This window comes from Dermacentor albipictus, unplaced genomic scaffold (assembly GCF_038994185.2).
Source record: "Dermacentor albipictus isolate Rhodes 1998 colony unplaced genomic scaffold, USDA_Dalb.pri_finalv2 scaffold_66, whole genome shotgun sequence".
Lineage (NCBI taxonomy): Eukaryota > Metazoa > Arthropoda > Arachnida > Ixodida > Ixodidae > Dermacentor > Dermacentor albipictus.
The window spans coordinates 84,611-139,221 of NW_027225620.1; the positions used below are offsets into that span (position 1 = coordinate 84,611).

The window sequence follows — 54,611 nt, forward strand, 5'->3', positions numbered from 1 at the left end:
GTTTCCATTGGGCGAACAGGAGCACTTGAAACTACGCTCAAAGTGCTCTCGCGAGTTCCAGCGCCTACTATTGTTCGAACAGGAGTGCGAGCGTCGTGTTTCAATGGCAGAGGAGGCGCGCTTTGACGGCGCCGAGAGCAGCGGAGAGCAGTCCGTGGTGCTCCGTCGTCAGCGGCGGAGTAGCAGGGAGAACGAAGGAAGTCACATGACTTTTTTGACGTCACTTCTGGTTTCATCCCCGGGAAAGCCGTGGTAAAATGGCGGACGGTGGTAGTGGTGATAGTCGGCCGGTGCCAGCAAGCGTAATGGCAGTAGCTAAGCGCTGCCGTCGGGACGAAGAGTTGTTGTTGCTGTTTGATAAAGACAGCAGCTGTAGCACAGATTCGAGCACAAGGTCCTCTTCGGACAGCAGCGGCGACGACGAGAATTTAGCATTGTATGAGCAGATGTTCGAGCAGCTTTTTCCCCGCCGTAGAAGCGACCGAAGGTCGAGTCGTATGTGGAAAAGACGGTCGCCGCTTCTTCGGACGAAGAGGTGAGTTCTTGCATCCTACTTAGAACCTGTAATCAATAACCAACCTGCGTTTTTTTTCTTTGTACCTCACTAGTTTCTCAGGAATTTCCGACTGTCACAATCGGCTGCAGATTCCCTTGCTGCTTAGTTCGCGTAATCGCCGCATACCCTTCGAGAACTGATCGCGGAGGCCTGCCCCCAAAGTCGCCTCAAGAGCATGTGCTGTCCTTTTTGTGGTGAGATATCGAAATAAACGTTATTAAGGTATATTGTTGAGCTAATTGGTGCATCAATCACTTAAAACCGGCCTTAGAGAAGAACCAGACACAAGGAAGAAACACACAGACGTGGACGAAGCTGCTCGTTCACGTTTGTGTGTTTCTTCCTTGTGTCTGGTTCTTCTCTGCTGCCGGTTTTACGTGATAACATATCGAAATTATTTACTAATAAAGAGAGAAGAGTTGTGATTTAGGATGAGTGACTGGAGGCATCTGATGACAAAAGCGTCACGGTACATCTAACCTGGCGCGAAGAATGAAATTGAATGCAGTAATACACTGCGTGAGGGTTTACCAACCGATTTCTCAAATGCTTATGATGGCTGGAAATTGCTTTAACAGGTCACTGCTCTTCTGCATGCGAAGGGCTCAAGGGCTCAATCTTCCCACCTGTGAATGTAAATGGGTTTGGTCACACTTAATTCAGTGTGCCCAGTTTTTTTATCTCTGCTCTTGCCTATGGTTTTTAAAGCTATTTCATGGGGAAAATACCGCATGGTTGTACCAAAGGTTCCTGATGAACACATGTGAAGCTTTTTCAGACAGCTGGGGAGATGCAAATTTTTCCTATACTTCGCTGCAATGCTTGATCGTAACATGAGATGCTAGTTTAACAATTTGGCATTATTAAAAAATTACCCTATTTTCTGCAGGTATGCTGCCAATAAATCCTGCAGACGGGATGTCGCAGGGCGATCTGAGGTTGCGGAAAGCACGCATCACAGGATGATGTACCGCGTCATGGTGTTTCTTCTGGACATCGCACCCCCCATCGTGATCTTCCCAGATGACTTGCAGAAACTTGCTATTGCGTTTGAACAGGTGACCAAAAATTCTCTACTTCTGATTTGCGCCGTGCATAGGCTTTGACGTTAATCAAAAAAGCATGTCACTGCCACCTATATTACCCTTTAAAGCTGTCTTTTCCTTCACGAGACACTTGTAACTCTGAATGTTTTTTGTTATACTTGTGCATGCTTACACGCTAATAATTTGATCTTCTTTGTTCTCACAGGGCTGTAATAATTTTTTTCACTATCTCTTTGTGCGTTCTGCTGCTAATGTATTGTTGGGGGCCAGGGGCTCCTCAAGCCGTCCTAGAACGGCTTTTCCCTTGGCATCCTGTACACCCTGGTGTATGAATAAAAAGCCTGAATGAACGAACTGTGGATGCATTCATTCACAGTCACTTCACCTACTGCATTGCGACTTGGGGCAACACATGTAGCTCTCATCTTGTTCCTTAACAATACGGCCAGAACAAGACCATCCGCTTTAATAACTTTCCAGTCACTCCTATGTAGTGTATCTGCTCTTTTGCAAGAGCATCTCATTCTCACAGTTCATAAACTATTTCAATTCGACATGGCAATCCTTGTCTATGATTCCCTTCACTTAAACATTCCTCAAATAGCATTTAACTCCGAACAACTTGCTAATCATAATAAAACTCGATTTGAATTAGCTAACAGCTTCTTATTACCTAAAATCAGAACTAATTTTGGTAAATTCACTTCTCTGTTCAAAGCGATGCCTTTCTGAAACTGTGTTCCAACGGACATAACGCTGTCTCCTAGTACAGCTAGCTTTACCAACCATTTATTCTCATATTTACTGAATTTGTGAATGCTGTGATGTAGTATAGCATGCTCTGTTTGATTTAACACGTTTGCTTTAATCTCTTTTACATTTCATCATATCTCAGTGCACTTATTTCCTTGTGTCAGTACTTGTTAAGCCTTTGCCTCTTGGCTACATTTCACTTCCCCCGATTAGGTTTTTTTATTTCAGTACAAGATGTAATTCTTTACATCGTTAAGCCATGGTTTCAGTTTACTTGTTTTCATGCATTAATACACGTTAACAATTCTACCTCTTTGCCGTATTTGCATCAACCTGAATTGTATTACCTTTTATTTGTTCAAAATGCAATTCTGTATACTATAATATAATGTTTCAGTTCTTTTGCTGTGATGTGTAATTATTTGAAGACAACTTTACAACTTCGCTGCATTCGCTGTAACCTAATTTGTTTTCTTCTTTGTAATTCGAATCGGAGGTCCCCTTACAGCCTTGAGCTTTGGGACCTCCTTCTGTATGTCTTGTTGCCGTGCTTTTATTTTCATGAGTGAATAAATAAAATTCTTCTTCTTCAATGTGGTTATATGTAAGTGACTGAGGGCTCGAAAACTACTTTGAAAAGTTCCACGCATAAAATGCTTCGTAGTTTGCATATGCTACCGTCCTGGTGAAGTTGTACCGTGATTGGTACTCATTGTTCGCATCGTCTCTTGTTGAGATAAGCTTTTTCTGAACAGGTTCCTGTCATAGTTGCGCGGATCAAGTTTTTTCTTAGCATGGTTTAACCCATGCCATCAGGTCGGCTACTTCCTTGAAGGGGGAGGGGGTGGGCTATGCAAGCTTTTTCAAGGTAGATTGTGGTAGATAGCATTATCGTTCTCAGTGAGCAGGATTACTTCAAATGGAGGATAATGCATGGACAATAAATAGAAATATCTATTCATGTGATTATATTACTCTTTCAGCTTACGAGTTGCAGCAGGCAATTCGGCAAGGAATATCGAGTTGGAACATATATTAAGGATGGCACCACTTCGAGATGTGCACTGTGAAAGACTGGGGAAATTCAAGGTTCTTGGAAAATGTTTATGATGAAAGAATATTTGCTAAAAAATTCGGTCGCTTGTCGCATATTTAGGTTTGCTTACGAGCATAGCATTAGATCAATTGTTAAATTAATGTGGACGCTAAAGAACATCACGGAAGGGGTAAAAAAAAACCGTAGTCCTCCATAGTGGCGTGACCTATAAATGTAGGGTGGTATTGAAAACTAAAGTGCAAGAATTTATTTATTTATAATAGATTTTTCGGCTGAAAACACATGCATTTGCATGGCTGTGAGAAGCAGAGCCCGTATACATGAACGAAAATCAAGTTGGAGTATTTCTATCCGTAGTGGGAGCATGGTGTTTTGATGGTAATACTCACCTGCGCAGTTAATGATGGATAGATAAATACCAACAAACTACAGGAAGAGGCTAAGAATGGTTCGCTTTAAGAGAAGGAGGACCAGTGAGGACTTCGGCGATGCAGTCTGTACCATTGCACTAAAATTAAAGGCAAGCTGCTGACTATTAAGCAGATGATTTGTTACGGATCGGACGCGTTCGTTAATCTTGGTAACTCTCTGCCCAATACCGGTTTGTGAATATGTCTTTCCGGGGTCATTCTACGTAAATTACCCGCAAAACTCAACTCTATGACATCACCGAAACTTGCGGTCACTGCTAAAAGCCACTGACGATCCCAAAAAAGTCAACAACAGTCTGGCAGAAATGATGCCATTTGCTTTGTTTGGGGTGGTGAATTCGAATGTTTCCACTGTAAGCTGTGCCATCGTGTTTCAGGCTCGTAGCAGCGGCACCATGTTTCATCCTCGGTCACAATCGCAGACAAGAAGTCGTCTGCAAGGCAGTGCCGAACCACTCCGTCTTTTCGCAGTGGTTCAAATTCATGGGCATCCATTGCGTACACAGGAACCGATAACCGAGAGGTTCATGAAATATGGCGTGAACCGAACAGTGACTGTTTGCACCCGCTGCCAGTTAATCTGTGCTTATCCCCCGTTCTTGTCTAATTAGCTCAACAACATCTGCAATTTTGTTGGGGGGGAATACACGGTGACTTTGGCTCGGTGCTGGATCCTCTTTACAATTTCCACATCCTTCTTCGGACAGTTTGCTCGGACGCTCCACAATGACGAATAAAATACAATGTTCAACGCACACAGGAGTCATACGGCGACTCATTTCTTTTTTGGAAACATCTTCAGCTCTCAAAAACATCACGACATCACGCTGTTGAACTTTTAGAGCGTCTGTTATATCACAAAATCATGTTCAGTCCATTGTATGAGTCCTTTAAAACATTTATCCACACACGTGAGAGTGACTTTTGTATATGACAAATGCCTGTGTCCTACGCGTTGTTGCGATCGTCCATGATGTCCCAAATTCCGTAAGGTTTTCTCACCGCTGACTACCACTGTTGTGCAGTTGGGGGTCCTTGAGGCCAACGAAGGTTCCGTCTGTGGTGCAGTGCCAGGTGCCGGGAGAATGGAATTCCGAGGAACGTTAAGCAAATGGAGGAAAAGGAATGTATTCAAAAAGGTACATAGCTTAGATTACAAAACGGCTCCAACTATCGGGGCACAATATGGTAGCATCACAGCATGTCAAAGTCACACTGTTTCCGAGCGTCCCACTTCACGGCCAAGCCGATCCGCTTTTTATGCCTGCGTCGTGATTGTCCCTGGTTTGCACCTATCCGGCGGCAGCAGAGCAATCCCGGCATCGGTTTGCTGCTTGCCTTTCAGTGCGCCCAGTCGGAAACGCCCGCCTCTCCCTGGGCACCAAGAAGGAAAGTAGGAGCAACGCCCGCTGACTCCGATCCATGGCGTGGTCATGCCAATTTGGGCTGCTGACAGGTGTGACGAATGGAGGAATGGCAACTGCATGTTGCAGGTGGGGCATCTCCCCGATTTGGAGGTCCGCCGGGTTCACCAGTGCAGGCCTCGCAGATAAAAAACGAACCATTACAGCGTGGGTTGGGTTGGTTTACTTCTATAACTCACCCACGTACATTACAAATGCGAAGATACAGCTGAATATAAAAATGCATGGACACAGCTTGATAACGCACAAAAATGTAACACTGGAAACGAAGTTCAGTGCATGCATACACAAAACCGCGCAACAAGATATTTAAGTATACGTATAGCCCCAATAAATCTACACATTAAGAAAAAGTAACTGCATATAATGCGTCAAACAAGGCAAAGAAAGATGTCACGCAAGCGGAGATTCACAGATAAAAAAAATTCTGCCCCCGCCCTCCATTCCTCCACTCCTCCCGATGCACCGCGCGCGACAGAATGCGGCGCGCTTCCTCCTCGCTTTTCTCCCTTGCGCACACAAGGGTGAGCCATCAACATCGGTCCTCCCCGCTTTCACTCGCGCATAAAGCATGCGACACTCGGTGTCGATGTTATCACCCTTGAACTTCATAAGAAACATGACGGCGATGGCCGTAATGCGTCTGGAGATTCAACACAACTGCTGCAGCAATAATACAAAAAGAGTATCCGGCAAGTGAAGCGTAACGTGGCCCATTGATTTCCGCGAAACAAGAAGTAACAAAGTCGAACATTCACCATGCGGCAATTCGCTGCGCCGCAACAATCTCCTTTTTTTCTTTTATGGGGCAGGGCACCAAAATGTAGAAACGGAAAGGAAAGCATGTTGGCCACAATCGAACGCCTACTTTGGGCACCTGATGCAGCTACGCAAGGAATATCGAAGAAAACTTGGAGCACTTGGTCCATAGAGGACCCATACGCATACTGCTCGGGATACTAGAGCAGAGAGAAAAAGCTTTGCGGAGAAGTTGCACTCAAGCGAAATGCGCTGCAATCCGTCGAGGCCCCACAGTGATGGAGGCAAGAGAGCAGTAACCATGTGCATTCTATCAGCTGCTGGTGCAAATTTCCGCCAGCCGCGTAATCCGCAACATGTCTCTTCAAAAGGTTTAAAACATTTTACATTCGGTTATTGCAATATTAGCTTTGTGTTTGGATGGTCCAATTCTGCGACACCAGGTGCCTGCCGAGCAGGGCGTTCACGATGGCGATTCTGCTTATCCAGCAGAACTCCAAGCTCACTTGAATTTACGGGTATATACCGGAGGCGCAAAACCTATCTGTTGTCAGAAAAGGTTCTCCGTGTCAGTAGATGTCTCAAATCACGGCGGCAGTTCTAATAGAATATATAGGTGATAATAAAGTTTAAACGAGACGTGGCATATCCGTTCTGAATTTTTAACATGAAAGTGTTTTATGCCGGGTCCGCCATCAACATCCTGCAACGGTTGTCGGTGGGAACGCGTTAAGTAACCTCTCTCTTGACAGGCCTAGATGGTTCCGCCACCTACGAGCAGGGAAGCGAAGTACCGCCTCATTACTGTAACAAGCGCCCACAGTGAGCGCTTCAGTAGTATCACCACTGCGGAGGCTCCTACCGGTTGTAACCTGGTGTAGACGGTGTAGACATTCTTCTGAGCTCGCTAAGCAGTTTCCGCACATGGTTTGTATATCGCGTCAGATTAGTCTGTGAGGCCTCGCCACCTACGGAGTGAAGCTTCAACATGCGTCTGCAGTGCTTTCACTCCGGCCACTGTTTTCCTTGTGATCGCACCAACAAAGAAAGCCGTTAAACGTAAATGTTAACCGGCTCAGGAAGGCAACTTTGTCGATGGACTTATCTCGCTTTTATACTTCCTAAAACACGGCAGCATGAAGCACAACGCGTTCGCGCCTCACGCTGTGAACTCTGCCACTCGCACTACCGACGTTAAGCGCGTCTCAATTCAACTGGCTTCTCAAGACATTACAGCGCCGGTCCAAAATGCTCGTACCTTCGCCGAAGCGACTCGGAAGCAGGTCGCCGGTCGGCAAAAGGACGGCAAGCGTCAAGCAAACCTGCAACACCGTCGTGCAACCGCAAATTGTGCTCCTTTCTATGCAGTGGACTGTCCCTTCACAAACATGCTCAGATTCTGCGAAGACACGATTGCTGAGAAAGGTGGATCAATCGTAGCTTTTTTAAAATAAACTCACGTGCTTCATGTGATTTGACGTCTCATGGTTTTTGAAATAAGATTATGTTCTAATTTTGAACTGCTAGGATAAGAAAAAAATTCAGAGGCACCCTGTGCAACTAGTGGAGCTTAAAAAAAGAGTATTACGTTGGAATATTTGAAATTTGGCTCCATTTGCGCTCGGCCGGCGTTGCGTGTATGCATGTTATATGTTGATGAGTAAGGACTCGGGCACTACTTTGAAAACGTGCGCTTCAATTTTTGTATATATAATGTAGTTCTGGTGGAATTTCCCCGCGATTGTGACTCAGTGCTCGTAAAGTCTGTTGTTGAAATAAACTTTTTCAAACACACCTACCTCTACAGTGTTATCCGACTTTCTGGGAAGATATTCGTGCCACTTTCGTGTTTGTCATCAGCCGCATTATCCGCGACGGTCGTCTTGTGCTGATACCCAAGCACAATCCAACATTTCTGCTAGTGGGATGGAGGGCAATCACGCTTCTTGACGTTAACTACAGAACCTTCACACCTGTTGCCACTCCACTCTTGGGAAGCCTGATGCCTTTCTTTCTGCATCTCTCACTGGCAGAGATATATACATAATCTATCTTTCGTTACACGCAAAATAATGACGTAGACACTGACCAGGTCAGCACGTGGCCTCTTTGGAGGGAACCGTCCCGCACAACACACAGACGCAGTAGTACGGCAGCGGGAGCACGAATGTGATAGGTCCCATTCCCAATAATGAACAAAAAAACCCACTGAGTACGTAGCTGTAACCATTGAAGCACTCCAAGAAGCTCTTCAACAAAGATGCACTTCAAAAAAAAAAGAAAACGGCAGAAGCTCTTAAAAAAAATGTCGTGTGCTGCCATTCCTCGATGCTATTTTGTCGATCGTTGACCACACTCTCGGAATTAAGACGCCGCACATCAGCCATACGAAAGTCATCATAGCATCTTGGTTTTCGTAGGCGACGTAGTGTTGGGCGCCGCCGATGTCTCCCATAATGAAATCCATCATAACACTGGAGGCAAACACAGACTTCAAATGCGCCAAACGGGCTGGATGAAAACGGCGAGATGCTGGTTGTAGCCACGTGGGTGTCGCTGGCGTGCTGATCAGTGCTGTCGGCGTGTGATGGGCCGACTTGCGTTGGTTGTCACTCGAAGCGCTGGCTCGCTTGGACTGAACAATGACGAGATCCCACGTTGGCGAGAACCTTCGCCTGTGTGGTGGCTTTATCAAGTTACGGCAGCAGCTAGGCTGCGTTATTTGAAAGCGCCAGTTGAGAAAAGTACTTAAGGCGGGGTCTTGACGGAAGGATGCTCGCCGATTGGCTCTGACCTCACGAAAGGGGGTGGCCCGCAAGTGTGCCGTGTTGGACGTCGATGAATTCCGATGCTTAGTAATGATTCCCGCGTTTCTTTCGTCTTTTTTTTAAAGCGAAGCTGCAGGGACAGTTCCCCCAGCATCGTGTCCACGTGTTGAAAAAACTGATCATCACAATGGCTCCAGCGCTGTCGTCTTCCTCCACAGCTTGCTCTTTGGCGCCCCTCCGCACTGCCGCACGAACACGCTCGTGGCACAGCTCCCGCGTCCTCAGTCAGCATCAATTAATTAACAAAAGAACACAAAGGCATACCCAATGACTGAGAGAGAGAGAGAAATAAACTTTATTTTGAGACCAGGCTTCTTGAGCCCAAAGGTGGGTGGCCTCCTCAGTCCAGGTAGCCATGGCTCGCTGCCGCCGCCCGAGCCCTGTTCACCAACCGCAGCTGGCTGTCAGGGTCTTGCGTCACCAGCAAAGCCTCCCACTGGTCTTCCAATTCTTCTTCCGAGTCCGCCTCTTTCTGCATGTTATCGCCTGATGGCGATGATGATGGTTGTGCTTCTCGATTATTCTTGCATCCAAGCACCATATGGCGCAAGGTGTTGGGCGTGTCCGGCGGGCAGAACTTGCAGTCTCGCCCGTAGATGCCCGGGTACATGGCGTGCAGCAGTGTTCCGTGTGGGTACGTTCCAGCCTGTAGTCTTCTCCAGGTTACCGCTTGGTCCCTACTCATCATCTTATGCGCGGGCGGGTAGCGACGCCTCTGCTTCCTGTAATGCGCCAAGATATCCGAGTACTTCTTGGATATGCGTTCTTCATCCTCTTCACAGTCGTCGGTACGCGTTCTCTGCGCGTCGGAGATGGCTCGGCGTGCATGATCTCGAGCCGCGGCGTGCGCCGCCTGGTTCCCCGTGAGAGACTCGTGCCCCGGTGTCCAGAGGATTTGTGCTGCTTCTATCTTGGTGGTGTTCAAGACCTGAAGCGCTGCCTTTCCAATCCTTCCGTTCATATACCTTCGGCATGCTTCTTGCGAGTCCGTCACCACGGTAACCATGGCCTTCTTGCACGTTGCGATGGCCAGGGCTATGCCCACCTCTTCCGCTGTGCTCGCGTCCTTGGCACGTATGGATGTGGCTGTAAGTTGTTCGCCCTTCTCGTCGACCACGCTGATTGCGAATCGGTGACTGAGAAACAAATGAATGAACCATCAGGCTTTACCCAGTGATAAACACTGGGGCCACGCGTATCAGCTTCGCTGGTTAGCCATCTATACGAGTTCTTGGGCAGATAGTTTTTTTTTCTTTCTCACATGTCCTTCGCCCTAGGGATTTTGCGAATAATATGCAGATCTTGAGAATTGTGAACGTCCAGGTACTAGAATTCTGTGCTGCTTCAGCCACCAGATGTTAGTTGAGAAATGGAGAGAATGTCTTTCTCGATCGCTTTTTGTTGTTCATCTGATATTTGGCTTAAATATAGCTTGTGGCGAATCGCACAATTGTATTCCTTGAGTTGATTTACACGAAGCGATGGACATAACTTGGCGAACCAGTTCAGACGCATGTACACTAATAAAAATAATTTATTGAGGATCTTCTTAATAATTCAGGTGACGGCCCGAATTGCACTTTGCTAACCCTAAGCGGTAAGCTCGATACAGGTATTCTCTCGGAAATAATTGTGAGGGCGACAGCAGTTCTCAAATGTTTCTTTTGCTAAAGCGAGTGACAAAATACCGTGGTAGTTCATTTGCATTCGCGCTTCGATACGCAAAACAATGTTTGTACAAAAAAGTATAAAGATCTTGTTCTCAGAAAGGGCAATTATTTCGGAAGAGAAATCCGAGCTTGAGGCATTGCCCGGGATTTGGTCGCAGTTTTGCACGCATATCATAGGAGTAGATGATTGTCGCACATACAGGTATTACCATTGTGCTACATATGTCATATACAGGTTCTTTCAGCGAACACGTTAAAAATTTTAAAGGTGGTTTCTGGCAGATAGCTCAATTCTAGTTTATGAGCCGGCCTACTCAAAGTGGCGGACACTATTTGCAAAAAAAAAAAATTGAAATACAACGTCGAAAAATTAACAAGAATTTACTAATCAGCTTGTCGGCGAATGTACTGATGACCCATATTGTAATATTTAAATTCTAGCAGTGGACTTGGCAAGGCGGATCCACTTGGAACGAATTCTCTGGACGACAGAAGTTTCGAGATATATATTCCCGAATTCTGCGGAGAAATGCACTGGCGTTCCAGTTACTCGCTGGCTTCAGTGCACAAAACGACGTTTTCTTAACAAATTAACTGGAACGCCGATGTATTTCTCTGCAATGTTCGGGAACTTATATCTCGAAACTGGTGTAACCTTGAAAATTCGTTCCTAGTCGATCCGCCTTCTGAACTCCATGGCTAGGATTTCTAAATTGCAATATGGGCCAAAATGAAATTAGTTGGAAACATATTTAGTGAATCTTTATTATTTAGTTGATTTTGACCTCAATATTTTATGCGAGTATTGTCCGCCACTACTCGTTGTCCAGCTCACCAACTGGAATTGTGACATCTGCCACAAGCAACCTTTAAAAATTTTGAAAGTGTTCGCTGAAACATCCTTTATACGGGTGGCCATTTCTGACTGGTATTTCTTGCTATATTTGTAAAAATGCCACCCAAACAAATAAAGAGCCCCAGAAAAGCTTTGTGGAAACGAATTGTTTTGTTTTTTATACGGAGTGCGACGTATAGATACTTACTGAAGAGGTATTTCTTTATGGAAGGATTTATGTTCGTAAAGAGGGAAATGAAACTGGAGACAATCAACACGTCGCCAGCACATGACGCGACCGACAAATGGCAAGTTTCATTACTCGACTCCCTTTAGTATCAACGTGATTTTTGTCCCACTCTCTCTTGCGTGTTTTCCCCCAAACATAAACTTACCGCATTTATGTCTCACACAATTACATTTACCGAAAACAATAAAAATATTTATACACCTATTATCCTTCTTACTTCGTTCTCTGCTGGCATCATACGGTGATTACTAAACATGCCGCCACTTGGTTCCCGCTATTATTAAGCTCCCGTGGAGAAAGTTAAGGATCTCTTCGGGATCGATATCAGAATACGTCAGTTTCACCTAGCGGGTTCTTGACCAATCTGGCGCAATGTGTATGTGCGAATAATTTTAAGCTGCTACATATACCGCATAGGTCGAGCTTCGAAGTTCGCAACATAGTTTGTAGTCACAACTACAAATCTGTGGCTGCAACGACCGTTACGATATATGCCCTAATTTCATTCTGCACAACAGCGCTAATGTCGTTCAACAAGTCCCCGATAATTATTAGCATTTTTCACGGCCTACAGCAGGCGCAGGTGTTCATCCAAAATGGTGGTCGGTGATATAGTGGTGATGCGTGCGCAACGCGTAGGCTTGGGGAAGGAATATTCTTTGGTCATCAGTTCGACTTTTATGTATGGTATTGCGCAAGCAGGGACGCGACCAGATATAGTCTCACCTATGGGCACCCTGCAATGAAGTCTGCCTGTACATTCCACGCCACCTAGCAAATGTCGTTGAGCACCCGCGAGCAGGCCTTCACCTTCATTTCACCTTTGTCCGTGTCGTGCTCGGATCAGGATGAAAGTTAGATTTTCCAGTGAATTCACCACGGCTCCTTGGCAGCTCCTCCGTGAGAATTGTGAAAAAAAAAAGAACAAGCGAAGATACTGCTGCGGTAAGGACTGTGACAACGTCGAAGGGAATGTCCGTATCGAATTGTACCGCTTCCCTTCGAAACCGGTGGAAGCAAGCCGGTGGATGAAGTGGATCATCGCGCTTCGTGTCGGCCTTGCGAATTTACGTTAAACGAACTAAGACAAATGCAAAAACAACATCTTGCTCAAAAGAAAAAAAACGCGCAAATGTTGTTACGTCTCAAACCTGGCTTCGTAAGCGCTCCGTGCTGGAGCTTTGTACACACTGTGCTTCTTCCTGCTTCAAGATCAAGAGGCGACTGCAGGAACCGGGCTCATTCGTGCCGATGTCTTCTGGCGCTTAGAGCCACCTAACTAAGGTTGGAGTACACCGCAACAGAGGTCAAGTGTTCGAAAATTAGCATTTCTCTCGCGAACGCTAGCGCATATTTGCTCAGGGTTCACCCTGTATGCTTTCACCTGAGTACTTTCTATTATGCCTCAGCCGTAATGCCATCTCACATTCGAGGCCGTACGATATTATTGTAATATGCTCGGGGCACTTTGTCAACGGAGAAAAAAGCACCTACCTGCAATTTCGCCAAAACCTCTACAATTGTGAGGTGCAAGGCACTCTCCAAGAAATGAAGCTACATCTGACAGTTCAAAAACGTCCACGGTCGTATTTGCTCACTTAAGAGTCATAACATGATCATTTGTTAACTTACTTTGAGTTTGACGTCCTAAGCATCTTTGCTTTGTTGTGATAAACACTTCGCGATCTGTGGTGGTTGCTTGGCGGTTATCTTGTTCGGCTGCAAAGCGCGAGGTCACGGGATGCAACCCGGGCCATGACAGCCTAATTTCGATGTGCCAAATGGGAAAGCACCCGTGCACTTAAGTTTAGGTGCACGTTACGCCATACTTTAATTTAGGCACCTCGCTACGATGTCTGTGCTGTTTACTTCTTTGACACGATAAACATGGTTGTAGTCGTAAATTTGACGTCCTTTCTCAAGCGCCGGTGCTCCAAAATGGGCCTCGATGCTTTCGATTGCCTTAAAACCGCTATTGAGAACGACCGACACGTTTCAAACGCGCGCTGCAGCAGCACGCCTCCGTAGAAGAGGCTGCCTCGGTGTTTCGCGGAACTGACACGGTGGCGCTGAAGGCTGAGCTGATCCCTGGATCGCCTGACCATTGAAGGTAGCCCATAGAGACGATATGGGTGCAGGATCTACCTAAATGGTGCACTTTAAAGAATAAAGTATTTGCAAATACTGCAAACGCAGCAGCCCATCGCATCGCTATCAGGATAATCGTTGTGAGTTTCTCACACAGTATGAATTGATCAAGCATGCGGTTCGGCAAAGAGAAAAAATGGCGGAGATTAAAATTTTTCCCATTTTCATCACGCTAAGATAGTCTCGTGGGTATCATAGTCAGAGCACATTTTGGGCATTTAAAACAATATTTACCTTGCAGAATGCAGACTACGTTATATGACGGTCACGTAGCGAATCAAGGAAACATTGCGGTCATTGATTGAAAGAAAAGCACTTTCCAGGCTCTTGAGACCCGGAAAAAGGCGAGGTGAATTTTTGAAGGCGGACATTCCGTTGTGTAGCTGAGGCGCACTGCGTGAAGCAGCATGCAGCTTTGCTTCTCTCTTCTCGGTCATTGACACCTCTTTTCCGTTTTGATGGCGTCGGACGAAAGTTAATATCTGCTTGCTCTCGATATCCCACAGCCGTCCCGCTTTGGTGAGGAATCGATGGGGATGTTGCCCGTACATTTGCATGTGTAGGAAATTGCAGTAATTGTGCGCTGCGCCAAGAGCGATCTTCGCGATCACTCGTTCATGAACACACCGTGTGGTGCTGCCACCATCCACGATAGGGCTTTCGAATGTCGACATGCTGCCAATGTGCGTCGAAATTCGCGGCCATCAAGGCAATGACGTCGAGATATGTCGGGTCATTTGCCCACGTCCTCGGAAGCCGTGGAGGAAGGAAAAACAAACTAGGAGATGGATTCTGCCAGCCTCGACAAGCCGACTTCTTCTGAAGCCGCCTCTCCCGCTCGCCGGAGCATTGTGTCTGGTGCCTTTTGGGTAGGAATAGGCCCCCATTGTTGCCGGACCATCCGTGTTTATTTGGTACCTGTTAAGGATTAGTAGCTTGGTGGTGCCTGTCGTCAAAGGGACGGATGCACGTGGAAAGTACAACGCCTGGGTTTCAGCTACCGCGGGGCTCGTTCTTCGCTTCAAATGCTTCGCCTTCAAACGGAGAAAGACTAGGAAGCCAGGCCCATGGCAACCTAATTTTCAAAGCATCACTTGCGCTTACCACCACATAGCCGGCGCTCTCACCTTGAAACCCGTGCAGAGTGTGCTGATTCGAGCTTGGTCTATTGCTTGTAAAATCAGCAGTTGCGTACTTGAAACTCCGGTGCATATTTGCTTGCTGAATTTTGTTCCACTATGTAGCATCTTTATAGGATGAGACAAGATGTTTAGCGGGATATTTTTTGTTGCGTCTTTGTTAGTAAAAGGTTCTGCTGCGCTTCTTTCGTTGTGAAATAAAGAAATAGGATTACCAAGCACCCTAAATGCCGATGCCGTTGCCTTCCCTTTAGATTCAGGCGCACTATTTTGTAAGATTGTGTGGTGCGACGTGCTTACGCTGTTGATACGCGCCTATTGAGTACATCGCGGTCTCTTAAGAAGCAGAAGGCATTGAGCAGAATGACAGCGTCAGCAGGGGCCATTTGCTAGAACAGTGGGCCGGCACGGACCTAAATATGGTCGAGATCCCCGGCTTCCCAGTCCATGGTTGGGCCCAATATGGCATGCACAAATGCTGTCGGGTGGACCCTGGGCGCTCGCTTGACCTCCTGCACGTGTTTTCAGGGGGGAAGGCCGTCATATTGTTTCCCCGAAGAGGGCCGATAACACGATGAATCACCGTAGCAAGGGTGCCTTTCTTCCGTTCACACGTTTGTAAAGCGAAAGGTATCCTTGTTTCCCTGAAACTGCCCCCAAAAGCGACCAGTCGTCCTTGAGGTGGTCATCGCGGGTTGTTGATCACACCGACGCGTTCGGTCGTTGCTGCATTGGCGCCTGTCTGCTGCTTGCTAACGCGACAAGCCGCGTGGTGGTTCGGTGCTTTACCTGATTGACATACCACAATCTCTGCTGCTTCACACATTTGAATTCCATCACTCAACAACGGCTTGCGTTTGCCACGCCGACTATGTGCGCATATCCCAAAATAGCAGAAGCAGAAGCATCTAAAGCGACTCAACTGAAGCTTCCCCTTCCCTATCACGTGATGGCATATTTCCCATCATCTCATTCCTCTAAATTGTTTGATGTCTAGGCTTCAGAAACGTCAATTTGTTTTACAGTTGTTTTACAGTGAACCCATCAGCCTCTAGTTGGTCGGAATTTCTCGGTGTATGCCCACTCAAAAAGTAAACCGCAGCTGGTAAAGGGCTTTGCCTTTCAGCTCCCGTGTAACAGATTTATGTCTTCTGCTACATTTGAATAACAATGGGTTGTCGAAGGATGACAAAGTCGTACTTCGCGCATTTTCTGACCGTGTTTACAACTGAAGATTCATTTAGTTCATAAAGCACTTGACCTTGCCGGAGGCCCTAGCAAAATGAGAATGCGTGCTTCACTGCCGCACACGTGCGCGCGCGCGTGAAGCACGTTGCTTGTGCGGGTGGTGGTCCCTGTGTAAGGTCGTGTAACTTCGGCAACAGCTTCGCTGTACATCCACATTAAAAGGGTGGAATAGAGGCGGAATTTTTCTCATCGCTACGCTAGCGGTTGCTGTTGGCGATAGTAGTGTTAAGAAATAAAACTATGGGGCACTACGTTCCGAAGTCACGATCTGGTTATGACACACGCAGCAGTTAAAGACTGCGAACTAATTTGGAGCAACTAGGGTTCTTTAACATGCACCTAAATCTAAGTACACGGGTGTTTTCGCATTTCGCCCCCATCGAAATGCGACCGTCGTTGCCGGGGACACCAGTGTGATAAATGGAAGACTTATAGCGCCATCTTGCCGAAACAGGGTGCCTATATTCTCGTGAACTTTCTGTGCGATAGAAGGGAAGTCTACGAGATCGGAGCTTCTGCAAATGTTCTACCATGCCAAGTAGTCCTACGACTTCTTAGGGCCCTGTTGACTCCTTTGAACGGAAATAGCACCGACGCTGCGTCCACGTGCTACGGTTTCGCATTTCCGCAGAGGCGGAAGGGAAAAGCCGCAAAATAGGTCAACTTTAACTCTCAGTGGTGTACTTTGTCTCATTTAGCTGTTGCATGCAAAGTGTTTGCGTTTTCCCTTCCCGAGCTTGTACTCACGTGGATTAAAGTGCGGGAGGTTTCTCAGACGCCATCCAGCTTTTGTGCGCGTTGCCTCCGTCGTTTTAGTCTTATTAGAGAGAGCTTCCCGGTTGTCTCGCTAAACGGAAGGGCGCTGGTTGATTTGCCGTATGTTTGAGGGGTGTAATCGTGAATGGCGGGCATATTGCCGCCACCTCGCGGCAACAAGCTCCATCAGAGAAGCCCAGAGCTACACATAGTTGTAACCAAGTGTATTCTATCAATTTCTGGTGTAACTTTTCGACAGCCGCGTAATCAGCAACATGTTGTATCTTCAAAGGTTTAAAGCGTTTTACATTTGGTTACAGCAAGATTAGCTGCGTGACTGGATGTTTTGAATTCTGTGCCACCAGGTGCCTACCATGCAGGGCGTTCACGATGGCGATTCTGCTCACCCAGCATATTGTCCAGCTCACTTCAATTTAGGGGTGTATACCGGAGGCGCTAAACCTCTATGTTGTCAGAAAAGGTTCTTCTTGAGAGCAGATTTCTCGAATCATGGCGGGAGATGCAAGAGAATATATGGCTGATAATAAAGTTTAAACCAGATCTGGCGTATCTGTCCTGAAGTTTTAACACGATAATGTTTTATGCCGGTGTCCGGCCTCAACTTCCTGCAACGAGTGCTGGCGCGAACGAGTAAATTATGCTCTCTCTTCACAGGCCTAGATGGCCCCGCCATCTGGGAGCAGGGAAGTGAAGTCCTGCATCATTACTGTAACCAGCGCCTACAGTGAGCGCTTCAGTAGTGTGAGTGCAGCGAAGGCTGCACCCCGGTGCAACCTGGTGTAGGCGGTGTGGGCATCCTTCTGAGCTGGCTCCGCAGTTTCCGCGCATGGTTTGTCTTTCGCGTCCAATTAGTCTGTGAGGCCTCGCCATCTACGGAGTGAAGCTTCCACGTGCGTCAGCAGTGCTTTCGCACTGGCTACTGTTTCCCTTGCGATGGTACTAACGAAGAAAGTCGTAAACCGTAAACGTTAATCCGCGTAGAAAGGCAACGTTGTCGACAGACTTATCTCGTTTTTGTCCTTCCTGAAACACGCCAGCATGAAGCAGAAAGCTTTCGCGCGTTCGCGTCGCACGTGTAGAACTCTACCGCCCGCAGTGGGGATGTTAAGCGCGTCGCAATTCAACTGGCTTCTCAAGATACTACGGCGCCGGTCTAAAATGTTCGTACCTTCGCCGAAGCGACTCGGCAGCAGCAAGTCGCTCGGCAAGAGAACGCTGAGCGTCAAGCAAGTAACACCTTCGTGCACGCGCAAGTCGGGCTCCTTTCGCTGCAGCGGACTGTCAGTCCACAAACATCCACAGGTTCTGTAAAGACACCTTTCGTTTACTTTTTATGCCGATTCCTGAAAAAGAGGGATCGATCACATCTTTTTAAAATAAGCTTCCATGCTTCGTGAGATTTGGACTCTCATGCTTCTAGAAAATAAATATATGTTGCAACTTTGGCCGGATAGGGTAAGAAAAGTTTTCAGAGCACCCTGTGGAGCTAGTAGAGCTGCAACAAAGGAGTATTACGTTAGAATATGGGTAGACTGGCTCCATACACGCTGCACGTGGCGAGAAGGTTCTTGATGGTCTATGTGAATATATCTTAGTCAGTTACTTTAAGAACTTGCCGTATACGAGGCTTCTTCATTTTGTAAATGTTATAGTCCTGGCAGAAATGCGCCGTGATTGTGACTCAGTGTTCGTAAAGTATGTTGTTGAAGTAAACTTCTTATAAACACACGTACCCCTAGAGTTTTATCCGACATTCTCGGAAGATATTATTGCCACTTTCGTGTCTGTCATAATCCGCTCCTTCGAAAACTTTGATATCGCGTCTAGTTTTCGCGATGGTCGTCCTGTGCTGATACCTAAGTACGATCCAACATCAGTTCTTCTAATGGAATTGAGGCCAATCACGCTTCTCGACGTTAACTACAGAACCTTGACACCTGTTGCCACTTGACCCTTGGGAAGCCTGATGCCTTTCTTAATATGACCCCATCAAGCAGGCTCACTCCACTGGCAGACAGATACCTAATTTCTCGTTAGTTACGCACGAAAGAATGGCCTAGACACTGACCGGGTCAGCACGTGGTCTCTTAGTTTCACTAGATCAAGAAAAGGCCGTCGATCACCATGAACATAGCTTCATGTTTATTGTACTTACCTCTTTCGGCTTTTCATCAAATTTTGAACTTATAAGGAGTGCCTATTCGGATATCCGAAGTACATTGTTTCTTGATGGTCGTAAATGTGCACCATTTGCCAATGCTCGTGTTGCTCGTCAAGGATGCCCTTTATCCGCAGTGCTCTTTGTGCTCAGCCTTGATACATTTCGGAGTTCAATACTGAGAGACCCTTATGTGTGCGGCCTCCCGTAATCGGTGACGTCATCGGTGAGGGTAACCGTCTTCACCGATGACATTACATTGTTTCTAAGGAATCGAGATACCTTATCCCGTGCCGTTCGAAATTTAATTGAGTATGGAATGATTTTAAGTGCTGCGCTAAATTTTTCAAAATGTCGGTATGTGTTCATTAGTTCAACACAGCCACGCCTAATTTCCTTCGTGATTCTTTTAATATTTTAGGGCTTGATCAAATGAATTACGGTATATCAGATTGTGTGGCTCTCAGGTCTTGAATATATATGGCGAAATATTCAGAATATCAAAGGTATGATCTACCCCTACGAGCAAGAAGGCACTGAGCCTAATGAGTATTGTGTGGCTGAGTGTGGTACGTTTGTGACGTTGTGCAGCCTCCATTGCGGGTTACTAGGTCCTTGCAGTCCCTTCTTGATTCCTTCTTCTGGTCGGGCAGTACAGAACTGGTCGATCGGGCGGCGCTTGGGCAACAACGCTCCCGCGGTGGGTTCGCGTTCTCATCCGTGTCTGTCCGTTGCCGGCTGCTTCCTCTGCGATTTCTGCTCCGCCTGTTCACTGCTGAACACTGCTCCGCATGAGCAGTGTTCCGCGCGTGAACACGCATATTATGCCCTTGGCACAAAAACTCGTTACACGTTACCCGGCGTGCAGTTGAACCGCGGACCACAAGTGTTAAATGCGCCTGCATTTTAATGTACGGCCATGACATTTTATTGCCACATACAAGAGATATGTCCTGATGTAGACCTTCTCGAAAACCCTGTTCTAGACACAACGTTATCCTTACTGCTTCCTATAGTTTGCTCAGGGTGCCGAGCATGTTCTAATATTGTGTCATCTTGTTGGACAACGGTGTCATTTCTGCCTGGCCACCTAGTCATGCGTGGTGAGTGCTTCCAATGCGTGATAGGCTAGAACGAGGGTCATAGTCCCATCTCTGCTGGGTCCCAATTGCCCCCTTCGAGAATCCGCTAACCATGTGCTGCTGCAATGCGTCGTGACCAAGGTATATTGGACGGCCGTGTATGTTGGTTTGCGTGCCCTTGTAATTAACCGCATTATTAAATCTTGTGGCTGCTCATGTGGAAGCTTTGCGCGACTTTTAATTGTGCTAAGGGCCTATTGTCGGTGGCGTAACCGGTGCGAGGCAGTAGCCACTGGACATCGTGACCGCGCTGTGTTTCCACTTCTGGAGAAGCTCTACTCTGAGCTACTGTCGTTTCTGTCAGAGGAGTTGTTCCTTCGACAGTGGTCATGCCGTTTCATGTCGGCGGCTGATGGACGCGTGTGACTTAGTTTTCGACCAGCCTAGTTCTTGTAGCCAAGCCATCAGATGAAATCATTCAATGCGGCTAGAATGTATGTGCCCGTGGTTTCTGTGTGTGCGAGCTCTCGTATACATGATCATTTTTATACGTAGACATCTCACATAGCGCTCCTACAAAATATGTGAATTGTCTTTATCACATCATCATTGAGTCCATTGTATATGTTTAACATCATTTTATACATGTTGACAATTAGTTTGTGTAACTGCGCATTTCCGTAGGTCAATGTGGTTATATGCTAATGACTGAGGGCTCGGACACATCTTTGAAAACATGCCATGTATGAAATACTCCGTAGTTTGCGTATGCTAACGTCCTGGTGAAGTTGTACCGTGATTGTTACTCGGTGTTCGTATCGTCTCTTATTGAGATAAACTTTTTCTGAAAAGGTTGATGTCATAGTTGCGTGGATCAAGTTTTTTCTTAACGTGGTAAAACCCATGCCATCAGGCTGGCAGCTTCCTGCTCTGCGATTCTGGTGATCTCGCACCTGTATTTCTAGTGCTCGTACATTTATTTCTTGGAATTAGCGTTCCCAGAACGCGAATAGTGTTCCAAGACCCCGCCAGAAAATTTAATACCCTTTCAGTCTTTGAAAAAGGATAAGCAGCAAAGCTGTATGGGGTGGTTATATCGACAACTCCATAAATTTATATGGTTTTTGCTATATTGATTGAATGAAGACACATACACGTACTTTCTTGATTGTTATTGTCTTCATTTCGTCTCATTCGTTAGCGCACTGACAATAGCTTTGCGGTCTCTGGGGCACACCGCGATGCGTTCGACTGGTAAGCTAGCATGTTAACAAAATTTGTTGTTGTACTAGTCGGTTCATGCTTAACAAATATTCAGTTGTGAGTTGGGAACAGCCATTATGCTGTTAAGTCAAGCACGTTGTTGCCAAACGATAAAGCTATACACGACCGGTGACACGCGGTCTGTACATTCACGTCCGTGTAGCACTCAATTCGATCACGTTTCAACCGGAACGAGATAATCCACTTGGCGTCGTCACGTGAAGGGCTGGGAAAGGGCGCTTGCCTAAGTGTATGCACCCTTTCCGTATCACTCGCCACGACAAACAAGAGAACGTGGTAACCGTCGACAGTTAGTTCCCTCCCCCGCCTTCTTGTCCCTCCCTCTCTACTTGCCGGCCCGAAGAAGGAATACATACACAGCGACCGACGCGACACACATCACGTGGAAATAGTTGGACACTGATCTCATCGGCGCATTTTAGTCAATGTCTCGGAAACATTGTTTTCCCAGACCCTAGCCGTAGATAGCTTCGCTGTGAAAAATACAGCAGCGTTTAGTGATTCCTTTCTTTCCTAACTCATTTGCTACAACATGAGCATTCTCGCAGTGGAAACTACCATATCATTTTCTCTCGCATGGCTTATCCTTAAACAACTGAGTTCGTCCACTAAAGGCAACAATCAATGAGAACCCAACGATTATAGGCGGTACACCACGTACTGGAGTATTTTCCTCATCTTCTCCATTGAAGATAGAGGTGAGTGACCTTAGATTACATGAAAATGCTGCTAAGGAGAACTATTGCTGCCCTGAAGATAACAGGTACCATCGTCGAAAGGTTGACTTAAATCGACATTTCTTGTAAATTTCTGCTGACTGCTTCATCCCTCCGACTTGATGTGCACTTATGTCTTGTTTCTGAACAAGTCAGAAGTGCACATCAAATGATTAGGCGTGCATAAAACTACAAAACATGATTGATGGACAATTCCGAACAATTCCTGTTGAAAAACAACAGAAAATTTCAGTCTGTAGTATTTTTGGACGTTGTTTCTGTAGTTCTGTTGCCTGTAGTTCTGTTGGCTGTAGTCCTGTTGTCTGTAGTTCTGTTGTCTGTAGTGTGACGTCCTGTAGTAGAAAGTTCTGCAGTTCTTCATCAATATTTATTAAAAAATTGACAGAGACCTCCTTAAGGCTATGTAAATTTGTTAGTACAATAAAGAAAAAAAACAGAAGTAAAAAAAAATTAAGAAGAAACATTCCCGTCGAGAATTTGAACTTGGACCCTCATGATTACGAGCCCGGCATTTCACCACTGCAGCACTCCGCACATGTCTTTCGAGGGTACATTTTGGGCATGTCAACAGTGTGAAGTGCTGATGTTTACATTTGCATTTTAAGAGTCAAGATCCGCCATCACTCCACCGCGTCCACTGCCGCATCTCTAGAAGAGCAAAAAGTGTTGTTACCACCGACAGGTACATCGTGAAGTGCTAGAACATCAATTCTGATGTACGATATCCATATTAAGTGAGAAATTCAGAAATGACAATGACGACTGTTGGGCTGTTACTGCTAATTTCGACAGTTGTCTCGTACTTTACACTTTTGAGCACGCACATAATTCGTGTGTTCAATGCAAAATAGCTACATAAACATTCTTGGATGAGTGTTCTTTCTGACAGCATACTGGTTTCTCATCGCAGCGCTGTACCAGAATAATGAGACCAGAGCGAAACAGCTTTTCACGCAACTTTGAGGAACAACCCAAGACTTCCTTTTCACTTCGCAAAAGCTTATGCAATATTTCAAGGAAATTAACTAATGTGTCAGTGTAACGGCACGTGTACGTCCACAGGCCTGTGTGCCACATCTTACCGAATAAAGTAAAACGGATACGCAGCCATTCCCGCAGATGGTATGATTTTGATGAGGGAGGCATGGCGTTGCTAGTGCTTCGTCGTAAGGCACAATTATAACTATTGGCCACGTCGACTTTATTACCGGTGTCGGTGGTATCAACATTGCCGGCGTCAGAGAAGCACGATTGAATACCATGCAAGAAAAAAGTACAGTGTACACCACCAATGCGAAACTGACATACAATTTTAAAGCGTCGCGTCGGAACGCGCTTCTGTCGAGCCGTCAGAACTTCTGTTGCTGCGACAAAAAGTAGCACATTTCTGTGTAGTCCCGACAGAGAGTTCCTGTTGCGACGTCAGAAACGCTGTTGCGATAAAAAGTTGTTGTTGCGACTTCATACACTCTTGTGGTCGGGACAGAACATCTATATTGCGACTACAGACCTCTTGGCCATCGCGACCGAGTGTTTCTGTTGCGACGTCAGAATTGCTGTTGTCAAGTCAGTCGCTGTCACGACAGAAAGCTGTTATTGTGACTACAGAATTCTTGTCACGACAGAACGTTTTTGTTGCGACTTCAGAACTCTTCGTCGTCGCGACAGAATCTTTCTGTTGCGACGACAGAATTTCTGTCGTAACGTCAGAATCGCTGTCACAATAGAAAGCTGTTGTGACTACAGAACTCTTGTTGTCGTGACCGAAAGTTTCTGCTGCGACTTCAGAACTCTTCGTCGTCGCGACAGAATCTTTCTATTGCGACGACTGAATTTCGGTCGTAACGTCCTAATCGCTGTCACGATAGAAAGCTGTTGTAACGACTTCAGAACTCTTGTTGACGCGACAGAACGTTTATGTTGTGACTTCAGAACTCTTGGTCTTCGAGACAGAATGTTTCTGTTGCGACATGCGAATTTCTGTCGTAACGCCAGAAATGTCTGTCGCAACTACAGAAACATCAGGAACTTCTGTCGTACAACAGAAATTTCTGTAGTCGCGACAGAAATTTCTGTGGTTGCGACAAGAATTCCTCTTGTCTTTTTCAACTGGGATACCTTTTTGCTAGCTTTAAATTTGTCGATGCTTTGCGCCCTGTGCATGGGGCGGAAAGCCGATACGGCGCATGGAGTGTCCATACAATTGCTATCGCAATAATATCAGGCTATCCGGCAAATGAAGCATCCCGTGGCCCATTACTTCCCGCGAAAGAAGAAGTAACAAAATTGAACTTTCACCATGCGACAATTCGTTTCGCCGCAACAATGTCTTTCTTTTTCTTTTATGGCGCATGACTACGAAATGTAGAAACGGAAAGGAAAGTTTGTTGGCCAGAATCGAACGCCTACTTTGGGCACCTAATGTGACTACCGAAGGAATATCAAAGTAAACTTGGAATTCTTGGTCCACAGAGAACCATATGCATACGGCTCTGTATCCTACACCGGCGAGACAAATTTTTCCACACAATTGTCCTCGGATGGGTACCCCTTGTTGTCAGCGTAAATATATATATATATATATATATATATATATATATATATATATATATATATATATATATATATATATATATATATATATATATATATATATATATATATATATATGTCGGTCTCACAAACGGACGATTTTACTGCCCTGATACGGACACACCTAATTTGACGGCCGCCATCTCGGCTATGACATCATGTCAAGAGTCGCCATCTTGGATTTAAGAAACCGAAACGATGGCGCCATTTCAACCCATGACGTCATAATCACGTGGTTTAACTCCTAACCGCCTTATTTGATTATGACGTCATCCTTGGCACCAGAATTTGGCCATTTTAGATAATGACGCAACAGTCACGTGATGTCAGATATCACCAATTGGGTTGCTATCAATTTACTATGGGGCCGCAATCTTGGATATATCAGTGACGTCACCAGTCAATCACCAATGTGGTATACTAATGACATCACCAATGAATCACCAAATTGGGTTGCTATTTCGATTACTACGGGGGCCGCCATCTTGAATTACTCGAACTGAAAATATCACGCATATGGAAGGTGGAAGCAGACCCCAAGAAATCGACAAATGTGATGAGTAAGAGCTCATGCTCTTAAAAATGGGCAACAGATAAGTCAAGTCTGATTTAAACCTTATATATGCCCGCAACATACCGTGGGAACTGCCGCCATCTTTATCCAAGGACATCTCATCGTGTCGCTTTTTGGAGAATGGCCACCAGCAACTCAGGTGTTTGAACGATCCCTTGATAAGGGTAACTCTGTCAGTGCTTTAGCGGTTGGTGGCCATCTGGCTGATTGTTACCGTGGGTGCTCGCCTACCACGCCGTTTCAAAGCACTCGTGCACTCGGGCGGTTCCAGAGGCAGGTCGATACGGAAATATCTCAAGCGTTTAGTATCAAAACAAACGGGTAATGCGCGGAAGCGCCCCGTCCATGGCTCGCACGAAGAAAGAGTGTTCGTACCCGGAAAATAACCTGTTCATCGACTTGTTTCGATAGCTCTCGTGTCAGAAGGGGGAAAGGGGAAAAAGGAGTTTTGCTTCCTTGAGTCTTGCTTCTGCGCAAGCCATCAATCTCATGTTTCTTTGTAGTAAAAAATTCCTTTTAAATCTACCGTTCTGTCATGTGTGCTCCTCGCTGTCGTCTTATGTCTTCTGCACGCTAGTTAAGGATGGCCGAAGCCAGTAATGAATAGCGGCAGCAGCGGCGAGCGAATTGCCACTGCGCGCTGCCTCTCGCTTCAAAGCGAATTGGCGCGCGAAAGCACAGCGCAAACGAAGCCAAACGAAACAACGAAAACCTCTGGCAAACGAAAGCTCTGGTCGGCTAGCCTTCGAACACAGCGCAGATCCAAGATCCAGCTAACCTGCTTCCTCCTTGGGCACGCACATCTATCCGCAACACCCTCCTCCCCTCGCCCATCTTAGTGCGCGCGTATGAAGATGGAGCACTCGCTCACGCTCTCTTTTCTTGCGAGCGCGACAATACACCGCTCCATGAAGTCACGATTCTTCTCTGCTCACTGTCGCAAGCTTTCGCTCCCACCTACAACGTAACGCGCGTGGCCGCGCTGTTACCAACATAGGATGGAACGTCGTGGTGATGCCAGCGGAAATTCGCCAGGAGTGTCCATAGGATTGCTATCTCAGTAAAAATAAGGGGTTGTGCCTTGTTGGAGCGCGAAGATCGGCGATGTATCCATTATGCAAAGGAACGGAATCCTTAGATTACTAAAGATTCCGTTCCTTAGCAGATTAGTATAACACAGACTCTATATTACTAGAACTACCCAAGAAATGGAGCGTGTTCGTTGACTCCAAGGCTGATCTCCATTGTTTGGTTTCTGCCTTACGCCGCGGACCCGACGAACAACTTGGTTTCGCTTACATGAGATCTTCCGCCTTCCCAGTCAGTATGGAGAGAGTGAGCGGCTTGCAGCCACTGCGGCGGCGAGGAGACCACAGAACATGTACTTTGCCACTGTCCTCGATACAGCGCGCACCGGCTGTCACTAGCGACCGCGTTGGCACGCCTTGACGACAGGCCACTTTCAGAACAGTCAGTCGTGGAATGCTGACATGGACTGTCGTCGTACCGAAAGTCGGTCAAGGCTTTGTTGACCTTTTTACGTGGCATTTGCCTATTAGAAACACTATAATGACCCGATTCCGTCCCTTTTAATTTTTGACGCTTCTATTTTTGTCATGCCCTTCTTTCCGTCTTTACTTCCCCTTTGACTTCCCCTACCGCAGGGTAGCAAACCGGACGTTGTAACTCTGGTTAACTTCTCTGACTTTCTCTCATTCGCATCTGTCTCTTTCTCTCTTAGATTACTATTTTTCTTATGTCACGATAGAAACGATTGAGAAAAAGACTTCTAGAAATACCGCTTGCTAAATTAGGGTTATTCATATGATCAGAAATAATACAGTAAAATCTCGTTAATTCAAACCGCAAGGGGACGCCGCTTCAGTTCGAATTAACGAAAGTTCGAACTAACGAAAGTGAAGGAGGGCAACAGTACACTGCGATTTGGAAGCAGTAGGGCATGTCAGAAATTTGGTGTGTCAGAAAGTGATGGCGTGTGCCGCGGGCACACGCCATCTTCAAGTCGAAGCTCTGGGTCCGACTGTGCCACACCACCGATGTCCACCGAAACGAACGTTAGCCGAGGCTTAACACCATCACAATGAATCGCGACGGCCGATACCTCCTAAGCTGAAAACAGAGGTGCACAACCGATGAAGACTGCCGAGACAAAGACGCTGAACATGTGAAGGTGGCGAAGGCCCTGATTCGTTGGTTCTTGATTGCAAGCGCAGCTGCGACGTACTTGATTCGCTGTGTTTTGGAGCTTGCCGTGCCATCTCCGCACAACATTAGCAGCTGTACAAGATTTGCAAAGCCTCCGAGATTCGCAACGGGCAAGAAGTCTCCGAGGTTACGTAGAACGGAGAGGCGGCAGCCGCCGCTGCCTTCTGGCTGACCCCGCGTCGGTTAGATTTTTGTCCGATTTTGCCTTCTCTCGCCGTTCTCACCGTTTCGGAGGCAACACAGCCTTGTGTGTAGGCAGTAGGCGCGTTTCTCTGGCCGTGTGCCAGGCGAGCGTAGTTCGAATTATCCGTGAGGGAACCTTCTCGCGTTCGAATTAACGGACTTTTTCATACATAGACTTCTATGCAGCTTGGCCGGACCAAATCGTACAGTTCGAATTATCCATAAATTCGAATTATTGAAGTTCGAATTAACGAGCTTTCACTGTACTAACTTTCGGTGCGTCATTTCTGGGTTTTAGCCACAAGAACGGGTTTGATGCCGTTTGCGGTTACATACAACTAACTAAACGAATAAATTTTAATGTTATTTTTTCCCTTCCTGTGTTGCTTTTCGCGCTTTTTAAATGTTTTTTTTCTTTCTTTGTTGGTGTTTGTGCTTCCTTTATTGGAATATGCAATAGTTCAAAACATTAGGTAAAAGAACAAGCTCACAATTCTTGGCCAATACCCCAGTGTGGGTACGAGCCATAGTATCATGCCATTATCATCATCATTAACGGGACGAAGAACCCGTATGCAGCAACCGCCATGGTTCTGTGGTTCATTGCTGCCAGTACAATACTGGGCGTGGTCTTCCTAGGCCTCTACAAGCAGAACTGGCCACTGTGGCCTTTGGGACTCGGTCAGCGGAGCTCCGACGACGACTTCTACGGAGCGCCACCGCTTCTGGTGCACAAGCGCGATTTACGTAAGCTGCAATGAAAGACTCGATTGGACATCGCTTAGGATGCATTAAATAACCGTACCGGCGATTGAGGGTTCGTCATTGTAATGTGCGTGGGCAAATGAGCGTAGCACTGTGACGCTTCCTTCATTGCTCTCTACGGCTTCCAATGTGTTTGCAATAAAGCTTTTGTCGTTTTCGAAGACATCTACTTAAGGTATCGATACCGTGGCCGAGACATGAAGTATATTTCGAATCTTGCTCAATGATTTAATCTTGTCGCCGTCCTCCTCTCCCCACCTCTCCCCTGCAGCCATGCTTCTCTCACTCGGCAGCCAGGCAACAGTGTGCACGCACCCTGCATTCGGTGTATGTTATCATATGCGTTATCACAGGGAATAACAGTTTCCAGCACACCATATTTCCTATCCTAACCCACGCTAACATAACATATACGCTAATCTTACTTAACCCAACCTTATTATAGCTTGGTCCAACTTTCCAATTTCGACGTACCCATTGGCTAAGTGGTTAGTATGTCGTTTGACGTCCGAGATGGTATTGATAAGACCATATCGAAAAAATTACAGGGTATCTTAACTTCTCTCACAAGAGGTGAAAGGCGAAAGTCGACTCTTCCTCTTATCGTTAGGCTATTTCTCGTCATCACTGCTCACTACGAAGCATTTTTAGTCATTTGTAATCAATTGCGGACATTATAAGTCGTCGTTAGGCACGTTGGTCATATCAGTCATTACAAGTCATTTCAGTCATTACTGGTCATTACTAAGCCTTTTTAGTCATTTCTTTTCAATTGTAGTCGTTACATGTTGTCGTTAGACATACTGGTCATTTCATAGTAATGATTTGTCATTGCAAGTCATTTCAGTAATTATCAGTCATTACTTCTCACTACTGAACATTTTTGGTCATTTGTAATCAATTGTGGTCACTACAATCCCTAATTAGACATGTTGGTCATATCCTAATCATAAGAACTCATTACAAGTCATTTCAGTCATTATTAGTCATTACTGGTCATCACAAAGCATTTTTAGTCATTTCCAATCAATTTTAGTCGTTACAATTCGTCGTTAAACATATTGGTAATTTGTAGTAATGAGTATTCATTGCAAGTCATTAGTAGTTATTAGTCATTACTTGTGATTATTATCTTCCACCAATCCTATTATAACATTAGCATTCGCAAACTCTAACTACCAATCATTCTTAATTGTTTAATCTGCCTTCATGTGGCGTGATGACGCTTGGGCGGACACTCCGGTGGTCAGGTCTGCCGACCCAAACTTCACCGTGAGCCTAGAAAGGCTGACCCATTAAAAAGCGTTTGTCACAAAAAACATTCGGTACACTTTCAGGAAGGCGAGCAGTGATTGCCACGTTGAAGAGTCGCCGCCAGTGAATTTGAAGGTGGCGTTCCTTTCAGCTCATCCACGTAGATTTCTCTCTTGCCGGTTCTTCGCAGCGCGTCCAGTCCTCGACGACGTTCACGCGGTCATCGAGCGAATCGACACACAGCGCTACCAGAGCGTAAAGCAGGCTCTCCAGGTGGCCCGTGTTGCACGCGACAGCATCCCTGCGGAGTTGCTCATCGTCATAATAGCGCTGGTGCTCGGCGTCGTCTACAAGAGGTCAGCGAGTGATATTGTTTATTGCTTCCTGATTTATTGTTTCACGGGCGACCCGTCGAAGGGGTTACGGAAGTCAACAGGATCGAAAAGTGGAGTAGTTTGTAGATTTTGGTGGTTAAGCGTCTATCTTAATTGTCCAGTTATTATTTTCTTTTGCTTGATCTTTTGGCGCTCTTAGCCATAAATACCGCAGGAGTTTGCTAGACGAGGAAAAAGGGTGTCGCATTAGGCAACCGCCGAGATGAAACTACAAGGAGGAGGTGTGCTACAAGCTTTAATAGAGACATAATCATTAGGAAAAGTTTATTAAAAGAATATAGCTTTGTGTCAACTGCTGAGAGGATATCACATGGTTAAGCGTAGGTTTCCTCATTTTACTCCTATCTACGGCAGAGCCAAAGCGCCACCATTCTTTAAATAAACATTTCGCCGTTATAATTTTAAATATCCTACTGTACACCTTCTCGTTCCATAGCTCGTTACTTGCTGGAGCAGTGTGTAATATAAAGGCGGCATCTTGCAACCGGGGAATAAGGCCCAAATATTCCAGATGAGGCAAAAGTAAGCGAAAAATATACAATCCCAGAGGAAAAACGAAAGGAATCGGGTATTGAAAGTTTCCGCAGATCCAACGCAACTATAGAAATCTACGTGGACTGGTTACTTAAAGGCTATAAAACTACGTGCAGTGCATATACTCTTTTTTATTGTGATTTGTATACCGTATATTCTCATGCCATAACAATGTATTTAATGAAGCAGCAGCAGCATTAGAAGCGATGGCGGTGACAACCGCAGCAGCAGCAGTTGCAGGTAGCAGTAACAGTACCATATGGAGCAGCAATCACCGCCGCTGCCGCCACGGTTAGTAAAAGCCGGCGAAGGTTTCCTCGCTTCAGATATCTCCTCAGTTCCCCACAAGCGTTTAGCGAGTCGCATCTCTCTCACAGAGAGTAGTCACCTCTTCTCCTATTACTGAAGTTTTTAAGGCTTGTTAGAAGGTAGCGACTACGGCGAGGTGCACCTTAAGCAGACTGCCCGTCTACCATCTGAGGTGTGAGGGTGCCTCGATAATAGCGTCGCCGGTCAGGGTAGAGACAACCTTTCATCCAGTTGCCCAGTGTTTGCCGCCTTTCGAAAGCGCCAGAGCCTTACTGGTTTTCTCTGGCGTGGTTGTGTACTGCTGTGGCGGCTTGCCGAATGCCTTTCGTTGCCATGTTCCGGATTATCCTTGTCTCTCTCTGTATGTGCATGCATGTGTGTGTGTTTGTGTGCGTGGGCGTGTTTGAATGTGCTGCTTTTTTCATATGTGCGCCTCTGTGTGTGCGTTATTAAATTATGGGGTTTAACGTGCCAAAACCACTTTCTCATTATGAGGCACGCCGTAGTGGAGGACTCCGGAAATTTCGACCACCTGGGGATCTTTAACGTGCACCTAAATCTAAGTACATGGGTGTTTTCGCATTTCGCCCTCATCGAAATGCGACTGCCGCGGCCAGGACTCAATCCCGCGACCTCGTGCTCAGCAGCCCAACACCATAGTCACTGAGCAATCACGGCGGGTTCTTTGTGTGCGTGTATGTGTTTATGAAAGTGTTCTTGTGTGTGTGCATGCGGGTCTTTGTGCTGGCTTGTTTTTGTGAGTGCGTTTGCACATTTCGTCCGTGTGTGCGCGTGCTAGTTAAGGGGGCATGTCAGCGTTTCTGCATGCGAGTGTGTATGTATATCTGTGCATCCATCTGTGCGTGTATACAAGTATGTGTGTTCATTTTTTCATGTGTGTGTGCATGTTCATGCATGCTTGTGCATGCAACTGTGCGCGCATACATATTCGATACGGCCTCTAGAGTATGACATGCGAGAAACCTTCAAAATTGGTGCAGTCGCTTCCGTGAACAAAACTTTCTCCATTCACATGCAATTAGATTAGTGTCTGAATAGAGCGTCCTTTAAATGCCGAATTATTGTTTGAAACTTTGTTGCGTTTGTATTACCAAGCCGAATACTTTCTTTGAACAAATGTCAACTGGAGACATACTTTTCCTGTGGCAAATGTGGATGAGTTCGACAAAATATCAAAGGCTTTCCTGTAGGCTCCAGGGCGGCGTTGTAGAGGTGAAAACCAAAATGGTGCTGGTGGACGCCGTGTGCCCACTTCAAAAGTTGGGACTGCTATGGAGGTATTGTATGAGGCGTAGCTTGGATCTGTACACACTGGTATGATCGACCTGTTGGATGTGACAGAAATTCAGGCATACGTTCCCATGATAAGATGATTTGCCTCGTCCCATAAAAGGCTGTTACAATAAGCCTGGACATCGACTTGTCAAGTGTGAGACATTTTCAAGAGGGCGTCACCCTGTCGACATAATTACCTCTTCTCCGAAACAGCGTCACCCCTTTTATTCCTCTTGCTGACACAAAAAAAAGGACGAAAAGAAAAGCCGAAGGACAGGAGGTCGTCGACGGCAGAACCTGACGAAAGTACTAGTACTTCCACAGGTTCCCCAAGAAGACATCGACGACCACAAGACCACAAGGGGTTATTTAAGGCCGTCCTGGCCCCCGTGATAATTAGAACCGCTCGAGACTGAGAAGAGTCACATCCACGTACCAATGAAGTGCATACATTCTTTACTACTTTTTTTTTATCCTCACGATGCCCGGCTTCGTCGTCGCTTTCCGATTCCTGCGGTGAAGACCCACTTCGCCCAGTCAAAATCTTATCAACACCCTAGCGTAGCTTGGTGGCGATTCTGTAGTGTGCGTTGCGCGACTCGTAAGCGCAATCTTGGGTCACAGTATGCTCAAGAAACATGGATCCTAAATCTAAAATCTCGAATTGCTTAAATAGAACTATCATGGTCAAGTCCTTGATTATTTCTGCCGTTATATGCGACCTTTCCCTTTTTTGTTAGCAGAAGCGAGATTACACGGCGGTTTTACTATTACTAGAAATAGTGTGCGCTTAAAAAACCTAATAAATAAAATGAAAGAAAAATAACGGCGTTTAACACGTTCTCTTTATTCTGTGGTTATGGGTGGCCATTTTCGCTTTTCTAATAGTTATAAGAAGGTTTGCCGCTTGTTTATTTTTGGTATTCAAACTTTTTTTCTTTAACCCACGCACCCACGCAATCATTCCTTATCTCTTCTCCATTCGCAGTTGCTGTCGTCGCAAGCGAAGAAGACCGTCGTCGAAAACATCCTTTAGTTCCGATGCGTCATGTCGCAGCGGCTTGACCCTGCATGACCTGTTCGGCGACGGGTTGCTGAGAAGCCCTGATCAAGGTACGAAAACGAGCTTATTTAAACGGACACCAAAGTGAAACGTTCCGTCAGCTTAGATTGATAGTCGTCTTTCTAAGCTTCTTTCTTTTTGTTCATTTGGCGGCAATGAGTTTGTTGCCCCAGAAGAAATAATTGTACATGAAACATTAAAATTCTTGAATTGCGCGATAAAACACAAGCGCCTGCAGCTTAATGTGACTTCACAAATTTGAAAGTATCTTCTAGTACGCGGGCGTTTGTGGCGCAGTTAGAGCCATCAAAACTTGCTAAGAACAATCTTTGACACTTTTATCACGGAGTGTGCTTCATCTTTACTGACAAACAATTAACTAGAAAAGAGGAGACGCTGTGAAAATCCATGAAATCATGGCGATTTATGGCAGGAACTTCAAAGTTGCTTCCCCACTTGTATTTCGTCACTGCATCTTTAGTGGTTTACCAAGTCCCTTCTCAAAGTAATACTAGCCGGCTTGATATTGCCGAAACTTAGTTTCTCGTAGCCGTCGGCGCCGGCTACGAGAGAAGCAGTGATCGAGTTACGTGGTGCGTGGTCCTTTCGTGTGTCGTCTAGATTGGCCTTGCGGTAACCCATCTGCCGTAATGTTGGGATAGCACTTCTGTATATTGTAGAAAAAAACTGGAAAGCAACACTTTCTATGCAATAAATAAAAGATTGCAGCAAAACACAGGTACAAGTCCGAGAACCTCTTTGGTAGTCAGCACAACAAGATGTCACTAATTTATTAGTTTCAGAGGGAAAGAAAAGCACTTGAGTTTATAAGAAGTTGTATTGATGAAAAAAAAGCACTTTCCAAACCTTCATATGCATGAACTCAGCTGTCTGCTATGCTGGTACACTAATTTGGTGTAGCCTTTATTAACAGCAGACCATGCTGCATATCTGGATTTCTAATTCCCTAAGGTACTGATAGCTTGCTATTTTCCTATGCAATGCAATGATAGGAGGCTCCGGAGCAGGTGCATAGCCGCACTTTCTTGCCCAAAATTTATAAACAAAAAAATTGGTGAAACAGTTCCCAATATTGGATGTTCTATTCACTAATGAGATTTTTTTAGATTCGAAAGCATCCAATGGCTCATTGAACAAAAAAGCCGTCATCTGCAGCACCGAAACCACACTTCATATTCATATTGGCTGCGACGCCACGTCACGACCACGCCTCGACAGAGCAGAGAGAGGGAAAGGGAACACCTGCTGCAGGAGTAGCGCGCCATGTGCTGCGCGAGGATATAGGGCCTCACCGCGACCCACGTCACCCTCGCCCTCGCGAACCTTTCTAATCCGTGCGTACCTTTAACCCGAAGCTCTCGCCTGCGTTGTAACCGCGCCTCCGTAAGGCGAAATGAAAAGTCGCCAAGAGTCGCAAGGTGCTCGCATGCCCGAGAGGAGTTCATAAGTCAAATGACCGCTCATCGGCGTTCTATTGGACATTATTCCTTTCACAATCACAACTCAGAAAAAGTGCTTAGGTACCCGCGGATTTTTTTCTTAATTCCATTCGATATTCCGTTCGAAATTGATTCGAAGTCTACTGTTCGGTATTCAGCCCACCTCCCCTAACCTACAACTCACATCACCACACTCTTTACGGAAGTGACGGTGTGATTTATAGACAGAAAGCGCCCTTAAGGGTGCAAATCAGTGCATATGCAAATGTCACGTTCTTTCTTAATTTTTTAAACGCACCGCAACTCTCCTTCAGAGACACGTTGGTATCAGGTACGCGTTGTACCACGTTTGAAACCTTAAGTCGGAGTGCCCCCCCCCCCCCCTGTTCTCAATGCAGCGATCCACAACAGTTTCACCGAGCAGGAGCCGACTGCTGCTGACAAGATCCAGGAGTGGCCCCTGGCCGTCACGCAGCGCCATCTGCAAGGTGACCAGCCTTACAAGCGCGAGTGCTTTGCTGCGAGGCTTAGTGAAGCCGACGAACGTGGTTTTAGAGCTGGACAGGAAGGGCTGCGTTCGAGGGACAGGTCCCGCAATTTTTCAGCCAGCGACAAAGCTGCTGCTAATCGAAGAGACGGCAGCGAAGTTGGGGGAAACGTTGCGGAAGACCTGTGCTACCACACTACTTCTCCCCAATGGAGGAGTAAAGACAACGCCGAGGAAATTACAGAACTCTTAGACTACGGCGATGAAGACCAGCCCTTACTGGAGTCGTCCGACGACTCTTCCGACCACGAAGGCAGCAACGGTGAGAAGCGACGCTCTGGAGTTTGTGATGATGGTAAGCGTTAGGCAGTTCCTTTTTCATTCCAATCGTGTACTATTTATTGGTCACCGACTTGGTTATATGTTTCGGTGACGTGTGCACGAAATTTTTTATTCATTTTATCTTAGTTTTATTTAAACTCGTATTCGTTACGTTTCAAACTGCAGTAATTATCTCAACAATCCTGCCAATTGTAACTGAGCATCTGGAACATAATTGTTGGTGATTTGTACTTCTAATAATTCACACGAAAAGTAGTATCGGAAATAAATGATGCGTCCCGTTCCTTCAATATCATTCATCTTCATCGACAGCCAAGAAACCGAAAATAGCTGAGAATATTTTTTTACGGCAAACATGTGAGATAAGTGGCAGACACGTCAAAACAGGAAGAAACTGGAAAATGCAATCTATGGAGAACACTCGCAACTAAATGGCGTAATGGCAATAAACATTTACGCAGGCATAAAAAGAAACAAAAGATGTGTTACAAGTATTTAGATCACGAAAAAAAACTGCGATCACAAACCACCAGTTAGTTTACTCGGAATGGGAACTTCTCGGCGCTGTTTCTTGTAATTACTTCTTCGAAGGAGGATAAATTAAGGTAACAAGATTATCCGTGTGGTTGCGGACAAAGTGAAATTGCAAGTTTATAACCATTCTGATGCTGGGCATGAGATAAGTAGTTGAAGGCTACTGTACGTTAACCGGGCGTATCATTTGGGACAGTTGACAGGGAAAAAGAAAGGCTAGCCGTGAAGCCCGTCCGGGTCCTGTTGCATGAAGAATTGGGAACGCACCAACATCATCGTTTCTGATGTGCAATCCATTGGGTCCCTCGCCAAACAGCTGCTGCATATTAGCATCACAACCAATTGGGCACTTCGAGTGTGCTTTGGGTCTTCACTTGCTGTCTTCGAAACCTTGCAATCGTGTTCTGATACTTGGAAATTTGCCCATGAATATGGATGATTTCTTTTGGCTGTGGAGTGTATTTTGAGAGAGGAATAGTGTAGATTCCTCCAATACGTAGAATGACAGTCGCAAAAGGTAAACAATGCTGCAGCTTTCAAAGTTGTGAATGTAGATCCTCCTTCGTGTCAAGCGTATTTTTCTGCATCTGGAGCAGCGACGGCCTCTGGTATTAAAGCATGTCATCAAAAAGAGTGACTGTCAAAGGAGCACTGTTATAGATCTTACGAAAGAAGCACCTTTCTGTGGTAAGGACTCCATACAGGATTAGAACATGCAATCACGAATCCTCCGCCCAATTCAGCACAGCGAACAATGTTCGAGCGGACATAGCTTGGTACAGATGGTGAAACGCGCGCATTATTGCCATACTCCAAATATTGCACGCGCATCACTTTAGCAACAGTTCTTTTGAAAACCTGGTACTTCAAAATGCTTCGTTGCACTCACCTTCTTGAATAAATCAACATAAAGCTATCATCACTGAAAGGCATGTGTTGATAGGCTGCACTTCTTAACGAACAATTTTATATTAATTTCTGTTCGAGCTGCGTCACTGTTTCGAATGTGCCTCGCAGCTCGGATGCGGCCACGTTATCACTGTCATCACCACCCACTGTGACGCACGATAGAAAAAACGAATGCAAAATTAAATTCAACGTTACAAACGGGCAGCAGCTCTTAATGGCTTCAAAAGCACCATGAGCACTCCATCACTCGTTCATGAGGCTAACAGTGACACAATGAAATGTGAAGTAAGCCTTTACAAACTTGCAAAAGAACTGCTTGCGGCCTTACCATGAGACGGTGACGATACAGTAGTGTCAGACGCAGGCAGAACAACGCAACAACGACCCCCGGGCTTTTTTACAGGGAAACAACGTAGCGTGCCCGGCGACAAGCTCTGCAGGGGTTTAGCACGTGCAAGTTCGTGCCGCTTGTCAAGCTGCTAGCTATGGGCGTAGCCATAGGCATAGCTGCAGTCATAGCTAGCGACGAAGTGGCTGCAACCACCTCATCGGGAAAGTAGCGCCACCTACCGGAATCGGGGAACATCCAGCGCGGCCGTGCAACGGCTCGAGTGGCCACTTTTATTGTTTGCAATGTCACTTGAGGAGAGCCCGTCGCTCATCAGCATATAGTAGCGATATCGGATGATTGTGTCATGTTCTCGAATCTGCACCACCACCTTGGCTTCCGTCTAAAAAAAATTCAACGACAAATGCATAAAAGCGGCCAGACGACAGTAGCTTTCATCCCATATGACGACTGCCAACTGCCATTGATGTCGATGCTCCCCATATGGTACACGATGACGACACGTTGAATTTCCGCACGTAAAAGCCAGGAACCTATGAAGGTCACAAAGATGATAGATGTGACTTGTTTTTAGGTTCAGTTAAATTGCGTTGCACAATGTTGGTCGAAATGAAGAATGGCAGACGGAACAAGAGCAAGAACGTGCGGGAACTACCAATTGTAGTACAGGTTTTTGAAAACAACCGTTTAGGTAGACGTGGAAACGAGACACGATATAACAAAACACAAAGATGATCACGTGATGAAAGCCAATACAAAGCAATTCAGAAATACAATCATAAAACTAACTCCTAACTTAATCAAATTGCTTTTAGCGGTACCGATGGGTCTCGAACTTTGACTTGCACCGAAGCTGCTCTTTAACTGAATTTGCACCCCATAAGTTTACGTAAAGTGAGGCACGCAGTAAGGCGGGGGGGAGTGGGGGGCGGCAATGAATGCATGGTTCACGAGCGTATTTTGTGTTCCGCCCCCCAACGAAATGCTTCCGAGCGCCGGGGTCAAACCAGCGAGCTCTTGTTCCGCAGCGTATGCTAAATCAATTGAGAGAGCGCGGCAGGTGGTTAGGGGGGGGAGGGGGCATAAATACTCGAATTACCTTTTGCGCCTCACCCGATATGCGCAGACCGCTCAGACGTGAACAACAGTGGCCTCTCGGAAGAGACGGCCTACATGGATCTACCGAAGTCCGAGCGGTCATCCGAAGCCGCGAGCATCTGCTCATCGGGCAATGCAGCCCAAAAGGAGTGGCTCTCTGTGGCTGCCGCGGTCGATCCTTTCGCCACGAGTACTCCTCTGCCGTCGCAGCAGCTGCGACCTCATAACTTATTCGGCCAGCTACTCGAGGCCTGCAGGCAGCCGGAACCCTTATCATTTTCCGCCGTCCTGAAGGAACTGTGAGTCTGCGTAGCATTGGAAGTACTTAGACGTACGAGTGACCCGAAAACTTCAGTTTAGCGGCCGTTCTGCAGTGGTAACTAAATTGATACTAAAGCAATATCAGCGAATAAAACGCCGATGCACTAGATTCTGGCAAATATTTCAACTCTATAAGCAACTTAACGTCGTTATGAAACGAGTGCGTCAGCAGGGAGGCGTGTCAGTGGATTAGAGAAAGAACGCTAAACGAACACAGAGATAATGACATATCGTAAATGCACAGCATTTAGTTTTCCAATAGAATAGTACAGTTTATTGTCCTGGGATGGGGAGCTTTTTTTTTTCGGAAGCTGGCCACACTCGACCACTGTGGTCACGATTGACAAGGAAAGGAGTGATGCTCGTGTGCGAGTAAACACGCTGGTTAAACGTTGCAGTTGCGTGGACACGTGCGTGAAGCTACACGAGAGTGAGTACGCGGACATCTTCGTCGCGTCCACGGTGCGCGGGGACACCATGGTGTTCAAGGTATACGACTGTGCGCGCATCAGGAAATACATGCGGTGCCTTATCAACGAGGTCAGGATTGGCTGGTGAGTCGCTGTATAATTTTCCCGCTCCGGGCTTTTGCATAAACTAACATTGATGTGCCATTTCCGATTGGACATTTTTTTTCTTTTGCGTTAAACGCAAGTAGCAAACCTCCAGCTCCCTACACCCGCCTCTCCCCATAAGAATACTGATATAGTAAAATAACTTACTCCCCCGCCGTGGTTGCTCAGTGGCTATGGTGTTAGGCTGCTGAGCACAAGGTCGCGGGATCGAATCCCGGCCACGGAGGCCGAATTTCGATGGGGGTGAAATGCGAAAACACTCGTGTACTTAGATTTAGGCGCACCTTAAAGAACCCCAGGCGGTCCAAATTTCCGGAGTCCTCCACTACGGCGTGTCTCATAATCATAAAGTGGTTTTGGCACGTAAAACCCACAAGAAAAAAAAAAATGACTTCCTCAAATTGCACCTCCGTTATTTTCCGTACTGGTAATGCTTGTGCAGCCCAAAGTAGCTCCACCAAAACGAGCCATGCAATGCGAAGCGAGCGCCAGAACCTCGGGATTTACCTGCTCACACGTGACAGCCGTCTGGGTGGCGACGACACTACACCTCCCGAGACAAAGAAACGGAAACATATTGGCATGTGGCTTCCCAGTGTGTTTTCTTTCATGTTTTCCACGTCCAGAATAATCCATCACGCATAAAATGCAAAGTTGTCAACATCTAGTCAGTTTGTCTAAGCATTATCAACGCGGGAAGGCCACTGTAACGCATAATATCACCCAAGCATCACGCTTCTAATGATAGGAAAAGATAACCTTGAAAACCAGCATGTTTCCGTAATTCATTGTTTTATACGGTGACGCTTTGTTTCCTTATCTTTACGGGATATGGTGTGGTTCGTTCGTTCTTTTGGTTCGATCGCACGGCAAAAGCTGCCGCTCACTTAAAAAAAAGCCACTGTTTCGCCCGAAAAGCGAAGCATCGATTGCGAAAGGAAATTAGCATACAGCAATACGAAACAACGTTAGTAGGTTTATCAGTAGTATAAGATTAGAAACATTTGTTTACACACTAAATTAACTAGCATGGTGTCAGCGCGAACAGGCTAACTCGCACAAATCACGCTCGATGACCGCTGACATTCGCTTTCATAACGCTGGCACCAGATAGCGCGGCAGCTGCAGCAGCTGGCGACGTGGCCTACGCGCTATGCTTCAAAAAGAAATTATCGGCGAGAACATAGCACGCACAAACATATAAGCCGTCTGCAGATCGCTTTCAAGGTACGGCACGCGTGAAGTACGCAGTTCCTGGTAGAGTAGAAGCCGCCCCTGCCACCCACGCTGCCTCCCCGCTTAAGGGCACATTCACACCGGCGACTGACAGTGGTCGCGCGACCAAGTTCGTCGTAAAGCGACCAGTCGCAAACGGTCGCAAACGGTCGCCTTTCTTGAAAAGCGACCATTTTGGGCCAGTCGCTCTCTGCGCGATTTTTCAGTCGCGCGACCGTGGTCGCAAAACTGATAAACCAATCAGCGGCGCACCGGAAGTGATCTTTCGTGTGTCTACATCCGGCCTCCTCCGGCGTCGCGTTCAAATTGCGCGTAGATTCCGAGAGTTCTCGCTGAGAACGATAATCTCCGGGATTGCGACTTGCGGGTCGCGCTCAGCTGGGCTTGCCGGTGTGAACATCAGTCGCCTTCGGTCGCTTTTCGATTGCGAGTCGCAAATGGTCGCGCGACCTCCACAAGTCGCAGGTGTGAATGTGCCCTAAGCCGCGATTGTCAGTTCCCCTCGCGTACTTTCATTCGCACGTACATCATAAAGCGTGTGGTCGCGGTGTTATTGCCATTGGACACTATACGGAACGCCACGGCGACGGCAACGGCAAAAATGCGACTGGAATGTCCATATAATTGCAATAGCAATAATATTACAAGGATTGTATGACTTATTTTTCTAGTGAAGAAGCTCGAGGCTTGATTAGACCACACACGCATGCATATAACGACAAATTAACTTGTCCTTATGTAGTGCAGGCTTGCACTTTTATACGCTTTTCGAGTGCGCCGAGTCGCATAACTACATCAGTGTTGATATTTGACCTTGTTGGTGTAACTTATTGAGGTTCTTTCATGTAGCGAAAATAGCATAACGACGTAGAGGAGAAAACAGACACACACAGGCGCTATGTGTGTGTCTGTTTGTTCCTCTACGTCCTTGTGCTATTTACGCTACAGGAAAAATTGCATAACTACACTTTACTCGCAGAAGTGAGAGCGAACACTCTGCTAGCTGAAACAAAGGTAGTTTCTTTTTGATTGCTCGAAAAATTGTACTCAGTTGCTGGACCCGAACTTGTTTGATGTAATTCGCCACGGATTAGGTTGTCCACTAAATTATGCTCCTTAATGTCCCTTCATCCCTACAGGTTCCTCACAAAGTTGGCTGAAGGGCTAGAAAATCAAACAAGAGGCTTCCCTCAGCTCCGTCTGTAAGTTTACGACAAAGTGCACAGGGCGAAATTAGCATTGAAAGTACAGTACAAGGTTCTAATAAACCGTCTACTCATTTTGGTAGGTTGCGTTTTGAAAACTGTTTAGATTGTTTGAGTGCAGTAATACTAATGATTAGAAAAATAACGACAAGTCTTTCCGTTTTAGGGATACTATTAGAGAATATGAAATGAAGAGCACGTTTCCGGCTTTCAAATTTCGTTCCCGAGCCGTGGCACTTGTGACGTCACGGTAACGTCACGGATTCGACGACGTTTTCGCATGTTTATGACATTTTGTGTGCCTTTTAGTGCATCATACCTTTTAAGCTAAGTAGTGTATTTTTTATGGATATGCAAGTCACTAGTTTTACTGCAACCGCCATCAACACTTCTGATGTCACGGTGAGAGGTACCGTAAATGTCGTGGTTATGTTGATTCCGGGCTTCTGCTTTTGCTCGTTCTACGCCATAACAAACCTTTCTGTGGAATACTTCGCCGTTACAGACGTTCACGCTAGCTCGACGTAATATTCCTCTTGATGATTAAATTATTTAAAGGTCGCTGACCACGAAGTTAAGCAGCATTAGTAGATTAACTTTTCTTTATTACCTAAAGTGTTATCCATACGATTCGAGCAGGCTTAGGAAGGCTAAGTAATGTGGAGAAGCGACGGCCAGTTGGCGATATCATCTTGGCTTCCACGCACTAACTGATACCTCTGCGACACGGGCACAGAAAATAACATTAACTGGCTAATGCCTTAAACATTAATGATATTCGCGAGGTGCCACATGGACATGCTTAATGGCATTAAAGTTTAATGCCATTCGCGACATAGTGCATTCTCGTAACTCACTTGGCCATCAAATGCGTACTTTCTATTCCAGAGTCTCTACATTCTGGCGGGACTAAACAGATTCTTAGTGAATAACAATTAATATATTATTCACTTTAAAAAATTGCTCTTTCTCGCGGCATAGTGCGTTCTTGAAATTATTACAACTCACTTGACCATCGAATGCGTACTCTCGTTTACCATGTCCCCACCATGGCCGTAGCGATCATATTCTCACGATATTAAGCAAACATGTAGATAAAAACAACTAATATAGTCTTCACTTCTTTAAAAGGAGCTCATCATTTTCGTATAGATCAGCAGGCGATCTTGCTGCTACGCACGGCTAGAGCACTAATCGTGAGCGCGTTAGCCAGGAGAAGCTGTTCGATTGCACAGCGGCTGCTCCTTGCCGTTTGCCTCATAATGAAGCCTTCGAATTTCTCGACGATGTTTGGCTCGAAGAAGCACATAGGCCAGGACAAACTGGAACACATGGTCAAATTCTTCAGCATTGCTGCTTGAGAGCTTTGAAGATGTGAGCGCTATTTTTACAATTTCAATGATTTGGCTATGCTATGCATTGGCCGTCGAGCTAGCTTTGGCTTCAAACAGTTTACGGCTGGGTGCAACAATGAAATTTCTGAAGTAAACTACATACAATATGCCGATTAACATTTCTCGTGCCATTTCTTAAACATCTGCTCCCTAGATAACTGTTCTTTATTATATTACGATTGACAAGCAAATTAAGCGTTTCACTGCAGCTATCGCCATGGCACCGCTTAATGTCATTAAGTATGCGCGTGTAGCAGCGATCGAAATAAAATGAGATTAAGAAACTTAAGGCCTCAAACCTTTAATGACATTAACCTCGCCTGCGTGACACAGGTATTACACAATGTTCCGAATTGTGAGTGTGTTCCTCCATTTGATTGCTAATTGATAAACGAACAAATAATTGTTTTCCAATATAGGGGAAGACTGCAAACAGCGAGTTTAGATAAAGTATCGTGCTTTACATTAACGACCACACAAAAATTTACCTTGCAATCGATGACGTATTACGGACATGCTCGGCTGTAGGGAAATGTAAATTTCAAAACGATGAAATTTGGCCTCCAATATCCGTTCCTGTGAACCACTCTTGTTTTTTTTTCCGCATAAATGAGAATAGCGTTTTGAAAGAATGCTTCGCGTGTCTAAAGCGATTTTGTTGTGGTTCTATAGCGTGTCCTTAGCTGACTGCATCTCTATGAGAGACCCTTGTTTGTTCAAATCATTAGAGAATTGTAGTGGGTCCAGTATTCCGGCATGCGCGGAGGTCTGCCGGTTGAGTGTGGGCTAAAACATGAACGACCAGGTTAGTGGCGCCAGCTGGTGGCGCAAAGCTGAACTAAACATATGCAGCCAGTTACATATTCTGCTTAGCTACTGGTGTAGATTTTCGACAGCAGCGCGATCGTGTTTACAATTAATCACCTGCCGAAAAATTTGCACCTGCAGTGAAGCATATCACAGTAGGTGACTGCAGTTTCAGTTCTGTTTTTGTCTGGTTGAGCTCTACGCCACCAGGCGGCTGCACCGCTCCGGCTGCTCACGTTTACGCCTCCGCCCATCCGGCAACCTGCCCAAACCAGCCCTGTTTGCCGGAATAGCGCACACGCTAAAAGTCTGTATAGCTAAGTTATCATCTATTAGAACTTCTCCCTCGTTGTTCACCCACTCACTTCTGTAACACCGAAATGCATTGCGAGAAAAGAAACAAAATAAAGCAAACGCTTTACATCCAGAATATTCATTTTACGTTTTTTCCCGGCTATCTTTCACAGGACATGTTGCGTTTGGGACAGCTATCCCGTCCTGCTGGAAAGTGCGTGCACCAGCTACCTGAAGAGGAGAGGGTCGGCAGATTTCAGAGAGTGTGAGCATGCTGTGATTGTTTTCCTTGCAGTATGTCATTTTTCTGTTTAAGGAAAAAAATGACGTTCTCCTTGTCCCCTAAGCAGTTTGCCCTAACTAGTCTATTTGTTCAGTCAAAAGACTGAATTGTCGTTTGGCTCGTCTTATTGACTGCCCAAATGAGGCGGGAACGAAAGACGAAGCATGTGTCTTCACTGGCTTAAAGAATTAATTTCGCGCCTGGTGCAAATTCACCGTACAAGGCAGACGATTAATTTAGGCTTTAGGTGTTCAGTTCTGCACACTGATGCCTGAATGTATTTGCGAAATTAGTTGTCACTGCCTGGGCTGGTGCTGCACACTGACGTTTGCACATTGGACTACTATTGCTTCCAACACGCATTAGAAAGTTGTCGCGGCCGGGCAATACAGAAGCTCCATATGACAAATATGCATTACCGATTTGCGTGAGGTGAATCTAAAATGACGGTAAGCTTTTAAGGACAAACTAGGAGACAGAGACGAGACCAAATAGACACTAGCGCTAACTTTAAATTCGTATTCGTTAACTGAACCTATTTATGTCCAACGTAGGCCGACAAATGCTAACTTTTAAGCGCGGACCATCTGATAGACAATCTAGCTCTTATCGATGCGTCATGGCGATCCTATCGATTCACGCACTTGATTCCCAGGCGATTAATCTCTGCCGCCGCAGTCATTTCTCTAGTCATATTATTGCGAATACATGCTTATAATGAATATTGGACATAAAGAAGGAATTCTCGTGTCAGACGTGGCTTTTTAGCGTGAAGCTTGAATGTGTTGAGGTGAGGTTTCCATAGCGATGGTCATCATGCCACGAAGCCAGAATACAGCCGGGTTAGACTTACCAGCTGAGATGAAGTGCATATTATTATATTAAGTGTCCCATCATACCTGCCACCCTTACTGGAGACACCAACACGACTATCTTCATCATCATATATAACGTACATCGCAGGACGAAGGTCTCTCAACGAAATCTCTCCAGTACGCGCCTACATCAAAATTAAGTTCTTGGGACACTCTCACTGTTTACTAAAATGACACTTTCAGACGGACGAAAGCTGTACTCACCCTACGCCCTCATCTGCATGGAAAACGCTGGTGAACCGCTCTCCAATATTACGGTAAGTTCCGCCATGAAATTATTATCACCTGCCATCCAGATCAAAGCCCATCCTTATAAGTACAAATGCTTGTATGATAGATTGGTCACAAATGTACGCTATACCACAGATTGCTTCAGTTTTATATCTTCGTACTGGGAACGAAGGACATCAGCCGATTGCAAAAAAAATAAAATATGCCTTCTATATTTAACCATTCGAAGCCAAAGAAATTATAGGCTAAGACAAGTGTCTTCATTGACAAAACTGTCATGTTTACAGATTAACGCTCAATTTGGTTCTACAAATAAGGTATGGGCGATAAGGTTCGTCAAGTAACGGTCTGACAGTGATTCTATCTCGCTGTCATCAGTTGCTCGTACCGAAAAATTGGAATAAATGGTTGATCGATTGAACATACTTTAGTGTGCGGTTTTCTACGCAGGCAAGCAAAGTGTGGTTGGTTGGCTGGCTCACTCATTTTAGAAACTTTAGTATAGCCTACAAGCACTGGTTATAATTTTCAACTCGGATAACAGTAGTAGTAAAGAGTGTCAGAGAACTCCGTAGGCTTGTTGCTCCGTTGAAGTGAGACAAATTGTATTGTCGATGGTAGCAGATGGCTACATCATTGTATGCTTATCGTAATCATTAACAAAATATTTTGTTGAAGACATGCACAATATTATCAAGCGCGCACGGTTTTCTTTTCTGAAAGCGACCGTTTTTGGCATCACTGTCGTGGTTATCGATTGACGCTCACCGTTAAGGCGCGCATAATATATTTGGAATTTTTGAAATGTTGTCCCCGATTCAATAGCACAAAATTCTGGTGCAATCCAATTCCGGGAGCGACGCGAATAGAGGTATACATTCTCGAACGAAAGCGAGCAGCAGTCATCACGCCGGATTTTACAATCAGTCATGAATTATTAACCGACGCACTTGTCCCGTGGAGCACATTTCGGACAACCGTGCTCACCGCTATAGTTGTGGTGCTTGTATTGCTAGGCACAAGGTAGCAACAATAACGAATCAATTTCATAACTTGAAATAATTCTGCGGTTTTACTTGCCAAAACACGAGATGATTATGGGGCACACCGTAGTGGGAGGCTCCGGATTAATTTGGAGCACCTGGGGTTCTTCAACGTGTACCTAATGCACAGTACAGAGGCGTTCTTGCATTTCGCCTCCATCGAAACACAGTCATAGCGGCTGGGATTCGATCCCGCGACCTCATGCTTAGCAACGCAACGCCGTGGCCACTGAGCAACCACGGCGGCTCAGCTGCGAACTCAGGCTTTAGGCAGTTCTTTTTTTTTTTAATTTTTCTCCGTCACTACAAGGTAAACAAAATCATTTCTGTCACATAAATTCAGCGTTTTTCATAGCTGACAGCACAACTCTGGGCCGTACAGCGAGCCGAGGAAGCCGCTTCGAGACAAGGTCTCGGAACCGCGTCCACGGCAGGTGCCCAGACCCACTAAAAAGGCGCCAGACTCAAATCTTGTTGATTTGAAAGTAAAAGTTTACGCTCCTCATATATTGCCCTGATCAGCAGCTGATTAAGTCCCAGTTTTGACCACTACCCTGTGCTATCTTGTTCTTCCTCAGATCGGGCAATTCAGCAACGCCATGCAGCTCCGATCCGTGGTCCAGCAGGTGGCGCTAGCGTTAGCGGTCGCTGAGGCCGAGCTGGAGTTTGAGCTCCGGGCCCTGACCCCTGGGCACGTGCTGGTGAGGCCTGCAAGCGATCGCGCAGCGCACTACCGATTCATGAACAATGTCTTGTTCGTCGAGTTGCACGGATGGGAGGCGTGCATCGTGGATTTCGCTGCATCCAGGCTTTGCCCGGGCGGAGGTACGTGCGTGAATGGTTGTTACCAATACAGGGCTGAGCGTGTTTCGAGTAAAGAAAAACATCAAGCAAACCTTTTCATAAAGAAGCTTGTTTGCTTTACAGAAAGCTGCAGACACATTGCATGCGCCAGGTGTGTGCTAAGATTCTATGTTTTATTAGCAGAACAGAGGTTCGCTTACTCTGGCTACTCTGTAGCTCCGAATTCAAGCATGTATACGTGGCCCACCGTTCGAAGTAAGTCGCGGATCCGTCCAAATAATGCTTCCCATTTACCACCCGTCATCGGCTCGCGTGGTTCCAGGTAGGTTCAAATGATCAATGTCATAAGTGCAGGAAACGTGAACTATGCAGCACATGCTGTTGGAGTGCATCGCCACTAAAGGCGTGTACTGCAAGCTTCAATGTTTTTTTCGGTGTAAAACCAACGCTCTCTTTAGGAGAAATCGCAGCGCCTTTTGAGGAATTAACTTTTTGCAATTATTCGTCGTTGAATCGGACTGCTTCTAGAAAGCTTTGTTATGCTCTACTTTGAGTAAAAATGCAATGTTTAACATCATCATTTGCAATTAGGCAGCATCGTTTTAGCGTCAAGATAAATGGCGAACGAGATATTTAAGGAAAAAAAATTATCGCGAGAAATTCTCCATCATAAAAAAGCGACGAACATTCATCTGAGAAAATATTTCAACCGACAACATTCTTGAAAGGAAAGGAAAACCCTCATAAAAGAATGCGTGGATTCTTTTTCTGAGATGGCGCTTGAAGGTTTGCTCACGCAGTCATTTCAGACTGTGGCTGCTGCGTTTATAGTTATTCGTGTTCACTCACTGTAATTTTTGGCAGCAATATATCTAACTTGAAACTGAGCAACTCAAGAGCATTGCAGGTATCTTGTTCGTCGGACATTTGGTACTACACTGTGTTTGCATGAAAAGTTGATTAGAAATTGGTTTGTCTATCAGTTGTAATTGTGATGAGCGTGAACGACCTGATGAAGCCAAGACAGACTTAAAAGTAAAGAAGAAGAACGGATTTCAATCGTTGGTGTAAAATTAATGAATGAGTGGTAAATCCGGGACCAACTTTATATTCTTCATCGAGAAAAGAGAAATCAAAGTGGCAGAGAACGCCGCAAAGGTGGCACCCCGTACCCACAACCTCTACATTACGTATTGGGTGGTCTACCAAATGACGAACGTGGTGTCCACTTTTCCTTTCTCTTAGAAATCTTTATGTATGCCGTACTTAACTGGTGAATTTGCAGCGGGCATTAGATGCCTCTTAACTCGGTGTGTGACAACCTCGACTTTTCGAATACAAGTCGAGTGAACTTTGTTACTGAAAAAGTATTCGATATGAGGACTGACTATGCGAAGTTGTCCAATGGTCGTTTTGAGTGCAAATAGACGTAACAGTGCTCACTAGAGGTTGGAGCCAGAAAGGCAGATGCAAGCGGCGACTGTACAGAGCTGACGTGCTGCAGGGGAGCCAGGTTTGCTGCGGAGAGGCGCCGTATGCTGAGCGAAGGCACGGGCTTGGCAACCTCTTCCGAATAACTTCCTGTATATTGATCAGCATGCCTCCACTTCAAGTAGCCTACGAATCCGTTAGATATGTTTAAGCAATAGAATATTTTACTGGAACAATCTCAGCATAGTTGCATCCACAAAAACAACGTGCAACACGGCATCATTGCTCTGTGCTACTTCAATATCAGGTGACGTGCTCTTCCGGCCCATTAAGATTTTTTTTGTTGTTGTTGTCAGGGTGTGACAAATACAATGACCTTACAGTTTCTCTTTTACGAGTTGTTCAGTTGCGAACTCCATTTGTGAACGACATTACTTGAGTAAAATGAAATAAGGAACCATACATAATTTTTTCCCACTATTTCTTTTTTTTTTCTCAAGGACATTGCATGCGAATTTAATATTTCACACTGGTTAGAGATCATAAACTTTTGGGTAAACATTCAACGTTCGAAAGTTGTTTGTCATAATACTCGCATTTTATGCGATCTGCATATTTGGCTATTGAACTCCTCTACTAGCCACAGAAGTAAGGTGAAGAAGACGACTGGGGAGAACCGCGGCATTGTTGCAAACACCTCAACAAATATGCAAGTCTATTTGGTCTGTACTTTGAAAGCAAATGCAACAAAATTGCGTACCTTGTCAAAAGGATACTTTCAGTTTGTGTAAATATATGGCAACTTCTATACGCAATCTTGAGTGCGAAGTACGAAGCGATGTATGATGAGACGTAAGCAAATGTGGCCCTTTATGACACCAAAGAAAATAAAAAGTGGTGTCATGCGAATCATTGGAAATGGCGCAATGCTCAGTTGAAAACGAGTGCGCCTATTCGACATGACGTCCGGGATATCGAATGCGATGTGATGAAATTTACGTGATATTCGTGAGCTTTGATGTGCCCGCGTCATTTGCTTAGGCCCTGTTGTGTTGTTTAAGACATTCTATACGAATTGTAGACATTTATCCGCACTGCCGATTTGCCAAGACTCATTCGCTAGCACAAGCTGCTCACGTAAAACTTGCATAACCAAGTAAGCCAAAGTTAAATTTCGTCGCAGCTAACCCGCAAGTTTTCCGCTTCCTTGCTCGACAGCCTTCCATGGCATTTTGCACAGCCACGTCTAGAAACACACCGTATTACAGTTCAAACTACTCGCAACAACTGTTATGGCAGGTGCGAAATAAATCTTAATGTAGCTTGATGCGCACTGTTTTGCCAACTCGCCGTATTTGCACGCTGATGCTCCGATACATTCGTACGTCATCAATTTATAGAGACCGCACCACTACTACCTCGTTCACACAGCACATTTGCACGTGCTACCTGTCGCACGTGCCCTTAAGGCTTATGCTCCGTTTAATACATTGGCAACGCTGCGAAGGCTTCTCTAACTTCTTGCAGTCACGACCAAGAAATAGCGACGCACTGATGAAAGTAGCACATAGGTATGCATCATGTGATTCGACGTGCCAGTAACTTTCATACTCTTGGGTCCCAAATTATGAGGTAAATATTACACGGAATGCGTCCCGGACGCGTACCTATTCGTCACTGAACGCGCAGTGTGACGAGTTTGTGCAGGCGCACCACTTGCGTTCGCGACCAAAACATTCTACATCACGTGCTGGTTAGCGCCGGGGTGCCCAAATGATACAAATTTTGACGTAATCTCGTGTCCACAAGTTATGGTTGTAATTCATGAATAAGCTATTCTACAGTAAACGTCACGGTTCAAAAAACAGCTGCACCGCGAAGCACTCTTAGTGAGACTTCTCTGACCACACTTCTTGGGTAACTTCCACAGTGCTGCATTCGATAAGCATGAAACGAAGTATAGCCAGCTTCACCACCTGGCTCGTTGTAGGCGGTAGCGGTAACTGTAGAAAAGTAGACGCACATATCGTGAAGCTCTCTAATCTTAGTGTCGCCAATGTAGGATTCACCGATTACACGGCGAGTTGCACCCTGGTAAATGGCACTGTTTAGGGACATGTAATGCAGGCTGGCTGAAAACCGGCAAATAGCGGATCCTAAACACAGAAAGAGTGATGGCGCTGTAGTTCACGGTTGGCTTATTTCTAATTTTCTTCTTATTTTTTGGAAACAGGAGAGATGCCCGTCTACGTTGGCCTGCACGAACTCCCTGACGACAAGTGGAAGGCTGTGGGCGACAGGCTCGCTCTCATCGACAAAGTTATCAGGTGCGATCAAAAATCAAGGCTTATAATTGTTTAACGTTGCATACATATTTGGAAGCAGTCATCTGCCTATTAGAGACACCGCATTGGAGGGCTTAAGGATCACTTGCATTCACGAAGGTGCCGTCTATGTTAGCTACACACACAAAAAAAAACCCAATGCTGCTGTTTAATGTTCATACTTCCTAGTCTATTTTATTAGGCGATTTGTTTGCTCAGAAATCGCTTTGAACACAATGCGTTCATCCTTCATTGGGGGCATGCTGAATGTTATGTGTGGTCCTGGTAGTTCGGTTTAAACTCGTAGCCGCATAGGCTAGATTTTCGAGCAAGAGCTTTATTCCGTCGCTCATGGCGCCTTGGTATGTCGGAAGGAATTTGTGAACTCAGCGTGGCAGAAATTAATTTATGGTGCCCGCAGCAACTTCCATCTTATCATAATGATCATTCTAGATGTAGATAGAAAGATAGAACCTCCCCAACGAGTGAAAAAGCTCAAAAAGTTCATTTTAGGTCACAGTAACGCCATTTTGAAGATCGTTCAACGTATGCTAATATTTCATTTGAATTAGGATATGGCCGCTTTTGCCGGAAATTCACTGAGCGGTGGCATGCCCAAGAGTAGAATGCCCTATGCTCATTGAGGGAAAACACGGGGAAGGCGAAAGATGGGCACAGGACGATGAGCAAAACGTGAACAAGGTAAAAGCGGGAGCCTTTGAGCCACTTAATCGATTGGCCAGAAAGATAAATTTCAGAATTGGTGTCTGTGCATGTATTTCATAACTCACAACACTATACATGTAGCGGCTAAGGACCCCGTTGGGTGTAGCTCAAAGAAGTTGGTGTTCAAAAGATGGCGCTGTCGACTACAAGAATATGCGGCTGTCGCATTAAATCATCTCGGCGTCCAAAGCAATGGCCCATTTCTGCTGGTTTTATTCTTTACGTCTGTTATTCGGGCCGAATTCAGAGAGAGCCTGCGTCATGTATCGAAGAGCCGTACATAAAGATTGAGGGGAAATTCTACGCAGAAGTTTTATCAACGTTTCGGAACATTACAATCTCATTGTCTCGTCCTCAGGCCCGACGCATCCCGCTTCGAGCCTTACACCAACGTCATCTTCCTCCACGACCTGGTTCATGTACTACTGGAAAAGCACAAGCAGATTTTCGCTTACGACATGTCTTCCTGGACAAGCGCCGAGCGGGAAGCTTGGAAGGACCTCTTGCGGTGGTCGGAGGAGATGCCGGTTTTCATCAGCGCAGGAGCTTTTGTAATCGCCCGCATTGTGCCCAGCAATGTGCTCGCCGAGTCTACTCATATGCCAGAAGAAACGTAGAACCATTCCAGCCGTTGACTTCCGCGAGGGCTAAACTATTCTGTTGATATCCAGAGAGTTGACGCTAACTAAAGTGGAATGAAACTAGTTTAATGTGTAAAATACCTTTGTTTAGTAAGATACTTTCTTTATTTGGCAAGATTGCTTTGTGGGCGGAGGAGGGGGTTGGCGGTCACGTGATCGTCGATATTGATGCGAAGAATCCGCTTATCATGGCGGCAGGATGAAAATTCATCGCCAACTCGTGAACAGATTCCGGGTATCCTTTAACATAATATTATGTTTACGATATATTCTCGCAAAAGCGTGATTATGACAATGATGCTGATTTTTCCAAAGACTTGAGCAGCGAAATTGAAGAACCCTCAACGGCTATTGCAGTGGAATGAACCCCTGCTGTGACCTGATACACACAAGTATTACCGCATAATGTACCACTTCGCTTCCTGTGTACATTTCTTTTTCGTTAACTCCTCATTCTCGCTCTTTAAAGTAGCAGGCTAAAAACTCGCACTTCTATTGCTGTCTCACAGATTAACATAACCATACAGCTTAAAGGTAATCCTTAAGGAACCAATAAATAAAATTGAGCAGGAGACACCTACGCTTAGTTCTTTTTTGCTTTTTTTATCTAACTGAGCGGTTTGCTAGCGAGACTATTGCAACCTATATTAGTGAAAGAGTTCCCAGCGAAGAGTGTGGCTGATCGAGAAAAAAAGAAGTGTTTGGCTGACAGGGTTACCGGGCCTTTTTTTCTTTGGTGACAGGCATTAAAAGCCTCCAGTGGAATGTGTTTTCGCGTGGAATACGATCATTTATGAGCACGCAGCCGGATGCAAAACGCGTAAAGTGCAAGAAAACCCGACTATAATAACTGCGTATTAGAACCAACACCAAAACAACAACAGGTGGAAGACAAAGCAGTGCAGCGACGAGATGTAAAAAGCAAGGGAAATAAATCTGCGAGTTGAACAGGCGAGCGACGAAACCTCGGCTTCGGAGTTGTGGGCTTCACACCCGTGCTCTTGGGACAAAGGAACGACAACACAGAAGTGCAAACAATCAAAAGTGCATTCATTGCACCTTTCATAGACTAATCCTTGCTAGCCAATTTGCTATCCAAGATATGCCGGTGGGCGCGCGAAAAATCGCGAAAGTCCGACTCACCGCGACCGGATAACGAGCGAATATGTTCGCCCATGCTGGACACCAACGCCTGGTTGTGCGCGCGTACGGTCACGCGAACGGTGGCGCGTTCGAGCGATTGTGTTTGTCCGTTCCGAGGTAGGCCTCGCGAGACGGCCTCGCAGACGCATGGATCGGCGCACGCGCAGAGCGTCCGCGCCGCTTTCCGATCCCCGAGTCAAAGAGGAAGAGCCTTCTCCTTTCCGCGCCCAAGTAACTCCGCTGCTACGTGGCGTTAACAAAGCAACACTCCCGCCATCTCTCGCAATGCGCTTCAACCACACCGACTGCCACGGGCACTAGGCCACGCGGCGAAGCCGGATTACAGGAGACGGGAGCTATGCGGGAAAACAACATATCAGGGGACGCGTGAGAATCACGCATCCCCACAGCGTGCAAACCACAGATTCTCGTAGACATGCCAAGTCAATGTTACGACACGTTTACAAACACCTGTTCATGTAAGTTGGCCTTGTACAGCTGATGGCAAGTTGAAATAATGAACAACCAGCTCTAATTCAGCCGTTGTATGCAATCGCTCATCACACCATTAAATTTAGAGCTTGACGTAGAGGTATCCACAATAAAATATATTTGATGTTGAAGCATCTGCAACTCAATATAAATACACGTCATGTTAAATCTTACTACGATAGTGCTGCAACATTTTCATGCGAATTATAGTGCAAAAAAGCCGGGAGACAAGGG

The 54,611-nt window shown here is 45.8% G+C and overlaps 1 protein-coding gene across 1 annotated transcript; it reads left to right on the plus strand.

Moving 5' to 3' along the window:
- The first annotated feature begins 28,325 nt into the window (after nucleotides 1-28,325).
- LOC135916375 (serine/threonine-protein kinase haspin-like) lies at nucleotides 28,326-53,316 on the plus strand. The gene is made up of 12 exons (XM_065449734.1): nucleotides 28,326-28,504; nucleotides 29,967-30,132; nucleotides 33,299-33,423; nucleotides 35,232-35,675; nucleotides 38,581-38,851; nucleotides 39,272-39,427; nucleotides 41,824-41,886; nucleotides 44,558-44,649; nucleotides 45,726-45,799; nucleotides 47,395-47,641; nucleotides 51,285-51,378; nucleotides 52,460-53,316. The coding sequence occupies exons 1-12, from the start codon at nucleotides 28,345-28,347 to the stop codon at nucleotides 52,716-52,718; spliced, it is 2,151 nt and encodes a 716-aa protein (XP_065305806.1). The 5' UTR covers nucleotides 28,326-28,344; the 3' UTR covers nucleotides 52,719-53,316.
- Nucleotides 53,317-54,611: the final 1,295 nt, after the last annotated feature.

Coding starts and splice junctions, on each gene's coding strand:
- LOC135916375 (XM_065449734.1), top strand. CDS start 28,345: ATGGTTCTGTGGTTCATTGCTGCCAGTACAATACTGGGCGTGGTCTTC. Junction 30,133..33,298: donor CTCGGCGTCGTCTACAAGAG/GTCAGCGAGTGA, acceptor CTCCATTCGCAG/TTGCTGTCGTCGCAAGCGAA. Junction 33,424..35,231: donor GCTGAGAAGCCCTGATCAAG/GTACGAAAACGA, acceptor TTCTCAATGCAG/CGATCCACAACAGTTTCACC.